We start from the raw sequence: 68147 nt of genomic DNA on the forward strand, positions 1-68147 counted from the left end.
GTGGGGGTGGTGGGAGACATGGGTGGGGGCCTGGTGGAGGCTGCACATGGTGGCTGGGGGTGGGGGTGGTGGGAGACATGAGTGGGGGCCTGGTGGAGGATGCCCCTGGTGGCTGGGGGGTGGGGGTGGTGGGAGACATGAGTGGGGGCCTGGTGGAGGCTGCCCCTGAACTGCTGGGGGTTGGGGGTGATAGGGACTTGAGTGGGGGCCTGGTGGAGGATGCCCCTGGTGGCTGGGGGGTGGGGGTGGTGGGGGACATGAAAGGGGGCCTGGTGGGGGCTGCCCCTACACTGCTGGGGGGTGGGGGTGGTGGGAGACATGAGTGGGGGCCTGGTGGAGGATGCCCCTGCACTGCTGGGGGGTGGGGGTGGTGGGAGACATGAGTGGGGGCCTGGTGGAGGTTGCCCCTGCACTGCGGGGGGGTTGGGGTGATAGGGGACTTGAGTGGGGGCCTGGTGGAGGATGCCCCTGGTGGCTGGGGGGGTGGGGGTGGTAGGAGACATGAGTGGGGGCCTGGTGGAGGCTGCCCCTGCACTGCTGGGGGGTGGGTGATAGGGGACTTGAGTGGGGGCCTGGTGGAGGCTGCCCCTGGTGGCTGGGGGGTGGGGGTAGTGGGAGACATGAGTGGGGGCCTAGTGGAGGCTGCCCCTGCACTGCTGGGGGGTGGGGTGGTGGGAGACATGAGTGGGGGCCTGGTGGAGGATGCCCCTGGTGGCTGGGGGGTGGGGGTGTTGGGAGACATGAGTGGGGGCCTGGTGGATGCTGCTCCTACACTGCTGGGGGTGGGGGTGGTGGGAGACATGAGTGGGGGCCTGGTGGAGGCTGCCGCTGGATGCTGGGGGGTGGGGGTGGTGGGAGACATGAGTGGGGGCCTGGTGGAGGCTGCCCCTGCACTGCTGGGGGGTGGGGGTGATAGGGGACATGAGTGGGGGCCTGGTGGAGGCTGCCCCTACACTGCTGGGGGGTGGGGGTGGTAGGAGACATGGGTGGGGGCCTGGTGGAGGCTGCCTCTACAGTGCTTGGGGGTGGGGGAGGTGGGAGACATGAGTGGGGGCCTGGTGGAGGCTGCCCCTACACTGCTGGGTGGTGGGGGTGGTGGGAGACATGAGTGGGGGCCTGGTGGAGGCTGCCCCTACACTGCTGGGGGGTGGGTTGATAGGGGACTTGAGTGGGGGCCTGGGGAGGCTGCCCCTGGTGGCTGGTGGGTGGGGGAGGTGGGAGACATGAGTGGGGGGCTGGTGGAGCCTGCCCCTGCACTGCTGGGGGTGGGGGTGGTGGGAGACATGAGTGGGGGCATGGTGGAGGCTGCCCCTGGATGCTGGTGGGTGGGGGTGGTGGGAGACATGAGTGGGGGCAAGGTGGAGGCTGCCTCTACACTGCTGGGGGTGGGGGTGGTGGGAGACATGAGTGGGGGCCTGGTGGAGGCTGCCGCTGGATGCTGGGGGGTGGGGGTGGTGGGAGACATGAGTGGGGGCCTGGTGGAGGCTGCCCCTGCACTGCTGGGGGGTGGGGGTGATAGGGGACTTGAGTGGGGCCTGGTGGAGGCTGCCCCTACACTGCTGGGGGGTGGGGGTGATAGGGGACTTGAGTGGGGCCTGGGGAGGCTGCCCCTGGTGGCTGGGGGGTGGTGGTGGTGGGAGCAATGAGTGGGGGCCTGGTGGAGGCTGCCCCTACACTGCTGATGGGTGGGGGTGGTGGGAGACATGTGTGGGGGCCGGTGGAGGCTGCCCCTACACTGCTGGGGGGTGGGGGTGGTGGGAGACATGGGTGGGGGCCTGGTGGAGGCTGCCCCTGCACTGCTCGGGGGTGGTGGTGGTGGGAGACATGAGTGGGGGCCTGGTGGAGGATGCTCCTGGTGGCTGGGGGTGGGGGTGGTGGCAAACATGAGTGGGGGCCTGGTGGAGGCTGCCCCTTCACTGCTGGGGGGTGGGGGTGATAGGGGACTTGAGTGGGGGCATGGTGGAGGCTGCCCCTGGTAGCTGGGGGGTGGGGGTGGTGGGAGGCATGAGTGGGGGCCTGGTGGAGGCTGCCCCTGCACTGATGGGGGGTGGGGGTGATAGGAAACTTGAGTGGGGGCCTGGTGGAGGCTGCCCCTGCACTGCTGGGGGTGGGGGTGGTGGGAGACATGAGTGGGGGCCTGGTGGAGGCTGCCCCTGCACTGCTGGGGGGTGGGGGTGGTGGAGACATGAGTGGGGGCCTGGTGGAGGCTGCCCGTGCACTGCTGGGGGGTGGGGGTGATAGGGGACTTGAGTGGGGGCCTGGTGGAGGATGCCCCTGGTGGCTGGTGGGTGGGGGTGGTGGGAGACATGAGTGGGGGCCTGGTGGAGGCTGCCCCTACACTGCTGGGGGGTGGGGTGGTGGGAGACATGAGTGGGGGCCTGGCGGAGGCTGCCCCTACACTGCTGGGGGGTGGGGGTGGTGGGAGACATGAGTGGGGGCCTGGTGGAGGATGCCCCTGGTGGCTGGGGGGTGGGGGTGGTGGGAGACATGAGTGGGGGCCTGGTGGAGGCTGCCCCTACACTGCTGGGGGTGGGGGTCGTGGGAGACATGAGTGGGGGACTGGTGGAGGCTGCCCCTGCACTGCTGGGGGGTGAGGTGGTGGGAGACATGAGTGGGGGCCTGGTGGAGGCTGCCCCTGCACTGCTGGGGGATGGGGGTGGTGGGAGACATGAGTGGGGGCCTGGTGGAGGCTGCCCCTGCACTGCTGGGGGGTGGGGGTGGTGGGAGACGTGAGTGGGGGCCTGGTGGAGGCTGCCCCTGGATGCTGGGGGGTGGGGGTGGTGGGAGACATGAGTGGGGGCCTGGTGGAGGCTGCCCCTGCACTGCTGGGGGGTGAGGGTGGTGGGAGAAATGAGTGGGGGCCAGGTGGAGGCTGCCCCTGCACTGCTGGGGGGTCGGGGTGATAGGGGACTTGAGTGGGGGCCTGGTGGAGGATGCCACTGGTGGCTGGGGGGGTGGGGGTGGTGGGAGACATGAGTGGGGGCCTGGTGGAGGCTGCCCCTGCACTGCTGGGGGGTGGGTGTGATAGGGTACTTGAGTGGGGGCCTGGTGGAGGCTGCCCCTGGTGGCTGGGGGGTGGGGGTGGTGGGAGACATGAGTGGGGGCCTGGTGGAGGATGCCCCTGCACTGCTGGGGGGTGGGGGTGGTGGGAGACATGGGTGGGGGCCTGGTGGAGGCTGCACATGGTGGCTGGGGGTGGGGGTGGTGGGAGACATGAGTGGGGGCCTGGTGGAGGATGCCCCTGGTGGCTGGGGGGTGGGGGTGGTGGGAGACATGAGTGGGGGCCTGGTGGAGGCTGCCCCTGAACTGCTGGGGGGTGGGGGTGATAGGGACTTGAGTGGGGGCCTGGTGGAGGATGCCCCTGGTGGCTGGGGGGTGGGGGTGGTGGTGGACATGAAAGGGGGCCTGGTGGGGGCTGCCCCTACACTGCTGGGGGGTGGGGGTGGTGGGAGACATGAGTGGGGGCCTGGTGGAGGATGCCCCTGCACTGCTGGGGGGTGGGGGTGGTGGGAGACATGAGTGGGGGCCTGGTGGAGGTTGCCCCTGCACTGCGGGGGGGTTGGGGTGATAGGGGACTTGAGTGGGGGCCTGGTGGAGGATGCCCCTGGTGGCTGGGGGGGTGGGGGTGGTGGGAGACATGAGTGGGGGCCTGGTGGAGGCTGCCCCTGCACTGCTGGGGGGTGGGTGATAGGGGACTTGAGTGGGGGCCTGGTGGAGGCTGCCCCTGGTGGCTGGGGGGTGGGGGTGGTGGGAGACATGAGTGGGGGCCTAGTGGAGGCTGCCCCTGCACTGCTGGGGGGTGGGGGTGGTGGGAGACATGAGTGGGGGCCTGGTGGAGGATGCCCCTGGTGGCTGGGGGGTGGGGGTGGTGGGAGACATGAATGGGGGCCTGGTGGATGCTGCTCCTACACTGCTGGGGGTGGGGGTGGTGGGAGACATGAGTGGGGGCCTGGTGGAGGCTGCCGCTGGATGCTGTGGGGTGGGGGTGGTGGGAGACATGAGTGGGGGCCTGGTGGAGGCTGCCCCTGCACTGCTGGGGGGTGGGGGTGATAGGGGACATGAGTGGGGGCCTGGTGGAGGCTGCCCCTACACTGCTGGGGGGTGGGGGTGGTAGGAGACATGGGTGGGGGCCTGGTGGAGGCTGCCTCTACAGTGCTTGGGGGTGGGGGAGGTGGGAGACATGAGTGGGGGCCTGGTGGAGGCTGCCCCTACACTGCTGGGTGGTGGGGGTGGTGGGAGACATGAGTGGGGGCCTGGTGGAGGCTGCCCCTACACTGCTGGGGGGTGGGTTGATAGGGGACTTGAGTGGGGGCCTGGGGAGGCTGCCCCTGGTGGCTGGTGGGTGGGGGTGGTGGGAGACATGAGTGGGGGGCTGGTGGAGCCTGCCCCTGCACTGCTGGGGGTGGGGGTGGTGGGAGACATGAGTGGGGGCATGGTGGAGGCTGCCCCTGGATGCTGGTGGGTGGGGGTGGTGGGAGACATGAGTGGGGGCAAGGTGGAGGCTGCCCCTACACTGCTGGGGGTGGGGGTGGTGGGAGACATGAGTGGGGGCCTGGTGGAGGCTGCCGCTGGATGCTGGGGGGTGGGGGTGTTGGGAGACATGAGTGGGGGCCTGGTGGAGGCTGCCCCTGCACTGCTGGGGGGTGGGGGTGATAGGGGACTTGAGTGGGGCCTGGTGGAGGCTGCCCCTACACTGCTGGGGGGTGGGGGTGATAGGGGACTTGAGTGGGGGCCTGGGGAGGCTGCCCCTGGTGGCTGGGGGGTGGTGGTGGTGGGAGCAATGAGTGGGGGCCTGGTGGAGGCTGCCCCTACACTGCTGGGGGGTGGGGGTGATAGGGGACTTGAGTGGGGGCCTGGTGGAGGCTGCCCCTGCACTGCTGGGGGGTGGGGGTGACAGGGGACTTGAGTGGGGGCCTGGTGGAGGCTGTCCCTCCACTGCTGCGGGGTGGTGGGAGACATGAGTGGGGGCCTGGTGGAGGCTGCCCCTGCACTGCTGGGGGGTGGGGGTGGTGGGAGACATGAGTGGGGGCCTGGTGGAGGCTGCCCCTGCACTGCTGGGGGGTGGGGGTGGTGGGAGACGTGAGTGGGGGCCTGGTGGAGGCTGCCCCTGGATGCTGGGGGGTGGGGGTGGTGGGAGACATGAGTGGGGGCCTGGTGGAGGCTGCCCCTGCACTGCTGGGGGTGAGGGTGGTGGGAGAAATGAGTGGGGGCCAGGTGGAGGCTGCCCCTGCACTGCTGGGGGGTCGGGGTGATAGGGGACTTGAGTGGGGGCCTGGTGGAGGATGCCACTGGTGGCTGGGGGGATGGGGGTGGTGGGAGACATGAGTGGGGGCCTGGTGGAGGCTGCCCCTGCACTGCTGGGGGGTGGGTGTGATAGGGTACTTGAGTGGGGGCCTGGTGGAGGCTGCCCCTGGTGGCTGGGGGGTGGGGGTGGTGGGAGACATGAGTGGGGGCCTGGTGGAGGATGCCCCTGCACTGCTGGGGGGTGGGGGTGGTGGGAGACATGGGTGGGGGCCTGGTGGAGGCTGCCCCTGGTGGCTGGGGGGTGGGGGTGGTGGGAGACATGAGTGGGGGCCTGGTGGAGGCTGCCCCTGAACTGCTGGGGGGTGGGGGTGATAGGGACTTGAGTGGGGGCCTGGTGGAGGATGCCCCTGGTGGCTGGGGGGTGGGGGTGGTGGGGGACATGAAAGGGGGCCTGGTGGGGGCTGCCCCTACACTGCTGGGGGGTGGGGGTGGTGGGAGACATGAGTGGGGGCCTGGTGGAGGATGCCCCTGCACTGCTGGGGGGTGGGGGCGGTGGGAGACATGAGTGGGGGCCTGGTGGAGGTTGCCCCTGCACTGCGGGGGGGTTGGGGTGATAGGGGACTTGAGTGGGGGCCTGGTGGAGGATGCCCCTGGTGGCTGGGGGGGTGGGGGTGGTAGGAGACATGAGTGGGGGCCTGGTGGAGGCTGCCCCTGCACTGCTGGGGGGTGGGTGATAGGGGACTTGAGTGGGGGCCTGGTGGAGGCTGCCCCTGGTGGCTGGGGGGTGGGGGTAGTGGGAGACATGAGTGAGGCCTAGTGGAGGCTGCCCCTGCACTGCTGGGGGGTGGGGGTGGTGGGAGACATGAGTGGGGGCCTGGTGGAGGATGCCCCTGGTGGCTTGGGGGTGGGGGTGGTGGGAGACATGAGTGGGGGCCTGGTGGATGCTGCTCCTACACTGCTGGGGGTGGGGGTGGTGGGAGACATGAGTGGGGGCCTGGTGGAGGCTGCCGCTGGATGCTGGGGGGTGGGGGTGGTGGGAGACATGAGTGGGGGCCTGGTGGAGGCTGCCCCTGCACTGCTGGGGGGTGGGGGTGATAGGGGACATGAGTGGGGGCCTGGTGGAGGCTGCCCCTACACTGCTGGGGGGTGGGGGTGGTAGGAGACATGGGTGGGGGCCTGGTGGAGGCTGCCTCTACAGTGCTTGGGGGTGGGGGAGGTGGGAGACATGAGTGGGGGCCTGGTGGAGGCTGCCCCTACACTGCTGGGTGGTGGGGGTGGTGGGAGACATGAGTGGGGGCCTGGTGGAGGCTGCCCCTACACTGCTGGGGGGTGGGTTGATAGGGGACTTGAGTGGGGGCCTGGGGAGGCTGCCCCTGGTGGCTGGTGGGTGGGGGAGGTGGGAGACATGAGTGGGGGGCTGGTGGAGCCTGCCCCTGCACTGCTGGGGGTGGGGGTGGTGGGAGACATGAGTGGGGGCATGGTGGAGGCTGCCCCTGGATGCTGGTGGGTGGGGGTGGTGGGAGACATGAGTGGGGGCAAGGTGGAGGCTGCCTCTACACTGCTGGGGGTGGGGGTGGTGGGAGACATGAGTGGGGGCCTGGTGGAGGCTGCCGCTGGATGCTGGGGGATGGGGGTGGTGGGAGACATGAGTGGGGGCCTGGTGGAGGCTGCCCCTGCACTGCTGGGGGGTGGGGGTGATAGGGGACTTGAGTGGGGCCTGGTGGAGGCTGCCCCTACACTGCTGGGGGGTGGGGGTGATAGGGGACTTGAGTGGGGGCCTGGGGAGGCTGCCCCTGGTGGCTGGGGGGTGGTGGTGGTGGGAGCAATGAGTGGGGGCCTGGTGGAGGCTGCCCCTACACTGCTGATGGGTGGGGGTGGTGGGAGACATGTGTGGGGGCCGGTGGAGGCTGCCCCTACACTGCTGGGGGGTGGGGGTGGTGGGAGACATGGGTGGGGGCCTGGTGGAGGCTGCCCCTGCACTGCTCGGGGGTGGTGGTGGTGGGAGACATGAGTGGGGGCCTGGTGGAGGATGCTCCTGGTGGCTGGGGGTGGGGGTGGTGGCAAACATGAGTGGGGGCCTGGTGGAGGCTGCCCCTTCACTGCTGGGGGGTGGGGGTGATAGGGGACTTGAGTGGGGGCCTGGTGGAGGCTGCCCCTGGTAGCTGGGGGGTGGGGGTGGTGGGAGGCATGAGTGGGGGCCTGGTGGAGGCTGCCCCTGCACTGCTGGTGGGTGGGGGTGATAGGAAACTTGAGTGGGGGCCTGGTGGAGGCTGCCCCTGCACTGCTGGGGGTGGGGGTGGTGGGAGACATGAGTGGGGGCCTGGTGGAGGCTGCCCCTGCACTGCTGGGGGGTGGGGGTGGTGGAGACATGAGTGGGGGCCTGGTGGAGGCTGCCCGTGCACTGCTGGGGGGTGGGGGTGATAGGGGACTTGAGTGGGGGCCTGGTGGAGGATGCCCCTGGTGGCTGGTGGGTGGGGGTGGTGGGAGACATGAGTGGGGGCCTGGTGGAGGCTGCCCCTACACTGCTGGGGGGTGGGGTGGTGGGAGACATGAGTGGGGGCCTGGCGGAGGCTGCCCCTACACTGCTGGGGGGTGGGGGTGGTGGGAGACATGAGTGGGGGCCTGGTGGAGGATGCCCCTGGTGGCTGGGGGGTGGGGGTGGTGGGAGACATGAGTGGGGGCCTGGTGGAGGCTGCCCCTACACTGCTGGGGGTGGGGGTCGTGGGAGACATGAGTGGGGGACTGGTGGAGGCTGCCCCTACACTGCTGGGGGGTGGAGGTGGGGGGAGACATGAGTGGGGGCCTGTTGGATGCTGAGCCTGGATGCTGGGGGGTGGGGGTGGTGGGAGACATGGATGGGGGCCTGGTGGAAGCTGCCCCTGCACTGCTGGGGGGTGGGGGTGATAGGGGACTTGAGTGGGGGCCTGGTCGAGGCTGCCCCTGCACTGCTGGGGGGTGGGGGTGACAGGGGACTTGAGTGGGGGCCTGGTGGAGGCTGTCCCTGCACTGCTGCGGGGTGGTGGGAGACATGAGTGGGGGCCTGGTGGAGGCGGCCCCTGCACTGCTGGGGGGTGGGGGTGGGGGGAGACATGAGTGGGGGCCTGGTGGAGGCTGCCCCTGCACTGCTGGGGGGTGGGGGTGGTGGGAGACATGAGTGGGGGTCTGGTGGAGGCTGCCCCTGCACTGCTGGGGGGTGGGGGTGGTGGGAGACATGAGTGGGGGCCTGGTGGAGGCTGCCCCTGGATGCTGGGGGGTGGGGGTGGTGGGAGACATGAGTGGGGGCCTGGTGGAGGCTGCCCCTGCACTGCTGGGGGGTGAGGGTGGTGGGAGAAATGAGTGGGGGCCAGGTGGAGGCTGCCCCTGCACTGCTGGGGGGTCGGGGTGATAGGGGACTTGAGTGGGGGCCTGGTGGAGGATGCCACTGGTGGCTGGGGGGGTGGGGGTGGTCGGAGACATGAGTGGGGGCCTGGTGGAGGCTGCCCCTGCACTGCTGCAGGGTGGGTGTGATAGGGTACTTGAGTGGGGGCCTGGTGGAGGCTGCCCCTGGTGGCTGGGGGGTGGGGGTGGTGGGAGACATCAGTGGGGGCCTGGTGGAGGATGCCCCTGCACTGCTGGGAGGTGGGGGTGGTGGGAGACATGGGTGGGGGCCTGGTGGAGGCTGCACATGGTGGCTGGGGGTGGGGGTGGTGGGAAACATGAGTGGGGGCCTGGTGGAGGATGCCCCTGGTGGCTGGGGGGTGGGGGTGGTGGGAGACATGAGTGGGGGCCTGGTGGAGGCTGCCCCTACACTGCTGGGGTGTGGGGGTGATAGGGGACTTCAGTGGGGGCCTGGTGGAGGCTGCCCCTGGTGGCTGGGGAGTGGGGGTGGTGGGAGACATGAGTGGGGGCCTGGTGGAGGCTGCCCCTACACTGCTGGGGGGTGGGGGTGGTAGGAGACATGATTGGGGGCCTGGTGGAGGCTGCCCCTACACTGCTGGGGGTGGGGGTGGTGGGAGACATGAGTGGGGGCCTGGTGGAGGCTGCCCCTGCACTGCTGGGGGTGGGGGTGGTGGGAGACATGAGTGGGGGCCTGGTGGAGGATGCCCCTGGTGGCTGGGGGGTGGGGGTGATAGGGGACTTGAGTGGGGGCCTGGTGGAGGCTGCCCCTGCGCTGCTGGGGTTGGTGGGAGACATGAGTGGGGGCCTGGTGGAGGCTGCCCCTGCACTGCTGGGGGTGGGGGTGATAGGGGACTAGAGTGGGGGCCTGGTGGAGGATGCCCCTGGTGGCTGGGGGGTGGGGGTGGTGGGAGACATGAGTGGGGCCTGGTGGAGGCTGCCCCTACACTGCTGGGGGTGGGGGTGGTGGGAGACATGAGTGGGGGCCTGGTGGAGGCTGCCCCTACACTGTTGGGGGTGGGGGTGGTGGGAGACATGAGTGGGGGCCTGGTGGAGGCTGCCCCTGGATGCTGGGGGGTGGGGGTGGTGGGAGACATGAGTGGGGGCCTGGTGGAGGCTGCCCCTGCACTGCTGGGGGTGGGGGTGATAGGGGACTTGAGTGGGGGCCTGGTGGAGGCTGCCCCTGCACTGCTGGGGGTGGGGGTGATAGGGGACTTGAGCGGGGGCCTGGTGGAGGCTGCCCCTGCACTGCTGGGGGGTGGGGGTGGTGGGAGACATGAGTGGCGGCCTGCTGGGGCTGCCCCTACACTGCTGGGGGGTGGGGGTGGCGGGAGACATGAGTGGGGGCCTGGTGGAGGCAGCCCTTGGATGCTGGGGGGTGGGCGTGGTGGGAGACATGAGTGGGGGCCTGGTGGAGGCTGCCCCTGGTGGCTGGGGGTGGTGGGAGACATGAGTGGGGCCAGGTGGAGGCTGCCCCTGGACTGCTGGGGGGTGGGGGTGGTGGAAGACATGAGTGGGGGCCTGGTGGAGGCTACCCCTGCACTGTTGGGGGGTGGGGGTGATAGGGGACTTGAGTGGGGGCCTGGTGGAGGATGCCATTGGTGGCTGGGGGTTGGGGGTGGTGGGAGACATGAGTGGGGGTCTGGTGGAGGCTGCCCCTGCACTGCTGGGGGATGGGGGTGATAGGGGACTTGAGTGGGGGCCTGGTGGAGGCTGCCCCTGGTGGCTGGGGGGTGGGGGTGGTGGGAGACATGAGAGGGGGCCTGGTGGAGGCTGCCACCTGCACTGCTGGGGGGTGGGGGTGATAGGGGACTTGAGTGAGGGCCTTTTGGAGGCTGCCCCTGCACTGCTGGGGGGTGGGGGTGGTGGGAGATATGAGTGGGGGCCTGGTGGAGGCTGCCCCCGCACTGCTGGGGTGTGGGGGTGGTGGGAGACATGAGTGGGGGCCTGGTGGAGGCTGCCCCTACACTGCTGGGGGGTGGGGTTGGCGGGGGGTGACATGAGTGGGGGCCTGGTGGAGGCTGCCCCTGGATGCTGGGGGGTGGGGGTGGTGGGAGACATGAGTTGGGGCCTGGTGGAGGCTGCCCTTGCACTGCTGGGGGGTGGAGGTGGTGGGAGACATGAGTGGGGGCCTGGTGGAGGCTGCCCCTTCACTGCTGGGGGTTGGGGTGGTGGGAGACATGAGTGGGGGCCTGGTGGAGCCTGCCCCTGCACTGCTGGGGGGTGGGGGTGGTGGGAGATATGAGTGGGGGCATGGTGGAGGCTGCCCCTGGTTGCTGGGGGGTGGGGGTGGTGGGAGACATTAGTGGGGACCTGGTGGAGGCTGCCCCTACACTGCTGGGGGGTGGGGGTGGTAGGAGACATGGGTGGGGGCCTGGTGGAGGCTGCCTCTACAGTGCTTGGGGGTGGGGGAGGTGGGAGACATGAGTGGGGGCCTGGTGGAGGCTGCCCCTACACTGCTGGGTGGTGGGGGTGGTGGGAGACATGAGTGGGGGCCTGGTGGAGGCTGCCCCTACACTGCTGGGGGGTGGGGTGATAGGGGACTTGAGTGGGGGCCTGGGGAGGCTGCCCCTGGTTGCTGGTGGGTGGGGGTGGTGGGAGACATGAGTGGGGGCCTGGTGGAGCCTGCCCCTGCACTGCTGGGGGTGGGGGTGGTGGGAGACATGAGTGGGGGCATGGTGGAGGCTGCCCCTGGATGCTGGTGGGTGGGGGTGGTGGGCGACATGAGTGGGGGCCTGGTGGAGGCTGCCCCTACACTGCTGGGGGGTGGGGGTGGTAGGAGACATGGGTGGTGGCCTGGTGGAGGCTGCCCCTACAGTGCTGGAGGGTGGGGGAGGTGGGAGACATGAGTGGGGGCCTGGTGGAGGCTGCCCCTACAATGCTGGGTGGTGGGGGTGGTGGGAGACATGAGTGGGGCCTGGTGGAGGCTGCCCCTACACTGCTGGGGGGTGGGGGTGATAGGGGACTTGAGTGGGGGCCTGGGGAGGCTGCCCCTGGTGGCTGGGGGGTGGGGGTGGTGGGAGCAATGAGTGGGGGCCTGGTGGAGGCTGCCCCTACACTGCTGATGGGTGGGGGTGGTGGGAGACATGTGTGGGGGCCGGTGGAGGCTGCCCCTACACTGCTGGGGGGTGGGGGTGGTGGGAGACATGGGTGGGGGCCTGGTGGAGGCTGCCCCTGCACTGCTCGGGGGTGGTGGTGGTGGGAGACATGAGTGGGGGCCTGGTGGAGGATGCTCCTGGTGGCTGGGGGTGGGGGTGGTGGGAGACATGAGTGGGGGCCTGGTGGAGGCTGCCCCTTCACTGCTGGGGGGTGGGGGTGATAGGGGACTTGAGTGGGGGCCTGGTGGAGGCTGCCCCTGGTAGCTGGGGGGTGGGGGTGGTGGGAGACATGAGTGGGGGCCTGGTGGAGGCTGCCCCTGCACTGCTGGGGTGTGGGGGTGATAGGGGACTTGAGTGGGGCCTGGTGGAGGCTGCCCCTACACTGCTGGGGGGTGGGGGTGATAGGGGACTTGAGTGGGGGGCCTGGGGAGGCTGCCCCTGGTGGCTGGGGGGTGGTGGTGGTGGGAGCAATGAGTGGGGGCCTGGTGGAGGCGGCCCCTACACTGCTGATGGGTGGGGGTGGTGGGAGACATGTGTGGGGGCCGGTGGAGGCTGCCCCTACACTGCTGGGGGGTGGGGGTGGTGGGAGACATGGGTGGGGGCCTGGTGGAGGCTGCCCCTGCACTGCTCGGGGGTGGTGGTGGTGGGAGACATGAGTGGGGGCCTGGTGGAGGATGCTCCTGGTGGCTGGGGGTGGGGGTGGTGGCAAACATGAGTGGGGGCCTGGTGGAGGCTGCCCCTTCACTGCTGGGGGGTGGGGGTGATAGGGGACTTGAGTGGGGGCCTGGTGGAGGCTGCCCCTGGTAGCTGGGGGGTGGGGTGGTGGGAGGCATGAGTGGGGGCCTGGTGGAGGCTGCCCCTGCACTGCTGGGGGGTGGGGGTGATAGGAAACTTGAGTGGGGGCCTGGTGGAGGCTGCCCCTGCACTGCTGGGGGTGGGGGTGGTGGGAGACATGAGTGGGGGCCTGGTGGAGGCTGCCCCTGCACTGCTGGGGGGTGGGGGTGGTGGAGACATGAGTGGGGGCCTGGTGGAGGCTGCCCGTGCACTGCTGGGGGGTGGGGGTGATAGGGGACTTGAGTGGGGGCCTGGTGGAGGATGCCCCTGGTGGCTGGTGGGTGGGGGTGGTGGGAGACATGAGAGGGGGCCTGGTGGAGGCTGCCCCTACACTGCTGGGGGTGGGGTGGTGGGAGACATGAGTGGGGGCCTGGCGGAGGCTGCCCCTACACTGCTGGGGGGTGGGGGTGGTGGGAGACATGAGTGGGGGCCTGGTGGAGGATGCCCCTGGTGGCTGGGGGGTGGGGGTGGTGGGAGACATGAGTGGGGGCCTGGTGGAGGCTGCCCCTACACTGCTGGGGGTGGGGGTCGTGGGAGACATGAGTGGGGGGCTGGTGGAGGCTGCCCCTACACTGCTGGGGGGTGGAGGTGGAGGGAGACATGAGTGGGGGCCTGTTGGATGCTGAGCCTGGATGCTGGGGGGTGGGGGTGGTGGGAGACATGGATGGGGGCCTGGTGGAAGCTGCCCCTGCTCTGCTGGGGGGTGGGGGTGATAGGGGACTTGAGTGGGGGCCTGGTCGAGGCTGCCCCTGCACTGCTGGGGGGTGGGGGTGACAGGGGACTTGAGTGGGGGCCTGGTGGAGGCTGTCCCTGCACTGCTGCGGGGTGGTGGGAGACATGAGTGGGGGCCTGGTGGAGGCTGCCCCTGCACTGCTGGGGGGTGGGGGTGGGGGGAGACATGAGTGGGGGCCTGGTGGAGGCTGCCCCTGCACTGCTGGGGGGTGGGGGTGGTGGGAGACATGAATGGGGGTCTGGTGGAGGCTGCCCCTGGTGGCTGGGGGGTGGGGGTGGTGGGAGACATGAGTGGGGGCCTGGTGGAGGCTGCCCTGGATGCTGGGGGGTGGGGGTGGTGGGAGACATGAGTGGGGGCCTGGTGGAGGCTGCCCCTGCACTGCTGGGGGGTGAGGGTGGTGGGAGAAATGAGTGGGGCCAGGTGGAGGCTGCCCCTGCAATGCTGGGGGGTCGGGGTGATAGGGGACTTGAGTGGGGGCCTGGTGGAGGATGCCACTGGTGGCTGGGGGGGTGGGGGTGGTCGGAGACATGAGTGGGGGCCTGGTGGAGGCTGCCCCTGCACTGCTGCGGGGTGGGTGTGATAGGGTACTTGAGTGGGGGCCTGGTGGAGGCTGCCCCTGCACTGCTGGGAGGTGGGGGTGGTGGGAGACATGGGTGGGGGCCTGGTGGAGGATGCCCCTGCACTGCTGGGAGGTGGGGGTGGTGGGAGACATGGGTGGGGGCCTGGTGGAGGCTGCACATGGTGGCTGGGGGTGGGGGTGGTGGGAAACATGAGTGGGGGCCTGGTGGAGGATGCCCCTGGTGGCTGGGGGTGGTGGGAGACATGAGTGGGGCCAGGTGGAGGCTGCCCCTGGACTGCTGGGGGGTGGGGGTGGTGGAAGACATGAGTGGGGGCCTGGTGGAGGCTACCCCTGCACTGTTGGGGGGTGGGGGTGATAGGGGACTTGAGTGGGGGCCTGGTGGAGGATGCCATTGGTGGCTGGGGGTTGGGGGTGGTGGGAGACATGAGTGGGGGTCTGGTGGAGGCTGCCCCTGCACTGCTGGGGGATGGGGGTGATAGGGGACTTGAGTGGGGGCCTGGTGGAGGCTGCCCCTGGTGGCTGGGGGGTGGGGGTGGTGGGAGACATGAGAGGGGGCCTGGTGGAGGCTGCCACCTGCACTGCTGGGGGGTGGGGGTGATAGGGGACTTGAGTGAGGGCATTTTGGAGGCTGCCCCTGCACTGCTGGGGGGTGGGGGTGGTGGGAGATATGAGTGGGGGCCTGGTGGAGGCTGCCCCCGCACTGCTGGGGTGTGGGGGTGGTGGGAGACATGAGTGGGGGCCTGGTGGAGGCTGCCCCTACACTGCTGGGGGGTGGGGTTGGCGGGGGGTGACATGAGTGGGGGCCTGGTGGAGGCTGCCCCTGGATGCTGGGGGGTGGGGGTGGTGGGAGACATGAGTTGGGGCCTGGTGGAGGCTGCCCTTGCACTGCTGGGGGGTGGGGGTGGTGGGAGACATGAGTGGGGGCCTGGTGGAGGCTGCCCCTTCACTGCTGGGGGTTGGGGTGGTGGGAGACATGAGTGGGGGCCTGGTGGAGCCTGCCCCTGCACTGCTGGGGGGTGGGGGTGGTGGGAGATATGAGTGGGGGCATGGTGGAGGCTGCCCCTGGTTGCTGGGGGGTGGGGGTGGTGGGAGACATTAGTGGGGGCCTGGTGGAGGCTGCCCCTACACTGCTGGGGGGTGGGGGTGGTAGGAGACATGGGTGGGGGCCTGGTGGAGGCTGCCTCTACAGTGCTTGGGGGTGGGGGAGGTGGGAGACATGAGTGGGGGCCTGGTGGAGGCTGCCCCTACACTGCTGGGTGGTGGGGGTGGTGGGAGACATGAGTGGGGGCCTGGTGGAGGCTGCCCCTACACTGCTGGGGGGTGGGGTGATAGGGGACTTGAGTGGGGGCCTGGGGAGGCTGCCCCTGGTTGCTGGTGGGTGGGGGTGGTGGGAGACATGAGTGGGGGCCTGGTGGAGCCTGCCCCTGCACTGCTGGGGGTGGGGGTGGTGGGAGACATGAGTGGGGGCATGGTGGAGGCTGCCCCTGGATGCTGGTGGGTGGGGGTGGTGGGCGACATGAGTGGGGGCCTGGTGGAGGCTGCCCCTACACTGCTGGGGGGTGGGGGTGGTAGGAGACATGGGTGGTGGCCTGGTGGAGGCTGCCCCTACAGTGCTGGAGGGTGGGGGAGGTGGGAGACATGAGTGGGGGCCTGGTGGAGGCTGACCCTACAATGCTGGGTGGTGGGGGTGGTGGGAGACATGAGTGGGGCCTGGTGGAGGCTGCCCCTACACTGCTGGGGGGTGGGGGTGATAGGGGACTTGAGTGGGGGCCTGGGGAGGCTGCCCCTGGTGGCTGGGGGGTGGGGGTGGTGGGAGCAATGAGTGGGGGCCTGGTGGAGGCTGCCCCTACACTGCTGATGGGTGGGGGTGGTGGGAGACATGTGTGGGGGCCGGTGGAGGCTGCCCCTACACTGCTGGGGGGTGGGGGTGGTGGGAGACATGGGTGGGGGCCTGGTGGAGGCTGCCCCTGCACTGCTCGGGGGTGGTGGTGGTGGGAGACATGAGTGGGGGCCTGGTGGAGGATGCTCCTGGTGGCTGGGGGTGGGGGTGGTGGGAGACATGAGTGGGGGCCTGGTGGAGGCTGCCCCTTCACTGCTGGGGGGTGGGGGTGATAGGGGACTTGAGTGGGGGCCTGGTGGAGGCTGCCCCTGGTAGCTGGGGGGTGGGGGTGGTGGGAGACATGAGTGGGGGCCTGGTGGAGGCTGCCCCTGCACTGCTGGGGTGTGGGGGTGATAGGGGACTTGAGTGGGGCCTGGTGGAGGCTGCCCCTACACTGCTGGGGGGTGGGGGTGATAGGGGACTTGAGTGGGGGGCCTGGGGAGGCTGCCCCTGGTGGCTGGGGGGTGGTGGTGGTGGGAGCAATGAGTGGGGGCCTGGTGGAGGCGGCCCCTACACTGCTGATGGGTGGGGGTGGTGGGAGACATGTGTGGGGGCCGGTGGAGGCTGCCCCTACACTGCTGGGGGGTGGGGGTGGTGGGAGACATGGGTGGGGGCCTGGTGGAGGCTGCCCCTGCACTGCTCGGGGGTGGTGGTGGTGGGAGACATGAGTGGGGGCCTGGTGGAGGATGCTCCTGGTGGCTGGGGGTGGGGGTGGTGGCAAACATGAGTGGGGGCCTGGTGGAGGCTGCCCCTTCACTGCTGGGGGGTGGGGGTGATAGGGGACTTGAGTGGGGGCCTGGTGGAGGCTGCCCCTGGTAGCTGGGGGGTGGGGGTGGTGGGAGGCATGAGTGGGGGCCTGGTGGAGGCTGCCCCTGCACTGCTGGGGGGTGGGGGTGATAGGAAACTTGAGTGGGGGCCTGGTGGAGGCTGCCCCTGCACTGCTGGGGGTGGGGGTGGTGGGAGACATGAGTGGGGGCCTGGTGGAGGCTGCCCCTGCACTGCTGGGGGGTGGGGGTGGTGGAGACATGAGTGGGGGCCTGGTGGAGGCTGCCCGTGCACTGCTGGGGGGTGGGGGTGATAGGGGACTTGAGTGGGGGCCTGGTGGAGGATGCCCCTGGTGGCTGGTGGGTGGGGGTGGTGGGAGACATGAGTGGGGGCCTGGTGGAGGCTGCCCCTACACTGCTGGGGGGTGGGGTGGTGGGAGACATGAGTGGGGGCCTGGCGGAGGCTGCCCCTACACTGCTGGGGGGTGGGGGTGGTGGGAGACATGAGTGGGGGCCTGGTGGAGGATGCCCCTGGTGGCTGGGGGGTGGGGGTGGTGGGAGACATGAGTGGGGGCCTGGTGGAGGCTGCCCCTACACTGCTGGGGGTGGGGGTCGTGGGAGACATGAGTGGGGGGCTGGTGGAGGCTGCCCCTACACTGCTGGGGGGTGGAGGTGGAGGGAGACATGAGTGGGGGCCTGTTGGATGCTGAGCCTGGATGCTGGGGGGTGGGGGTGGTGGGAGACATGGATGGGGGCCTGGTGGAAGCTGCCCCTGCTCTGCTGGGGGGTGGGGGTGATAGGGGACTTGAGTGGGGGCCTGGTCGAGGCTGCCCCTGCACTGCTGGGGGGTGGGGGTGACAGGGGACTTGAGTGGGGGCCTGGTGGAGGCTGTCCCTGCACTGCTGCGGGGTGGTGGGAGACATGAGTGGGGGCCTGGTGGAGGCTGCCCCTGCACTGCTGGGGGGTGGGGGTGGGGGGAGACATGAGTGGGGGCCTGGTGGAGGCTGCCCCTGCACTGCTGGGGGGTGGGGGTGGTGGGAGACATGAATGGGGGTCTGGTGGAGGCTGCCCCTGGTGGCTGGGGGGTGGGGGTGGTGGGAGACATGAGTGGGGGCCTGGTGGAGGCTGCCCTGGATGCTGGGGGGTGGGGGTGGTGGGAGACATGAGTGGGGGCCTGGTGGAGGCTGCCCCTGCACTGCTGGGGGGTGAGGGTGGTGGGAGAAATGAGTGGGGCCAGGTGGAGGCTGCCCCTGCAATGCTGGGGGGTCGGGGTGATAGGGGACTTGAGTGGGGGCCTGGTGGAGGATGCCACTGGTGGCTGGGGGGGTGGGGGTGGTCGGAGACATGAGTGGGGGCCTGGTGGAGGCTGCCCCTGCACTGCTGCGGGGTGGGTGTGATAGGGTACTTGAGTGGGGGCCTGGTGGAGGCTGCCCCTGCACTGCTGGGAGGTGGGGGTGGTGGGAGACATGGGTGGGGGCCTGGTGGAGGATGCCCCTGCACTGCTGGGAGGTGGGGGTGGTGGGAGACATGGGTGGGGGCCTGGTGGAGGCTGCACATGGTGGCTGGGGGTGGGGGTGGTGGGAAACATGAGTGGGGGCCTGGTGGAGGATGCCCCTGGTGGCTGGGGGGTGGGGGTGGTGGGAGACATGAGTGGGGGCCTGGTGGAGGCTGCCCCTACACTGCTGGGGTGTGGGGGTGATAGGGGACTTCAGTGGGGGCCTGGTGGAGGCTGCCCCTGGTGGCTGGGGAGTGGGGGTGGTGGGAGACATGAGTGGGGGCCTGGTGGAGGCTGCCCCTACACTGCTGGGGGGTGGGGGTGGTAGGAGACATGATTGGGGGCCTGGTGGAGGCTGCCCCTACACTGCTGGGGGTGGGGGTGGTGGGAGACATGAGTGGGGGCCTGGTGGAGGCTGCCCCTGCACTGCTGGGGGTGGGGGTGGTGGGAGACATGAGTGGGGGCCTGGTGGAGGATGCCCCTGGTGGCTGGGGGGTGGGGGTGATAGGGGACTTGAGTGGGGGCCTGGTGGAGGCTGCCCCTGCGCTGCTGGGGGTGGTGGGAGACATGAGTGGGGGCCTGGTGGAGGCTGCCCCTACACTGCTGGGTGGTGGGGGTGGTGGGAGACATGAGTGGGGGCCTGGTGGAGGCTGCCCCTACACTGCTGGGGGGTGGGGTGATAGGGGACTTGAGTGGGGGCCTGGGGAGGCTGCCCCTGGTGGCTGGTGGGTGGGGGTGGTGGGAGACATGAGTGGGGGCCTGGTGGAGCCTGCCCCTGCACTGCTGGGAGTGGGGGTGGTGGGAGACATGAGTGGGGGCATGGTGGAGGCTGCCCCTGGATGCTGGTGGGTGGGGGTGGTGGGAGACATGAGTGGGGGCCTGGTGGAGGCTGCCCCTACACTGCTGGGGGTGGGGGTGGTGGGAGACATGAGTGGGGGCCTGGTGGAGGCTGCCGCTGGATGCTGGGGGGTGGGGGTGGTGGGAGACATGAGTGGGGGCCTGGTGGAGGCTGCCCCTGCACTGCTGGGGGGTGGGGGTGATAGGGGACTTGAGTGGGGCCTGGTGGAGGCTGCCCCTACACTGCTGGGGGGTGGGGGTGATAGGGGACTTGAGTGGGGGCCTGGGGAGGCTGCCCCTGGTGGCTGGGGGGTGGGGGTGGTGGGAGCAATGAGTGGGGGCCTGGTGGAGGCTGCCCCTACACTGCTGATGGGTGGGGGTGGTGGGAGACATGTGTGGGGGCCGGTGGAGGCTGCCCCTACACTGCTGGGGGGTGGGGGTGGTGGGAGACATGGGTGGGGGCCTGGTGGAGGCTGCCCCTGCACTGCTCGGGGGTGGTGGTGGTGGGAGACATGAGTGGGGGCCTGGTGGAGGATGCTCCTGGTGGCTGGGGGTGGGGGTGGTGGCAGACATGAGTGGGGGCCTGGTGGAGGCTGCCCCTTCACTGCTGGGGGGTGGGGGTGATAGGGGACTTGAGTGGGGGCCTGGTGGAGGCTGCCCCTGGTAGCTGGGGGGTGGGGGTGGTGGGAGGCATGAGTGGGGGCCTGGTGGAGGCTGCCCCTGCACTGCTGGGGGGTGGGGGTGATAGGAAACTTGAGTGGGGGCCTGGTGGAGGCTGCCCCTGCACTGCTGGGGGGTGGGGGTGGTGGGAGACATGAGTGGGGGCCTGGTGGAGGCTGCCCCTGCACTGCTGGGGGGTGGGGGTGGTGGAGACATGAGTGGGGGCCTGGTGGAGGCTGCCCGTGCACTGCTGGGGGGTGGGGGTGATAGGGGACTTGAGTGGGGGCCTGGTGGAGGATGCCCCTGGTGGCTGGTGGGTGGGGGTGGTGGGAGACATGAGTGGGGGCCTGGTGGAAGCTGCCCCTACACTGCTGGGGGTGGGGTGGTGGGAGACCTGAGTGGGGGCCTGGCGGAGGCTGCCCCTACACTGCTGGGGGGTGGGGGTGGTGGGAGACATGAGTGGGGGCCTGGTGGAGGATGCCCCTGGTGGCTGGGGGGTGGGGGTGGTGGGAGACATGAGTGGGGGCCTGGTGGAGGCTGCCCCTACACTGCTGGGGGTGGGGGTCGTGGGAGACATGAGTGGGGGGCTGGTGGAGGCTGCCCCTACACTGCTGGGGGGTGGGGGTGGTGGGAGACATGAGTGGGGGCCTGTTGGATGCTGAGCCTGGATGCTGGGGGGTGGGGGTGGTGGGGAGACATGGATGGGGGCCTGGTGGAAGCTGCCCCTGCACTGCTGGGGGCTGGGGGTGATAGGGGACTTGAGTGGGGGCCTGGTGGAGGCTGCCCCTGCACTGCTGGGGGGTGGGGGGTGACAGGGGACTTGAGTGGGGGCCTGGTGGAGGCTGTCCCTGCACTGCTGCGGGGTGGTGGGAGACATGAGTGGGGGCCTGGTGGAGGCTGCCCCTGCACTGCTGGGGGGTGGGGGTGGGGGGAGACATGAGTGGGGGCCTGGTGGAGGCTGCCCCTGCACTGCTGGGGGGTGGGGGTGGTGGGAGACATGAGTGGGGGCCTGGTGGAGGCTGCCCCTGCACTGCTGGGGGGTGGGGTGGGGTGGTGGGAGACATGAGTGGGGTCCTGGTGGAGGCTGCCCCTGGATGCTGGGGGTGGGGGTGGTGGGAGACATGAGTGGGGGCCTGGTGGGAGGCTGCCCCTGCACTGCTGGGGGGTGAGGGTGGTGGGAGAAATGAGTGGGGGCCAGGTGGAGGCTGCCCCTGCACTGCTGGGGGGTCGGGGTGATAGGGGACTTGAGTGGGGGCCTGGTGGAGGATGCCACTGGTGGCTGGGGGGGGTGGGGGTGGTGGGAGACATGAGTGGGGGCCTGGTGGAGGCTGCCCCTGCACTGCTGGGGGGTGGGTGTGATAGGGTACTTGAGTGGGGGCCTGGTGGAGGCTGCCCCTGGTGGCTGGGGGGTGGGGGGGTGGTGGGAGACATGAGTGGGGGCCTGGTGGAGGATGCCCCTGCACTGCTGGGGGGTGGGGGTGGTGGGAGACATGGGTGGGGGCCTGGTGGAGGCTGCACATGGTGGCTGGGGGTGGGGGTGGTGGGAGACATGAGTGGGGCCTGGTGGAGGATGCCCCTGGTGGCTGGGGGGTGGGGGTGGTGGGAGACATGAGTGGGGGCCTGGTGGAGGCTGCCCCTGCACTGCTGGGGGGTGGGGGTGGTGGGAGACATGGGTGGGGGCCTGGTTGAGGCTGCCCCAACACTGCTAGGGGGGGGGGTGGTGGGAGACATGAGTGGGGGCCTGGTGGAGGCTGCACCTGCATGCTGGGGGGTGGGGGTGATAGGGGACTTGAGTGGGGGCCTGGTGGAGGCTGCCGCTGGATGCTGGGGGGTGGGGGTGGTGGGAGACATGAGTGGGGGCCTGGTGGAGGCTGCCCCTGCACTGCTGGGGGGTGGGGGTGATAGGGGACTTGAGTGGGGCCTGGTGGAGGCTGCCCCTACACTGCTGGGGGGTGGGGGGTGATAGGGGACTTGAGTGGGGGCCTGGGGAGGCTGCCCCTGGTGGCTGGGGGGTGGGGGTGGTGGGAGCAATGAGTGGGGGCCTGGTGGAGGCTGCCCCTACACTGCTGATGGGTGGGGGTGGTGGGAGACATGTGTGGGGGCCGGTGGAGGCTGCCCCTACACTGCTGGGGGGTGGGGGTGGTGGGAGACATGGGTGGGGGCCTGGTGGAGGCTGCCCCTGCACTGTTCGGAGGGTGGTGGTGGTGGGAGACATGAGTGGGGGCCTGGTGGAGGATGCTCCTGGTGGCTGGGGGTGGGGGTGGTGGCAGACATGAGTGGGGGCCTGGTGGAGGCTGCCCCTTCACTGCTGGGGGGTGGGGGTGATAGGGGACTTGAGTGGGGGCCTGGTGGAGGCTGCCCCTGGTAGCTGGGGTGGGGGTGGTGGGAGGCATGAGTGGGGGCCTGGTGGAGGCTGCCCCTGCACTGCTGGGGGGTGGGGGTGATAGGAAACTTGAGTGGGGGCCTGGTGGGAGGCTGCCCCTGCACTGCTGGGGGGTGGGGGTGGTGGGAGACATGAGTGGGGGCCTGGTGGAGGCTGCCCCTGCACTGCTGGGGGGTGGGGGTGGTGGAGACATGAGTGGGGGCCTGGTGGAGGCTGCCCGTGCACTGCTGGGGGGTGGGGGTGATAGGGGACTTGAGTGGGGGCCTGGTGGAGGATGCCCCTGGTGGCTGGTGGGTGGGGGTGGTGGGAGACATGAGTGGGGGCCTGGTGGAGGCTGCCCCTACACTGCTGGGGGGTGGGGTGGTGGGAGACCTGAGTGGGGGCCTGGCGGAGGCTGCCCCTACACTGCTGGGGGGTGGGGTGGTGGGAGACATGAGTGGGGGCCTGGTGGAGGATGCCCCTGGTGGCTGGGGGGTGGGGGTGGTGGGAGACATGAGTGGGGGCCTGGTGGAGGCTGCCCCTACACTGCTGGGGGTGGGGGTCGTGGGAGACATGAGTGGGGGGCTGGTGGAGGCTGCCCCTACACTGCTGGGGGGTGGGGGTGGTGGGAGACATGAGTGGGGGCCTGTTGGATGCTGAGCCTGGATGCTGGGGGGGTGGGGGTGGTGGGAGACATGGATGGGGGCCTGGTGGAAGCTGCCCCTGCACTGCTGGGGGCTGGGGGTGATAGGGGACTTGAGTGGGGGCCTGGTGGAGGCTGCCCCTGCACTGCTGGGGGGTGGGGGTGACAGGGGACTTGAGTGGGGCCTGGTGGAGGCTGTCCCTGCACTGCTGCGGGGTGGTGGGAGACATGAGTGGGGGCCTGGTGGAGGCTGCCCCTGCACTGCTGGGGGTGGGGGTGGGGGGAGACATGAGTGGGGCCTGGTGGAGGCTGCCCCTGCACTGCTGGGGGGTGGGGGTGGTGGGAGACATGAGTGGGGGCCTGGTGGAGGCTGCCCCTGCACTGCTGGGGGGTGGGGGGGTGGTGGGAGACATGAGTGGGGGCCTGGTGGAGGCTGCCCCTGGATGCTGGGGGGTGGGGGTGGGGGGAGACATGAGTGGGGCCTGGTGGAGGCTGCCCCTGCACTGCTGGGGGGTGAGGGTGGTGGGAGAAATGAGTGGGGGCCAGGTGGAGGCTGCCCCTGCACTGCTGGGGGGTCGGGGTGATAGGGGACTTGAGTGGGGGCCTGGTGGAGGATGCCCCTGGTGGCTGGGGGGTGGGGGTGGTGGTGGACATGAAAGGGGGCCTGGTGGGGGCTGCCCCTACACTGCTGGGGGGTGGGGGTGGTGGGAGACATGAGTGGGGGCCTGGTGGAGGATGCCCCTGCACTGCTGGGGGGTGGGGGTGGTGGGAGACATGAGTGGGGGGCCTGGTGGAGGTTGCCCCTGCACTGCGGGGGGGTTGGGGTGATAGGGGACTTGAGTGGGGGCCTGGTGGAGGATGCCCTGGTGGCTGGGGGGTGGGGGGTGGTGGGAGACATGAGTGGGGGCCTGGTGGAGGCTGCCCCTGCACTGCTGGGGGGTGGGTGATAGGGGACTTGAGTGGGGGCCTGGTGGAGGCTGCCCCTGGTGGCTGGGGGGTGGGGGTGGTGGGAGACATGAGTGGGGGCCTAGTGGAGGCTGCCCCTGCACTGCTGGGGGGTGGGGGTGGTGGGAGACATGAGTGGGGGCCTGGTGGAGGATGCCCCTGGTGGCTGGGGGGTGGGGGTGGTGGGAGACATGAATGGGGGGCCTGGTGGATGCTGCTCCTACACTGCTGGGGGTGGGGGGTGGTGGGAGACATGAGTGGGGGCCTGGTGGAGGCTGCCGCTGGATGCTGTGGGGTGGGGGTGGTGGGAGACATGAGTGGGGGCCTGGTGGAGGCTGCCCCTGCACTGCTGGGGGGTGGGGGTGATAGGGGACTGAGTGGGGCCTGGTGGAGGCTGCCCCTGGATGCTGGGGGGTGGGGGGGGGGGAGATATGAGTGGGGGGCCTGGTGGAGGCTGCCCCCTGCACTGCTGGGGGTGAGGGTGGTGGGAGAAATGAGTGGGGGCCAGGTGGAGGCTGCCCCTGCACTGCTGGGGGGTCGGGGTGATAGGGGACTTGAGTGGGGGCCTGGTGGAGGATGCCACTGGTGGCTGGGGGGGTGGGGGTGGTGGAGACATGAGTGGGGGCCTGGTGGAGGCTGCCCCTGCACTGCTGGGGGGTGGGTGTGATAGGGTACTTGAGTGGGGGCCTGGTGGAGGCTGCCCCTGGTGGCTGGGGGTGGGGTGGTGGGAGACATGAGTGGGGCCTGGTGGAGGATGCCCCTGGTGGCTGGGGGGTGGGGGTGGTGGGAGACATGGGTGGGGGCCTGGAGGAGGCTGCACATGGTGGCTGGGGGTGGGGGTGGTGGGAGACATGAGTGGGGGCCTGGTGGAGGATGCCCCTGGTGGCTGGGGGTGGGGGTGGTGGGAGACATGAGTGGGGGCCTGGTGGAGGCTGCCCCTGCACTGCTGGGGGTGGGGGTGGTGGGAGACATAGGTGGGGGGCTGGTGGAGGCTGCCCCTACACTGCTGGGGGGTGGGGTGGTGGGAGACATGGGTTTGGGGCCTGGTTGAGGCTGCCCCTACACTGCTAGGGGGTGGGGGTGGTGGGAGACATGAGTGGGGGCCTGGTGGAGGCTGCCCCTGCACTGCTGGGGGGTGGGGGTGATCGGGGACTTGAGTGGGGGCCTGGTGGAGGATGCCCCTGGTGGCTGGGGGGTGGGGGTGGTGGGAAACATGAGTGGGGGCCTGGTGGAGGCTGCCCCTACACTGCGGGGGGGGTGGGGGTGTGGGAGATATGAGTGGGGGCCTGGTGGAGGCTGCCCCTACACTGCTGGGGGGTGGGGGTGATAGGGGACTTGAGTGGGGGCCTGGTGGAGGCTGCCCCTGCACTGCTGGGGGTGGGGGTGATAGGGGACTTGAGTGGGGGCCTGGTGGAGGCTGCCCCTGCACTGCTGGGGGTGGGGGTGTGGACGACATGAGTGGGGGCCTGGTGGAGGCTGCCCCTGCACTGCTGGGGGGTGGGGGTGGTGGGAGACATGAGTGGGGGCCTGGTGGACGATGCCCCTGGTGGCTGGGGGGTGGGGGTGGTGGGAGACATGAGTGGGGGCCTGGTGTTTGCTGCTCCTACACTGCTGGGGGTGGGGGTGGTGGGAGACATGAGTGGGGGCCTGGTGGAGGCTGCCCCTGCACTGCTGGGGGTGGGGGTGGTGGGAGACATGAGTGGGGGCCTGGTGGAGGCTGCCCCTGCACTGCTGGGGGGTGGGGGTGATAGGGGACTTGAGTGGGGGCCTGGTGGAGGCTGCCTCTGCACTGCTAGGGGGTGGGGATGGTGGGAGACATGAGTGGGGGCCTGGTGGAGGCTGCCCCTGCACTGCTGGGGGGTGGGGGTGGTGGGAGACATGAGTGGGGGCCTGGTGGAGGCTGCCCCTGCACTGCTGGGGGGTGGGGTGGTGGGAGACATGAGTGGGGGCCTGGTGGAGGCTGCCCCTACACTGCTGGGGGTGGGGTCGTGGGAGACTTGAGTGGGGGGCTGGTGGAGGCTGCCCCTACACTGCTGGGGGGTGGGGTGGTGGGAGACATGGATGGGGGCCTGGTGGAAGCTGCCCCTGCACTGCTGGGGGCTGGGGGTGATAGGGGACTTGAGTGGGGCCTGGTGGAGGCTGCCCCTGCACTGCTGGGGGGTGGGGGTGACAGGGGACTTGAGTGGGGGCCTGGTGGAGGCTGTCCCTGCACTGCTGCGGGGTGGTGGGAGACATGAGTGGGGGCCTGGTGGAGGCTGCCCCTGCACTGCTGGGGGGTGGGGGTGGGGGGAGACATGAGTGGGGGCCTGGTGGAGGCTGCCCCTGCACTGCTGGGGGGTGGGGGTGGTGGGAGACATGAGTGGGGGCCTGGTGGAGGCTGCACCTGCACTGCTGGGGGGTGGGGGTGGTGGGAGACATGAGTGGGGGCCTGGTGGAGGCTACCCCTGGATGCTGGGGGGTGGGGGTGGTGGGAGACATGAGTGGGGGCCTGGTGGAGGCTGCCCCTGCACTGCTGGGGGGTGAGGGTGGTGGGAGAAATGAGTGGGGGCCAGGTGGAGGCTGCCCCTGCACTGCTGGGGGGTCGGGGTGATAGGGGACTTTTAGTGGGGGCCTGGTGGAGGATGCCACTGGTGGCTGGGGGGTGGGGGTGGTGGGAGACATGAGTGGGGGCCTGGTGGAGGCTGCCCCTGCACTGCTGGGGGGTGGGTGTGATAGGGTACTTGAGTGGGGGCCTGGTGGAGGCTGCCCCTGGTGGCTGGGGGGTGGGGGTGGTGGGAGACATGAGTGGGGGCCTGGTGGAGGATGCCCCTGCACTGCTGGGGGGTGGGGGTGGTGGGAGACATGGGTGGGGGCCTGGTGGAGGCTGCACATGGTGGCTGGGGGTGGGGGTGGTGGGAGACATGAGTGGGGGCCTGGTGGAGGATGCCCCTGGTGGCTGGGGGGTGGGGGTGGTGGGAGACATGAGTGGGGGCCTGGTGGAGGCTGCCCCTGAACTGCTGGGGGGTGGGGGTGATAGGGACTTGAGTGGGGGCCTGGTGGAGGATGCCCCTGGTGGCTGGGGGGTGGGGGTGGTGGGGGACATGAGTGGGGGCCTGGTGGGGGCTGCCCCTACACTGCTGGGGGGTGGGGGTGGTGGGAGACATGAGTGGGGGCCTAGTGGAGGATGCCCCTGCACTGCTGGGGGGTGGGGGTGGTGGGAGACATGAGTGGGGGCCTGGTGGAGGTTGCCCCTGCACTGCGGGGGGGTTGGGGTGATAGGGGACTTGAGTGGGGGCCTGGTGGAGGATGCCCCTGGTGGCTGGGGGGGTGGGGGTGGTGGGAGACATGAGTGGGGGCCTGGTGGAGGCTGCCACTGCACTGCTGGGGGGTGGGTGATAGGGGACTTGAGTGGGGGCCTGGTGGAGGCTGCCCCTGGTGGCTGGGGGGTGGGGGTGGTGGGAGACATGAGTGGGGGCCTGGTGGAGGCTGCCCCTGCACTGCTGGGGGTGGGGGTGGTGGGAGACATAGGTGGGGGGCTGGTGGAGGCTGCCCCTACACTGCTGGGGGGTGGGGGTGGTGGGAGACATGTGTGGGGGCCTGTTTGAGGCTGCCCCTACACTGCTAGGGGGTGGGGGTGGTGGGAGACATGAGTGGGGGCCTGGTGGAGGCTGCCCCTGCACTGCTGGGGGGTGGGGGTGATCGGGGACTTGAGTGGGGGCCTGGTGGAGGATGCCCCTGGTGGCTGGGGGGTGGGGGTGGTGGGAAACATGAGTGGGGGCCTGGTGGAGGCTGCCCCTACACTGCGGGGGGGTGGGGGTGGTGGGAGATATGAGTGGGGGCCTGGTGGAGGCTGCCCCTACACTGCTGGGGGGTGGGGGTGATAGGGGACTTGAGTGGGGGCCTGGTGGAGGCTGCCCCTGCACTGCTGGGGGGTCGGGGTGATAGGGGACTTGAGTGGGGGCCTGGTGGAGGCTGCCCCTGCACTGCTGGGGGTGGGGGTGGTGGGAGACATGAGTGGGGGCCTGGTGGAGGCTGCCCCTGCACTGCTGGGGGGTGGGGGTGGTGGGAGACATGAGTGGGGGCCTGGTGGAGGATGCCCCTGCTGGCTGGGGGGTGGGGGTGGTGGGAGACATGAGTGGGGGCCTGGTGGATGCTGCTCCTACACTGCTGGGGGTGGGGGTGGTGGGAGACATGAGTGGGGGCCTGGTGGAGGCTGCCGCTGGATGCTGGGGGGTGGGGGTGGTGGGAGACATGAGTGGGGGCCTGGTGGAGGCTGCCCCTGCACTGCTGGGGGGTGGGGGTGATAGGGGACTTGAGTGGGGGCCTGGTGGAGGCTGCCTCTGCACTGCTAGGGGGTGGGGATGGTCGGAGACATGAGTGGGGGCCTGGTGGAGGCTGCCCCTGCACTGCTGGGGGGTGGGGGTGGTGGGAGACATGAGTGGGGGCCTGGTGGAGGCTGCCCCTGCACTGCTGGGGGGTGGGGTGGTGGGAGACATGAGTGGGGGCCTGGTGGAGGCTGTCAATGCACTGCTGGGGGGTGGGGGGTGATAGGGGACTTGAGTGGGGGCCTGGTGGAGGCTGCCCATGGTGGCTGGGGGGTGGGGGTGGTGGGAGACATGAGTGGGGGCCTGGTGGAGGCTGCCCCTGCACTGCTGGGGGGTGGGGGTGGTGGGAGACATGAGTGGGGGCCTGGTGGAGGATGCCCCTGGTGGCTGGGGGGTGGGTGTGGTGGGAGACATGAGTGGGGGCCTGGTGGAGGCTGCCCCTGCACTGCTGGGGGGTGGGGGTGATAGGGGACTTGAGTGGGGGCCTGCTGGAGGCAGCCCCTGGTGGCTGGGGGGTTGGGGGTGGTGGGAGACATGAGTGGGGGCCTGGTGGAGGCTGCCCCTACACTGCTGGGGGGTGGGGGTGGTGGGAGACATGAGTGGGTGCCTGGTGGAGGCTGCCCCTACACTGCTGGGGCGTGGGGGTGATAGGGGACTTGAGTGGGGGCCTGGTGGAGGCTGCCCCTGGTGGCTGGGGAGTGGGGGTGGTGGGAGACATGAGTGGGGCCCTGGTGGAGGCTGCCCCTACACTGCTGGGGGGTGGGGGTGGTAGGAGACATGAGTGGGGGCCTCATGTCTCCTACTCACTGGTGGGGGTGGTGGGAGACATGAGTGGGGGCCTGGTGGAGGCTGCCCCTGCACTGCTGGGGGTGGGGGTGGTGGGAGACATGAGTGGGGGCCTGGTGGAGGTTGCCCCTGGTGGCTGGGGGGTGGGGGTGGTGGGAGACATGAGTGGGGGCCTGGTGGAGGCTGCCCCTGCACTGCTGGGGGGTGGGGGTGATAGGGGACCTGAGTGGGGGCCTGGTGGAGGCTGCCCCTGGTGGCTGGGGGGTGGGGGTGGTGGGAGCCATGAGTGGGGGCCTGGTGGAGGCTGCCCCTGCACTGCTGGTGGGTGGGGGTGATAGGGGACTTGAGTGGGGGCCTGGTGGAGGCTGCCCCTGGTGGCTGGGGGGTGGGGGTGGTGGGAGACATGAGTGGGGGCCTGGTGCAGGCTGCCCCTGCACTGCTGGGGGGTGGGGGTGGTGGGAGTCATGAGTGGGGACCTGGTGGAGGCTGCCCCTGCACTGCTGGGGGGTGGGGGTGATAGGGGACTAGAGTGGGGGCCTGGTGGAGGATGCCCCTGGTGGCTGGGGGGTGGGGGTGGTGGGATACATGAGTGGGGGCCTGGTGGAGACAGCCCCTACACTGCTGGGGGTGGGGGTGGTGGGAGACATGAGTGGGGGCCTGGTGGAGGCTGCCCCTACACTGCTGGGGGGTGGGGGTGGTGGGAGACATGAGTGGGGGCCTGGTGGAGGCTGCCCCTACACTGCTGGGGCGTGGGGGTGATAGGGGACTTGAGTGGTGACATGAGTGGGGGCCTGGTGGAGGCTGCCCCTACACTGCTGGGGCGTGGGGGTGATAGGGGACTTGAGTGGGGGCCTGGTGGAGGCTGCCTCTGGATGCTGGGGGGTGGGGGTGGTGGGAGACATGAGTGGGGGCCTGGTGGAGGCTTCCCCTGCACTGCTGGGGGTGGGGGTGATAGGGGACTTGAGTGGGGGCCTGGTGGAGGCTGCCCCTGGTGGCTGGGGGTGGGGGTGTTGGGAGACATGAGTGGGGGCCTGGTGGAGGCTGCCCCTGCACTGCTGGGGGGTCGGGGTGATAGGGGACTTGAGTGGGGGCCTGGTGGAGGCTGCCCCTGCACTGCTGGGGGTGGGGGTGGTGGGAGACATGAGTGGGGGCCTGGTGGAGGCTGCCCCTGCACTGCTGGGGGGTGGGGGTGGTGGGAGACATGAGTGGGGGACTGGTGGAGGCTGCCCCTGCACTGCTGGTGGGTGGGGGTGATAGGGGACTTGAGTGGGGGCCTGGTGGAGGATGCCCCTGGTGGCTGGGGGGTGGGGGTGGTGGGAGACATGAGTGGGGGCCTGGTGGATGCTGCCCCTACACTGCTGGGGGTGGGGGTGGTGGGAGACATGAGTGGGGGCCAGGTGGAGGCAGCCCCTGGATGCTGGGGGGTGGGGGTGGTGGGAGACATGAGTGGGGGCCTAGTGGAGGCTGCCCCTGCACTGCTGGGGGGTGGGGGTGATAGGGGACTTGAGTGGGGGCCTGGTGGAGGCTGCCTCTGCACTGCTAGGCGGTGGGGATGGTGGGAGACATGAGTGGGGGCCAGGTGGAGGCTGCCCCTGCACTGCTGGGGGGTGGGGATGGTGGGAGACATGAGTGGGGGCCTGGTGGAGGCTGCCCCTGCACTGCTGGGGTGTGGGGGTGGTGGGAGACATGAGTGGGGGCCTGGTGGAGGCTGCCCCTGCACTGCTGGGGGGAGGGGGTGGTGGAAGACATGTGTGGGGGCCTGGTGGAGGCTGCCAATGCACTGTTGGGGGTTGGGGGGTGATAGGGGACTTGAGTGGGGGCCTAGTGGAGGCTGCCCCTGGTGGCTGGGGGGTGGGGGTGGTGGGAGACATGAGTGGGGGCCTGGTGGAGGCTGCCCCTGCACTGCTGGGGGGTGGGGTGGTGGGAGACATGAGTGGGGGCCTGGTGGAGGATGCCCCTGGTGGCTGGGGGGTGGGTGTGGTGGGAGACATGAGTGGGGGCCTGGTGGAGACTGCCCCTGCACTGCTGGGGGGTGGGGGTGATAGGGGACTTGAGTGGGGGCCTGCTGGAGGCAGCCCCTGGTGGCTGGGGGGTGGGGGTGGTGGGAGACATGAGTGGGGGCCTGGTGGAGGCTGCCCCTACACTGCTGGGGGGTGGGGGTGGTGGGAGACATGAGTGGGGGCCTGGTGGAGGCTGCCCCTACACTGCTGGGGCGTGGGGGTGATAGGGGACTTGAGTGGGGGCCTGGTGGAGGCTGCCCCTGGTGGCTGGGGAGTGGGGGTGGTGGGAGACATGAGTGGGGGCCTGGTGGAGGCTGCCCCTGCACTGCTGGGGGTGGGGGTGATAGGGGACTTGAGTGGGGGCCTGGTGGAGGCTGCCCCTGGTGGCTGGGGGTGGGGGTGTTGGGAGACATGAGTGGGGGCCTGGTGGAGGCTTCCCCTGCACTGCTGGGGGGTCGGGGTGATAGGGGACTTGAGTGGGGGCCTGGTGGAGGCTGCCCCTGCACTGCTGGGGGTGGGGGTGGTGGGAGACATGAGTGGGGGCCTGGTGGAGGCTGCCCCTGCACTGCTGGGGGGTGGGGGTGGTGGGAGACATGAGTGGGGACTGGTGGAGGCTGCCCCTGCACTGCTGGTGGGTGGGGGTGATAGGGGACTTGAGTGGGGGCCTGGTGGAGGATGCCCCTGGTGGCTGGGGGGTGGGGGTGGTGGGAGACATGAGTGGGGGCCTGGTGGATGCTGCCCCTACACTGCTGGGGGTGGGGGTGGTGGGAGACATGAGTGGGGGCCTGGTGGAGGCTGCCCCTGCACTGCTGGGGGGTGGGGGTGGTGGGAGACATGAGTGGGGGCCTGGTGGAGGCTGCCCCTGCACTGCTGGGGGGAGGGGGTGGTGGGAGACATGAGTGGGGGCCTGGTGGAGGCTGCCAATGCACTGCTGGGGGGTCGGGGGTGATAGGGGACTTGAGTGGGGGCCTGGTGGAGGCTGCCCCTGGTGGCTGGGGGGTGGGGGTGGTGGGAGACATGAGTGGGGGCCTGGTGGAGGCTGCCCCTGCACTGCTGGGGGGTGGGGGTGATAGGGGACCTGAGTGGGGGCCTGGTGGAGGCTGCCTCTGCACTGCTAGGGGGTGGGGATGGTGGGAGACATGAGTGGGGGCCTGGTGGAGGCTGCCTCTGCACTGCTGGGGGGTGGGGGTGGTGGGAGACGTGAGTGGGGGCCTGGTGGAGGCTGCCCCTGCACTGCTGGGGGGTGGGGTGGTGGGAGACATGAGTGTGGGCCTGGTGGAGGCTGCCAATGCACTGCTGGGGGGTGGGGGGTGATAGGGGACTTGAGTGGGGGCCTGGTGGAGGCTGCCCCTGGTGGCTGGGGGGTGGGGGTGGTGGGAGACATGAGTGGGGGCCTGGTGGAGGCTGCCCCTGCACTGCTGGGGGGTGGGGGTGGTGGGAGACATGAGTGGGGGCCTGGTGGAGGCTGCCAATGCACTGCTGGGGGGTCGGGGGTGATAGGGGACTTGAGTGGGGGCCTGGTGGAGGGCTGCCCCTGGTGGCTGGGGGGTGGGGGTGGTGGGAGACATGAGTGGGGGCCTGGTGGAGGCTGCCCCTGCACTGCTGGGGGGTGGGGGTGATAGGGGACCTGAGTGGGGGCCTGGTGGAGGCTGCCTCTGCACTGCTAGGGGGTGGGGATGGTGGGAGACATGAGTGGGGGCCTGGTGGAGGCTGCCCCTGCACTGCTGGGGGTGGGGGTGGTGGGAGACATGAGTGGGGGCCTGGTGGAGGCTGCCCCTGCACTGCTGGGGGGTGGGGGTGGTGGGAGACATGAGTGTGGGCCTGGTGGAGGCTGCCAATGCACTGCTGGGGGGTGGGGGTGATAGGGGACTTGAGTGGGGGCCTGGTGGAGGCTGCCCCTGGTGGCTGGGGGGTGGGGGTGGTGGGAGACATGAGTGGGGGCCTGGTGGAGGCTGCCCCTGCACTGCTGGGGGGTGGGGGTGGTGGGAGACATGAGTGGGGGCCTGGTGGAGGATGCCCCTGGTGGCTGGGGGGTGGGTGTGGTGGGAGACATGAGTGGGGGCCTGGTGGAGGCTGCCCCTGCACTGCTGGGGGGTGGGGGTGATAGGGGACTTAAGTGGGGGCCTGCTGGAGGCAGCCCCTGGTGGCTGGGGGGTGGGGGTGGTGGGAGACATGAGTGGGGGCCTGGTGGAGGCTGCCCCTACACTGCTGGGGGGTGGGGGTGGTGGGAGACATGAGTGGGGGCCTGGTGGAGGCTGCCCCTACACTGCTGGGGCGTGGGGGTGATAGGGGACTTGAGTGGGGGCCTGGTGGAGGCTGCCCCTGGTGGCTGGGGAGTGGGGGTGGTGGGAGACATGAGTGGGGGCCTGGTGGAGACTGCCCCTACACTGCTGGGGGGTGGGGGTGGTAGGAGACATGAGTGGGGGCCTGGTGGAGGCTGCCCCTACACTGGTGGGGGTGGTGGGAGACATGAGTGGGGGCCTGGTGGAGGCTGCCCCTGCACTGCTGGGGGTGGGGGTGGTAGGAGACATGAGTGGGGGCCTGGTGGAGGTTGCCCCTGGTGGCTGGGGGGTGGGGGTGGTGGGAGACATGAGTGGGGGGCCTGGTGGAGGCTGCCCCTGCACTGCTGGGGGGTGAGGGTGATAGGGGACCTGAGTGGGGGCCTGGTGGAGGCTGCCCCTGGTGGCTGGTGGGGTGGGGGTGGTGGGAGCCATGAGTGGGGGCCTGGTGGAGGCTGCCCCTGCACTGCTGGTGGGTGGGGGTGATAGGGGACTTGAGTGGGGGCCTGGTGGAGGCTGCCCCTGCAATGCTGTATGGTGGGGGTGGTGGGATACATGAGTGGGGGCCTGGTGCAGGCTGCCCCTGCACTGCTGGGGGGTGGGGGTGGTGGGAGTCATGAGTGGGGACCTGGTGGAGGCTGCCCCTGCACTGCTGGGGGGTGGGGGTGATAGGGGACTAGAGTGGGGGCCTGGTGGAGGATGCCCCTGGTGGCTGGGGGGTGGGGGTGGTGGGATACATGAGTGGGGGCCTGGTGGAGGCAGCCCCTACACTGCTGGGGGTGGGGGTGGTGGGAGACATGAGTGGGGGCCTGGTGGAGGCTGTCCCTACACTGCTGGGGGGTGGGGGTGGTGGGAGACATGAGTGGGGGCCTGGTGGAGGCTGCCCCTACACTGCTGGGGGGTGGGGGTGGTGGGAGACATGAGTGGGGGCCTGGTGGAGGCTGCCCCTACACTGTTGGGGGTGGGGGTGGTGGGAGACATGAGTGGGGGCCTGGTGGAGGCTGCCTCTGGATGCTGGGGGGTGGGGGTGGTGGGAGACATGAGTGGGGGCCTGGTGGAGGCTGCCCCTGCACTGCTGGGGGTGGGGTGATAGGGGACTTGAGTGGGGGCCTGGTGGAGGCTGCCCCTGGTGGCTGGGGGTGGGGGTGTTGGGAGACATGAGTGGGGGCCTGGTGGAGGCTGCCCCTGCACTGCTGGGGGGTCGGGGTGATAGGGGACTTGAGTGGGGGCCTGGTGGAGGCTGCCCCTGCACTGCTGGGGGTGGGGGTGGTGGGAGACATGAGTGGGGCCTGGTGGAGGCTGCCCCTGCACTGCTGGGGGGTGGGGGTGGTGGGAGACATGAGTGGGGGACTGGTGGAGGCTGCCCCTGCACTGCTGGTGGGTGGGGGTGATAGGGGACTTGAGTGGGGGCCTGGTGGAGGATGCCCCTGGTGGCTGGGGAGTGGGGGTGGTGGGAGACATGAGTGGGGGCCTGGTGGATGCTGCCCCTACACTGCTGGGGGTGGGGGTGGTGGGAGACATGAGTGGGGGCCTGGTGGAGGCTGCCCCTGGATGCTGGGGGGTGGGGGTGGTGGGAGACATGAGTGGGGGCCTGGTGGAGGCTGCCCCTGCACTGCTGGGAGGTGGGGGTGATAGGGGACTTGAGTGGGGGCCTGGTGGAGGCTGCCTCTGCACTGCTAGGCGGTGGGGATGGTGGGAGACATGAGTGGGGGCCTGGTGGAGGCTGCCTCTGCACTGCTAGGCGGTGGGGATGGTGGGAGACATGAGTGGGGGCCTGGTGGAGGCTGCCCCTGCACTCCTGGGGGGGTGGGGGTGGTGGGAGACATGAGTGGGGGCATGGTGGAGGCTGCCCCTGGATGCTGGGGGGTGGGGGTGGTGGGAGACATGAGTGCGGGCCTGGTGGAGGCTGCCCCTGCATTGCTGGGGGGAGGGGGTGATAGGGGACTTGAGTGGGGGCCTGGTGGAGGCTGCCCCTGCACTGCTAGGGGGTGGGGGTGATAGGGGACTTGAGTGGGGGCCTGGTGGAGGCTGCCCCTGCACTGCTAGGGGGTGGGGAGTGATAGGGGACTTGAGTGGGGGCCTGGTTGAGGCTGCCCCTGCACTGCTAGGGGGTGGGGGTGATAGGGGACTTGAGTGGGGGCCTGGTGGAGGCTGCCCCTGCACTGCTGGGGGGTGGGGGTGGTGGGAGACATGAGTGGGGGCCTGGTGAAGGCTGCCCCTGCACTGCTGGGGTGTGGGGGTGGTGGGAGACATGAGTGGGGGCCTGGTGGAGGCTGCCCCTCCACTGCTGGGGGGTGGGGGTGGTGGGAGACATGAGTGGGGGCCTGGTGGAGGCTGCCCCTACACTGCGGGGGGGTGGGGGGTTATAGGGGACTTGAGTGGGGGCCTGGTGGAGGCTGTCCCTGGTGGCTGGGGGGTGGGGGTGGTGGGAGACATGAGTGGGGGCCTGGTGGAGGCTGCCCCTGCACTGCTGGGGTGTGGGGGTGGTGGGAGACATGGGTGGGGGCCTGGTGGAGGCTGCCCCTGGTGGCTGGGGGGTGGGGTGGTGGGAGACATGAGTGGGGGCCTGGTGGAGGATGGCCCTGGTGGCTGGGGGGTGGGTGTGGTGGGAGACATGAGTGGGGGCCTGGTGGAGGCTGCCCCTGCACTGCTGGGGGGTGGGGGTGATAGGGGACTTGAGTGGGGGCCTGCTGGAGGCTGCCCCTGGTGGCTGGGGGGTAGGGTTGGTGGGAGACATGAGTGGGGTCCTGGTGGAGGCTGCCCCTATACTGCTAGGGGGTGGGGGTGGTGGGAGACATGAGTGGGGGCCTGGTGGAGGCTGCCCCTACACTGCTGGGGGGTGGGGGTGGTGGAAGACATGAGTGGGGGCCTGGTGGAGGCTGCCCCTACACTGCTGGGGTGTGGGGGTGATAGGGGACTTCAGTGGGGGCCTGGTGGAGGCTGCCCCTGGTGGCTGGGGAGTGGGGGTGGTGGGAGACATGAGTGGGGGCCTGGTGGAGGCTGCCCCTACACTGCTGGGGGGTGGGGGTGGTAGGAGACATGATTGGGGGCCTGGTGGAGGCTGCCCCTACACTGCTGGGGGGTGGGGGTGGTGGGAGACATGAGTGGGGGCCTGGTGGAGGCTGCCCCTGCACTGCTGGGGGTGGGGGTGGTGGGAGACATGAGTGGGGGCCTGGTGGAGGATGCCCCTGGTGGCTGGGGGGTGGGGGTGATAGGGGACTTGAGTGGGGGCCTGGTGGAGGCTGCCCCTGTGCTGCTGGGGGTGGTGGGAGACATGAGTGGGGGCCTGGTGGAAGCTGCCCCTGCACTGCTGGGGGTGGGGGTGATAGGGGACTAGAGTGGGGGCCTGGTGGAGGATGCCCCTGGTGGCTGGGGGGTGGGGGTGGTGGGAGACATGAGTGGGGCCTGGTGGAGGCTGCCCCTACACTAGTGGGGGTGGGGGTGGTGGGAGACATGAGTGGGGGCCTGGTGGAGGCTGCCCCTACACTGTTGGGGGTGGGGGTGGTGGGAGACATGAGTGGGGGCCTGGTGGAGGCTGCCCCTGGATGCTGGGGGGTGGGGGTGGTGGGAGACATGAGTGGGGGCCTGGTGGAGGCTGCCCCTGCACTGCTGGGGGTGGGGGTGATAGGGGACTTGAGTGGGGGCCTGGTGGAGGCTGCCCCTGCACTGCTGGGGGGTGGGGGTGATAGGGGACTTGAGCGGGGGCCTGGTGGAGGCTGCCCCTGCACTGCTGGGGGGTGGGGGTGGTGGGAGACATGAGTGGGGGCCTGGTGGGGCTGCCCCTACACTGCTGGGGGGTGGGGGTGGTGGGAGACATGAGTGGGGGCCTGGTGGAGGCAGCCCTTGGATGCTGGGGGGTGGGCGTGGTGGGAGACATGAGTGGGGGCCTGGTGGAGGCTGCCCCTGGTGGCTGGGGGTGGTGGGAGACATGAGTGGGGCCTGGTGGAGGCTGCCCCTGGACTGCTGGGGGTGGGGGTGGTGGGAGACATGAGTGGGGGCCTGGTGGAGGCTACCCCTGCACTCCTGGGGGGTGGGGGTGATAGGGGACTTGAGTGGGGGCCTGGTGGAGGATGCCATTGGTGGCTGGGGGTGGTGGGAGACATGAGTGGGGGCCTGGTGGAGGCTGCCCCTACACTGCTGGGGGGTGGGGTGGTGGGAGACATGAGTGGGGGCCTGGCGGAGGCTGCCCCTACACTGCTGGGGGGTGGGGGTGGTGGGAGACATGAGTGGGGGCCTGGTGGAGGCTGCCCCTACACTGCTGGGGGTGGGGGTGGTGGGAGACATGAGTGGGGGCCTGGTGGAGGCTGCCCCTACACTGCTGGGGGTGGGGGTCGTGGGAGACATGAGTGGGGGGCTGGTGGAGGCTGCCCCTACACTGCTGGGGGGTGGGGGTGGTGGGAGACATGTGTGGGGGCCTGTTGGATGCTGAGCCTGGATGCTGGGGGGTGGGGGTGGTGGGAGACATGGATGGGGGCCTGGTGGAAGCTGCCCCTGCACTGCTGGGGGGTGGGGGTGATAGGGGACTTGAGTGGGGGCCTGGTGGAGGCTGCCCCTACACTGCTGGGGGGTGGGGGTGGTGGGAGACATGAGTGGGGGCCTGGTGGAGGCTGCCCCTACACTGCTGGGGGTGGGGGTCGTAGGAGACATGAGTGGGGGGCTGGTGGAGGCTGCCCCTACACTGCTGGGGGGTGGGGGTGGTGGGAGACATGAGTGGGGGCCTGTTGGATGCTGAGCCTGGATGCTGGGGGTGGGGGTGGTGGGAGACATGGATGGGGGCCTGGTGGAAGCTGCCCCTGCACTGCTGGGGGGTGGGGGTGGTGGAAGACATGAGTGGGGGCCTGGTGGAGGCTGCCCCTACACTGCTGGGGTGTGGGGGTGATAGGGGACTTCAGTGGGGGCCTGGTGGAGGCTGCCCCTGGTGGCTGGGGAGTGGGGGTGGTGGGAGACATGAGTGGGGGCCTGGTGGAGGCTGCCCCTACACTGCTGGGGGGTGGGGGTGGTAGGAGACATGATTGGGGGCCTGGTGGAGGCTGCCCCTACACTGCTGGGGGGTGGGGGTGGTGGGAGACATGAGTGGGGGCCTGGTGGAGGCTGCCCCTGCACTGCTGGGGGTGGGGGTGGTGGGAGACATGAGTTGGGGCCTGGTGGAGGATGCCCCTGGTGGCTGGGGGGTGGGGGTGATAGGGGACTTGAGTGGGGGCCTGGTGGAGGCTGCCCCTGTGCTGCTGGGGGTGGTGGGAGACATGAGTGGGGGCCTGGTGGAGGCTGCCCCTGCACTGCTGGGGGTGGGGGTGATAGGGGACTAGAGTGGGGGCCTGGTGGAGGATGCCCCTGGTGGCTGGGGGGTGGGGGTGGTGGGAGACATGAGTGGGGCCTGGTGGAGGCTGCCCCTACACTGCTGGGGGTGGGGGTGGTGGGAGACATGAGTGGGGGCCTGGTGGAGGCTGCCTCTACACTGTTGGGGGTGGGGGTGATAGGGGACTAGAGTGGGGGCCTGGTGGAGGATGCCCCTGGTGGCTGGGGGGTGGGGGTGGTGGGAGACATGAGTGGGGGCCTGGTGGAGGCTGCCCCTGGATGCTGGGGGGTGGGGGTGGTGGGAGACATGAGTGGGGGCCTGGTGGAGGCTGCCCCTGCACTGCTGGGGGTGGGGTGATAGGAGACTTGAGTGGGGGCCTGGTGGAGGCTGCCCCTGCACTGCTGGGGGGTGGGGGTGATAGGGGACTTGAGCGGGGGCCTGGTGGAGGCTGCCCCTGCACTGCTGGGGGGTGGGGGTGGTGGGAGACATGAGTGGGGGCCTGGTGGGGCTGCCCCTACACTGCTGGGGGGTGGGGGTGGTGGGAGACATGAGTGGGGGCCTGGTGGAGGCAGCCCTTGGATGCTGGGGGGTGGGCGTGGTGGGAGACATGAGTGGGGGCCTGGTGGAGGCTGCCCCTGGTGGCTGGGGGTGGTGGGAGACATGAGTGGGGCCTGGTGGAGGCTGCCCCTGGACTGCTGGGGTTCGGGGTGGTGGGAGACATGAGTGGGGGCCTGGTGGAGGCTACCCCTGCACTCCTGGGGGGTGGGGGTGATAGGGGACTTGAGTGGGGGCCTGGTGGAGGATGCCATTGGTGGCTGGGGGTGGTGGGCGACATGAGTGGGGGCCTGGTGGAGGCTGCCCCTACACTGCTGGGGGGTGGGGTGGTGGGAGACATGAGTGGGGGCCTGGCGGAGGCTGCCCCTACACTGCTGGGGGGTGGGGGTGGTGGGAGACATGAGTGGGGGCCTGGTGGAGGCTGCCCCTACACTGCTGGGGGTGGGGGTGGTGGGAGACATGAGTGGGGGCCTGGTGGAGGCTGCCCCTACACTGATGGGGGTGGGGGTCGTGGGAGACATGAGTGGGGGGCTGGTGGAGGCTGCCCCTACACTGCTGGGGGGTGGGGGTGGTGGGAGACATGTGTGGGGGCCTGTTGGATGCTGAGCCTGGATGCTGGGGGGTGGGGGTGGTGGGAGACATGGATGGGGGCCTGGTGGAAGCTGCCCCTGCACTGCTGGGGGGTGGGGGTGATAGGGGACTTGAGTGGGGGCCTGGTGGAGGCTGCCCCTACACTGCTGGGGGGTGGGGGTGGTGGGAGACATGAGTGGGGGCCTGGTGGAGGCTGCCCCTACACTGCTGGGGGTGGGGGTCGTAGGAGACATGAGTGGGGGGCTGGTGGAGGCTGCCCCTACACTGCTGGGGGGTGGGGGTGGTGGGAGACATGAGTGGGGGCCTGTTGGATGCTGAGCCTGGATGCTGGGGGGTGGGGGTGGTGGGAGACATGGATGGGGGCCTGGTGGAAGCTGCCCCTGCACTGCTGGGGGGTGGGGGTGATAGGGGACTTGAGTGGGGGCCTGGTGGAGGCTGCCCCTGCACTGCTGGGGGGTGGGGGTGACAGGGGACTTGAGTGGGGGCCTGGTGGAGGCTGTCCCTGCACTGCTGCGGGGTGGTGGGAGACATGAGTGGGGGCCTGGTGGAGGCATCCCCTGCACTGCTGGGGGTTGGGGGTGGGGGGAGACATGAGTGGGGGCCTGGTGGAGGCTGCCCCTGCACTTCTGGGGGGTGGGGGTGGTGGGAGACATGAGTGGGGGCCTGCTGGAGGCTGCCCCTGCACTGCTGGGGGGTGGGGGTGGTGGGAGACATGAGTGGGGGCCTGGTGGAGGCTGCCCCTGGATGCTGGGGGGTGGGGGTGGTGGGAGACATGAGTGGGGGCCTGGTGGAGGCTGCCCCTGCACTGCTGGGGGGTGAGGGTGGTGGGAGAAATGAGTGGGGGCCAGGTGGAGGCTGCCCCTGCACTGCTGGGGGGTGGGGGTGGTGGGAGACATGAGTGGGGGCCTGGTGGAGGCTGCCCCTGCACTGCTGGGGGTGGGGGTGGTGGGAGACATGAGTGGGGGCCTGGTGGAGGATGCCCCTGGTGGCTGGGGGGTGGGGGTGATAGGGGACTTGAGTGGGGGCCTGGTGGAGGCTGCCCCTGTGCTGCTGGGGGTGGTGGGAGACATGAGTGGGGGCCTGGTGGAGGCTGCCCCTGCACTGCTGGGGGTGGGGGTGATAGGGGACTAGAGTGGGGGCCTGGTGGAGGATGCCCCTGGTGGCTGGGGGGTGGGGGTGGTGGGAGACATGAGTGGGGCCTGGTGGAGGCTGCCCCTACACTGCTGGGGGTGGGGGTGGTGGGAGACATGAGTGGGGGCCTGGTGGAGGCTGCCTCTACACTGTTGGGGGTGGGGGTGGTGGGAGACATGAGTGGGGGCCTGGTGGAGGCTGCCCCTGGATGCTGGGGGGTGGGGGTGGTGGGAGACATGAGTGGGGGCCTGGTGGAGGCTGCCCCTGCACTGCTGGGGGTGGGGGTGATAGGAGACTTGAGTGGGGGCCTGGTGGAGGCTGCCCCTGCACTGCTGGGGGGTGGGGGTGATAGGGGACTTGAGCGGGGGCCTGGTGGAGGCTGCCCCTGCACTGCTGGGGGGTGGGGGTGGTGGGAGACATGAGTGGGGGCCTGGTGGGGCTGCCCCTACACTGCTGGGGGGTGGGGGTGGTGGGAGACATGAGTGGGGGCCTGGTGGAGGCAGCCCTTGGATGCTGGGGGGTGGGCGTGGTGGGAGACATGAGTGGGGGCCTGGTGGAGGCTGCCCCTGGTGGCTGGGGGTGGTGGGAGACATGAGTGGGGCCTGGTGGAGGCTGCCCCTGGACTGCTGGGGTTCGGGGTGGTGGGAGACATGAGTGGGGGCCTGGTGGAGGCTACCCCTGCACTCCTGGGGGGTGGGGGTGATAGGGGACTTGAGTGGGGGCCTGGTGGAGGATGCCATTGGTGGCTGGGGGTGGTGGGCGACATGAGTGGGGGCCTGGTGGAGGCTGCCCCTACACTGCTGGGGGGTGGGGTGGTGGGAGACATGTGTGGGGGCCTGGCGGAGGCTGCCCCTACACTGCTGGGGGGTGGGGGTGGTGGGAGACATGAGTGGGGGCCTGGTGGAGGCTGCCCCTACACTGCTGGGGGTGGGGGTGGTGGGAGACATGAGTGGGGGCCTGGTGGAGGCTGCCCCTACACTGCTGGGGGTGGGGGTCGTGGGAGACATGAGTGGGGGGCTGGTGGAGGCTGCCCCTACACTGCTGGGGGGTGGGGGTGGTGGGAGACATGTGTGGGGGCCTGTTGGATGCTGAGCCTGGATGCTGGGGGGTGGGGGTGGTGGGAGACATGGATGGGGGCCTGGTGGAAGCTGCCCCTGCACTGCTGGGGGGTGGGGGTGATAGGGGACTTGAGTGGGGGCCTGGTGGAGGCTGCCCCTACACTGCTGGGGGGTGGGGGTGGTGGGAGACATGAGTGGGGGCCTGGTGGGGCTGCCCCTACACTGCTGGGGGGTGGGGGTGGTGGGAGACATGAGTGGGGGCCTGGTGGAGGCAGCCCTTGGATGCTGGGGGGTGGGCGTGGTGGGAGACATGAGTGGGGGCCTGGTGGAGGCTGCCCCTGGTGGCTGGGGGTGGTGGGAGACATGAGTGGGGCCTGGTGGAGGCTGCCCCTGGACTGCTGGGGTTCGGGGTGGTGGGAGACATGAGTGGGGGCCTGGTGGAGGCTACCCCTGCACTCCTGGGGGGTGGGGGTGATAGGGGACTTGAGTGGGGGCCTGGTGGAGGATGCCATTGGTGGCTGGGGGTGGTGGGCGACATGAGTGGGGGCCTGGTGGAGGCTGCCCCTACACTGCTGGGGGGTGGGGTGGTGGGAGACATGAGTGGGGGCCTGGCGGAGGCTGCCCCTACACTGCTGGGGGGTGGGGGTGGTGGGAGACATGAGTGGGGGCCTGGTGGAGGCTGCCCCTACACTGCTGGGGGTGGGGGTGGTGGGAGACATGAGTGGGGGCCTGGTGGAGGCTGCCCCTACACTGCTGGGGGTGGGGGTCGTGGGAGACATGAGTGGGGGGCTGGTGGAGGCTGCCCCTACACTGCTGGGGGGTGGGGGTGGTGGGAGACATGTGTGGGGGCCTGTTGGATGCTGAGCCTGGATGCTGGGGGGTGGGGGTGGTGGGAGACATGGATGGGGGCCTGGTGGAAGCTGCCCCTGCACTGCTGGGGGGTGGGGGTGATAGGGGACTTGAGTGGGGGCCTGGTGGAGGCTGCCCCTACACTGCTGGGGGGTGGGGGTGGTGGGAGACATGAGTGGGGGCCTGGTGGAGGCTGCCCCTACACTGCTGGGGGTGGGGGTCGTAGGAGACATGAGTGGGGGGCTGGTGGAGGCTGCCCCTACACTGCTGGGGGGTGGGGGTGGTGGGAGACATGAGTGGGGGCCTGTTGGATGCTGAGCCTGGATGCTGGGGGGTGGGGGTGGTGGGAGACATGGATGGGGGCCTGGTGGAAGCTGCCCCTGCACTGCTGGGGGGTGGGGGTGATAGGTGACTTGAGTGGGGGCCTGGTGGAGGCTGCCCCTGCACTGCTGGGGGGTGGGGGTGACAGGGGACTTGAGTGGGGGCCTGGGGGAGGCTGTCCCTGCACTGCTGCGGGGTGGTGGGAGACATGAGTGGGGGCCTGGTGGAGGCATCCCCTGCACTGCTGGGGGTTGGGGGTGGGGGGAGACATGAGTGGGGGCCTGGTGGAGGCTACCCCTGCACTCCTGGGGGGTGGGGGTCATAGGGGACTTGAGTGGGGGCCTGGTGGAGGATGCCATTGGTGGCTGGGGGTGGTGGGCGACATGAGTGGGGGCCTGGTGGAGGCTGCCCCTACACTGCTGGGGGGTGGGGTGGTGGGAGACATGAGTGGGGGCCTGGCGGAGGCTGCCCCTACACTGCTGGGGGGTGGGGGTGGTGGGAGACATGAGTGGGGGCCTGGTGGAGGCTGCCCCTACACTGCTGGGGGTGGGGGTGGTGGGAGACATGAGTGGGGGCCTGGTGGAGGCTGCCCCTACACTGCTGGGGGTGGGGGTCGTGGGAGACATGAGTGGGGGGCTGGTGGAGGCTGCCCCTACACTGCTGGGGGGTGGGGGTGGTGGGAGACATGTGTGGGGGCCTGTTGGATGCTGAGCCTGGATGCTGGGGGGTGGGGGTGGTGGGAGACATGGATGGGGGCCTGGTGGAAGCTGCCCCTGCACTGCTGGGGGGTGGGGGTGATAGGGGACTTGAGTGGGGGCCTGGTGGAGGCTGCCCCTACACTGCTGGGGGGTGGGGGTGGTGGGAGACATGAGTGGGGGCCTGGTGGAGGCTGCCCCTACACTGCTGGGGGTGGGGGTCGTAGGAGACATGAGTGGGGGGCTGGTGGAGGCTGCCCCTACACTGCTGGGGGTGGGGGTGGTGGGAGACATGAGTGGGGGCCTGTTGGATGCTGAGCCTGGATGCTGGGGGGTGGGGGTGGTGGGAGACATGGATGGGGGCCTGGTGGAAGCTGCCCCTGCACTGCTGGGGGGTGGGGGTGATAGGGGACTTGAGTGGGGGCCTGGTAGAGGCTGCCCCTGCACTGCTGGGGGGTGGGGGTGACAGGGGACTTGAGTGGGGGCCTGGTGGAGGCTGTCCCTGCACTGCTGCGGGGTGGTGGGAGACATGAGTGGGGGCCTGGTGGAGGCATCCCCTGCACTGCTGGGGGTTGGGGGTGGGGGGAGACATGAGTGGGGGCCTGGTGGAGGCTGCCCCTGCACTTCTGGGGGGTGGGGGTGGTGGGAGACATGAGTGGGGGCCTTCTGGAGGCTGCCCCTGCACTGCTGGGGGGTGGGGGTGGTGGGAGACATGAGTGGGGGCCTGGTGGAGGCTGCCCCTGGATGCTGGGGGGTGGGGGTGGTGTGAGACATGAGTGGGGGCCTGGTGGAGGCTGCCCCTGCACTGCAGGGGGGTGAGGGTGGTGGGAGAAATGAGTGGGGGCCAGGTGGAGGCTGCCCCTGCACTGCTGGGGGGTCGGGGTGATAGGGGACTTGAGTGAGGGCCTGGTGGAGGATGCCACTGGTGGCTGGGGGGGTGGGGGTGGTGGGAGACATGAGTGGGGGCCTGGTGGAGGCTGCCCCTGCACTGCTGGGGGGTGGGTGTGATAGGGTACTTGAGTGGGGGCCTGGTGGAGGCTGCCCCTGGTGGCTGGGGGGTGGGGGTGGTGGGAGACATGAGTGGGGGCCTGGTGGAGGATGCCCCTGCACTGCTGGGGGGTGGGGGTGGTGGGAGACATGGGTGGGGGCCTGGTGGAGGCTGCACATGGTGGCTGGGGGTGGGGGTGGTGGGAGACATGAGTGGGGGCCTGGTGGAGGCTGCCCCAGAACTGCTGGGGGGTGGGGGTGATAGGGACTTGAGTGGGGGCCTGGTGGAGGATGCCCCTGGTGGCTGGGGGGTGGGGGTGGTGGGGGACATGAGTGGGGGCCTGGTGGGGGCTGCCCCTACACTGCTGGGGGGTGGGGGTGGTGGGAGACATGAGTGGGGGCCTGGTGGAGGATGCCCCTGCACTGCTGGGGGGTGGGGGTGGTGGGAGACATGATTGGGGGCCTGGTGGAGGTTGCCCCTGCACTGCGGGGGGGGTGGGGTGATAGGGGACTTGAGTGGGGGCCTGGTGGAGGATGCCCCTGGTGGCTGGGGGGGGTGGGGGTGGTGGGAGACATGAGTGGGGGCCTGGTGGAGGCTGCCCCTGCACTGCTGGGGGGTGGGTGATAGGGGACTTGAGTGGGGGCCTGGTGGAGGCTGCCCCTGGTGGCTGGGGGGTGGGGGTGGTGGGAGACATGAGTGGGGGCCTGGTGGAGGCTGCCCCTGCACTGCTGGGGGTGGGGGTGGTGGGAGACATAGGTGGGGGCCTGGTGGAGGCTGCCCCTACACTGCTGGGGGGTGGGGGTTGTGGGAGACATGGGTGGGGGCCTGGTTGAGGCTGCCCCTACACTGCTAGGGGGTGGGGGTGGTGGGAGACATGAGTGGGGGCCTGGTGGAGGCTGCCCCTGCACTGCTGGGGGGTGGGGGTGATAGGGGACTTGAGTGGGGGCCTGGTGGAGGCTGCCCCTGGTGGCTGGGGGGTGGGGTGGTGGGAGACATGAGTGGGGGCCTGGTGGAGGCTGCCCCTGCACTGCTGGGGGGTGGGGGTGGTGGGAGACATGAGTGGGGCCTGGTGGAGGCTGCCCCTGCACTGCTGGGGGGTGGGGTGGTGGGAGACATGAGTGCGGCCTGGTGGAGGCTGCCCCTGCACTGCTGGGGGGTGGGGGTGGTGGGAGACATGAGTGGGGGCCTGGTGGAGGCTGCCCCTGCACTGCTGGGGGGTGGGGGTGATAGGGGACTTGAGTGGGAGCCTGGTGGAGGATGCCCCTGGTGGCTGGGGGGTGGGGGTGGTGGGAAACATGAGTGGGGGCCTGGTGGAGGCTGCCCCTACACTGCGGGGGGGTGGGGGTGGTGGGAGATATGAGTGGGGGCCTGGTGGAGGCTGCCCCTACACTGCTGGGGGGTGGGGGTGATAGGGGACTTGAGTGGGGGCCTGGTGGAGGATGCCATTGGTGGCTGGGGGTGGTGGGAGACATGAGTGGGGGCCTGGTGGAGGCTGCCCCTACACTGCTGGGGGGTGGGGTGGTGGGAGACATGAGTGGGGGCCTGGCGGAGGCTGCCCCTACACTGATGGGGGGTGGGGGTGGTGGGAGACATGAGTGGGGGCCTGGTGGAGGCTGCCCCTACACTGCTGGGGGTGGGGGTGGTGGGAGACATGAATGGGGGCCTGGTGGAGGCTGCCCCTACACTGCTGGGGGTGGGGGTCGTGGGAGACATGAGTGGGGGGCTGGTGGAGGCTGCCCCTACACTGCTGGGGGGTGGGGGTGGTGGGAGACATGTGTGGTGGCCTGTTGGATGCTGAGCCTGGATGCTGGGGGGTGGGGGTGGTGGGAGACATGGATGGGGGCCTGGTGGAAGCTGCCCCTGCACTGCTGGGGGGTGGGGGTGATAGGGGACTTGAGTGGGGGCCTGGTGGAGGCTGCCCCTACACTGCTGGGGGTGGGGGTGGTGGGAGACATGAGTGGGGGCCTGGTGGAGGCTGCCCCTACACTGCTGGGGGTGGGGGTCGTAGGAGACATGAGTGGGGGGCTGGTGGAGGCTGCCCCTACACTGCTGGGGGGTGGGGGTGGTGGGAGACATGAGTGGGGGCCTGTTGGATGCTGAGCCTGGATGCTGGGGGGTGGGGGTGGTGGGAGACATGGATGGGGGCCTGGTGGAAGCTGCCCCTGCACTGCTGGGGGGTGGGGGTGATAGGGGACTTGAGTGGGGGCCTGGTGGAGGCTGCCCCTGCACTGCTGGGGGGTGGGGGTGACAGGGGACTTGAGTGGGGGCCTGGTGGAGGCTGTCCCTGCACTGCTGCGGGGTGGTGGGAGACATGAGTGGGGGCCTGGTGGAGGCATCCCCTGCACTGCTGGGGGGTGGGGGTGGGGGGAGACATGAGTGGGGGCCTGGTGGAGGCTGCCCCTGCACTTCTGGGGGGTGGGGGTGGTGGGAGACATGAGTGGGGGCCTGCTGGAGGCTGCCCCTGCACTGCTGGGGGGTGGGGGTGGTGGGAGACATGAGTGGGGGCCTGGTGGAGGCTGCCCCTGGATGCTGGGGGGTGGGGGTGGTGGGAGACATGAGTGGGGGCCTGGTGGAGGCTGCCCCTGCACTGCTGGGGGGTGAGGGTGGTGGGAGAAATGAGTGGGGGCCAGGTGGAGGCTGCCCCTGCACTGCTGGGGGGTCGGGGTGATAGGGGACTTGAGTGGGGGCCTGGTGGAGGATGCCACTGGTGGCTGGGGGGGTGGGGGTGGTGGGAGACATGAGTGGGGGCCTGGTGGAGGCTGCCCCTGCACTGCTGGGGGGTGGGTGTGATAGGGTACTTGAGTGGGGGCCTGGTGGAGGCTGCCCCTGGTGGCTGGGGGGTGGGGGTGGTGAGAGACATGAGTGGGGGCCTGGTGGAGGATGCCCCTGCACTGCTGGGGGGTGGGGGTGGTGGGAGACATGGGTGGGGGCCTGGTGGAGGCTGCACATGGTGGCTGGGGGTGGGGGTGGTGGGAGACATGAGTGGGGGCCTGGTGGAGGCTGCCCCTGAACTGCTGGGGGGTGGGGGTGATAGGGACTTGAGTGGGGGCCTGGTGGAGGATGCCCCTGGTGGCTGGGGGGTGGGGCTGGTGGGGGACATGAGTGGGGGCCTGGTGGGGGCTGCCCCTACACTGCTGGGGGGTGGGGGTGGTGGGAGACATGAGTGGGGGCCTAGTGGAGGATGCCCCTGCACTGCTGGGGGGTGGGGGTGGTGGGAGACATGAGTGGGGGCCTGGTGGAGGTTGCCCCTGCACTGCGGGGGGGTTGGGGTGATAGGGGACTTGAGTGGGGGCCTGGTGGAGGATGCCCCTGGTGGCTGGGGGGGGTGGGGGTGGTGGGAGACATGAGTGGGGGCCTGGTGGAGGCTGCCCCTGCACTGCTGGGGGGTGGGTGATAGGGGACTTGAGTGGGGGCCTGGTGGAGGCTGCCCCTGGTGGCTGGGGGGTGGGGGTGGTGGGAGACATGAGTGGGGGCCTGGTGGAGGCTGCCCCTGCACTGCTGGGGGTGGGGGTGGTGGGAGACATAGGTGGGGGCCTGGTGGAGGCTGCCCCTACACTGCGGGGGGGTGGGGGTGGTGGGAGATATGAGTGGGGGCCTGGTGGAGGCTGCCCCTACACTGCTGGGGTGTGGGGGTGATAGGGGACTTGAGTGGGGGCCTGGTGGAGGCTGCCCCTGCACTGCTGGGGGTGGGGGTGGTGGGAGACATGAGTGGGGGCCTGGTGGAGGCTGCCCCTGCACTGCTGGGGGGTGGGGGTGGTGGGAGACATGAGTGGGGGACTGGTGGAGGCTGCCCCTGCACTGCTGGTGGGTGGGGGTGATAGGGGACTTGAGTGGGGGCCTGGTGGAGGATGCCCCTGGTGGCTGGGGGGTGGGGGTGGTGGGAGACATGAGTGGGGGCCTGGTGGATGCTGCTCCTACACTGCTGGGGGTGGGGGTGGTGGGAGACATGAGTGGGGGCCTGGTGGAGGCTGCTGCTGGATGCTGGGGGGTGGGGGTGGTGGGAGACATGAGTGGGGGCCTGGTGGAGGCTGCCCCTGCACTGCTGCGGGGTGGGGGTGATAGGGGACTTGAGTGGGGGCCTGGTGGAGGCTGCCAATGCACTGCTGGGGGGTGGGGGGTGATAGGGGACTTGAGTGGGGGCCTGGTGGAGGCTGCCCCTGGTGGCTGGGGGGTGGGGGTGGTGCTAGACATGAGTGGGGGCCTGGTGGAGGCTGCCCCTGCACTGCTGCGGGGTGGGGGTGATAGGGGACTTGAGTGGGGGCCTGGTGGAGGCTGCCAATGCACTGCTAGGGGGTGGGGATGGTGGGAGACATGAGTGGGGGCCTGGTGGAGGCTGCCCCTGCACTGCTGGGGGGTGGGGGTGGTGGGAGACATGAGTGGGGGCCTGGTGGAGGCTGCCCCTGCACTGCTGGGGGGTGGGGGTGGTGGGAGACATGAGTGGGGGCCTGGTGGAGGCTGCCCCTGCACTGCTGGGGGGTGGGGGTGGTGGGAGACATGAGTGGGGGCCTGGTGGAGGCTGCCAATGCACTGCTGGGGGGTGGGGGTGATAGGGGACTTGAGTGGGGGCCTGGTGGAGGCTGCCCCTGGTGGCTGGGGGGTGGGGGTGGTGCTAGACATGAGTGGGGGCCTGGTGGAGGCTGCCCCTGCACTGCTGGGGGGTGGTGGGAGACATGAGTGGGGGCCTGGTGGAGGATGCCCCTGGTGGCTGGGGGTTGGGGGTGGTGGGAGACATGAGTGGGGGCCTGGTGGATGCTGCTCCTACACTTCTGGGGGTGGGGGTGGTGGGAGACATGAGTGGGGGCCTGGTGAAGGCTGCCGCTGGATGCTGGGGGGTGGGGGTGGTGGGAGACATGAGTGGGGGCCTGGTGGAGGCTGCCCCTGCACTGCTGGGGGGTGGGGGTGATAGGGGACTTGAGTGGGGGCCTGGTGGAGGCTGCCTCTGCACTGCTAGGGGGTGGGGATGGTGGGAGACATGAGTGGGGGCCTGGTGGAGGCTGCCCCTGCACTGCTGGGGGGTGGGGGTGGTGGGAGACATGAGTGGGGGCCTGGTGGAGGCTGCCCCTGCACTGCTGGGGGTGGGGGGTGATAGGGGACTTGAGTGGGGGCCTGGTGGAGGCTGCCCCTGGTGGCTGGGGGGTGGGGGTGGTGGGAGACATGAGTGGGGGCCTGGTGGAGGCTGCCAATGTACTGCTGGGGGGTGGGGGGTGATAGGGGACTTCAGTGGGGGCCTGGTGGAGGATGCCCCTGGCGGCTGGGGGGTGGGGGTGGTGGGAGACATGAGTGGGGGCCTGGTGGAGGCTGCCCCTACACTGCTGGGGGGTGGGGGTGGTGGGAGACATGAGTGGGGGCCTGGTGGAGGCTGCCCCTACACTGCTGGGGCGTGGGGGTGATAGGGGACTTGAGTGGGGGCCTAGTGGAGGCTGCCCCTGGTGGCTGGGGAGTGGGGGTGGTGGGAGACATGAGTGGGGGCCTGGTGGAGGCTGCCCCTACACTGTTGGGGGGTGGGGGTGGTAGGAGACATGAGTGGGGGCCTGGTGGAGGCTGCCCCTACACTGGTGGGGGTGGTGGGAGACATGAGTGGGGGCCTGGTGGAGGCTGCCCCTGCACTGCTGGGGGTGGGGGTGGTGGGAGACATGAGTGGGGGCCTGGTGGAGGTTGCCCCTGGTGGCTGGGGGGTGGGGGTGGTGGGAGACATGAGTGGGGGCCTGGTGGAGGCTGCCCCTGCACTGCTGGGGGGTGGGGGTGATAGGGGACCTGAGAGGGGGCCTGGTGGAGGCTGCCCCTGGTGGCTGGGGGGTGGGGGTGGTGGGAGCCATGAGTGGGGGCCTGGTGGAGGCTGCCCCTGCACTGCTGGTGGGTGGGGGTGATAGGGGACTTGAGTGGGGGCCTGGTGGAGGCTGCCCCTGCACTGCTGGGGGGTGGGGGTGGTGGGAGACATGAGTGGGGGCCTGGTGCAGGCTGCCCCTGCACTGCTGGGGGGTGGGGGTGGTGGGAGTCATGAGTGGGGACCTGGTGGAGGCTGCCCCTGCACTGCTGGGGGGTGGGGGTGATAGGGGACTAGAGTGGGGGCCTGGTGGAGGATGCCCCTGGTGGCTGGGGGGTGGGGGTGGTGGGATACATGAGTGGGGGCCTGGTGGAGACAGCCCCTACACTGCTGGGGGTGGGGGTGGTGGGAGACATGAGTGGGGGCCTGGTGGAGGCTGCCCCTACACTGCTGGGGGGTGGGGGTGGTGGGAGACATGAGTGGGGGCCTGGTGGAGGCTGCCCCTACACTGCTGGGGGGTGGGGGTGGTGGGAGATATGAGTGGGGGCCTGGTGGAGGCTGCCCCTACACTGTTGGGGGTGGGGGTGGTGGGAGACATGAGTGGGGGCCTGGTGGAGGCTGCCTCTGGATGCTGGGGGGTGGGGGTGGTGGGAGACATGAGGGGGGCCTGGTGGAGGCTGCCCCTGCACTGCTGGGGGTGGGGGTGATAGGGGACTTGAGTGGGGGCCTGGTGGAGGCTGCCCCTGGTGGCTGGGGGTGGGGGTGTTGGGAGACATGAGTGGGGGCCTGGTGGAGGCTGCCCCTGCACTGCTGGGGGGTCGGGGTGATAGGGGACTTGAGTGGGGGCCTGGTGGAGGCTGCCCCTGCACTGCTGGGGGTGGGAGTGGTGGGAGACATGAGTGGGGGACTGGTGGAGGCTGCCCCTGCACTGCTGGGGGGTGGGGGGTGATAGGGGACTTGAGTGGGGGCCTGGTGGAGGCTGCCCCTGGTGGCTGGGGGGTGGGGGTGGTGCTAGACATGAGTGGGGGCCTGGTGGAGGCTGCCCCTGCACTGCTGGGGGGTGGGGGTGGTGGGAGACATGAGTGGGGGCCTGGTGGAGGATGCCCCTGGTGGCTGGGGGTTGGGGGTGGTGGGAGACATGAGTGGGGGCCTGGTGGATGCTGCTCCTACACTTCTGGGGGTGGGGGTGGTGGGAGACATGAGTGGGGGCCTGGTGGAGGCTGCCGCTGGATGCTGGGGGGTGGGGGTGGTGGGAGACATGAGTGGGGGCCTGGTGGAGGCTGCCCCTGCACTGCTGGGGGGTGGGGGTGATAGGGGACTTGAGTGGGGGCCTGGTGGAGGCTGCCTCTGCACAGCTAGGGGGTGGGGATGGTGGGAGACATGAGTGGGGGCCTGGTGGAGGCTGCCCCTGCACTGCTGGGGGGTGGGGGTGGTGGGAGACATGAGTGGGGGCCTGGTGGAGGCTGCCCCTGGTGGCTGGGGGGTGGGGGTGGTGGGAGACATGAGTGGGGGCCTGGTGGAGGCTGCCAATGCACTGCTGGGGGGTGGGGGGTGATAGGGGACTTGAGTGGGGGCCTGGTGGAGGATGCCCCTGGTGGCTGGGGGGTGGGTGTGGTGGGAGACATGAGTGGGGGCCTGGTGGAGGCTTCCCCTGCACTGCTGGGGGGTGGGGGTGATAGGGGACTTGAGTGGGGGCCTGCTGGAGGCAGCCCCTGGTGGCTGGGGGGTGGGGGTGGTGGGAGACATGAGTGGGGGCCTGGTGGAGGCTGCCCCTACACTGCTGGGGGGTGGGGGTGGTGGGAGACATGAGTGGAGGCCTGGTGGAGGCTGCCCCTACACTGCTGGGGCGTGGGGGTGATAGGGGACTTGAGTGGGGGCCTAGTGGAGGCTGCCCCTGGTGGCTGGGGAGTGGGGGTGGTGGGAGACATGAGTGGGGGCCTGGTGGAGGCTGCCCCTACACTGTTGGGGGGTGGGGGTGGTAGGAGACATGAGTGGGGGCCTGGTGGAGGCTGCCCCTACACTGGTGGGGGTGGTGGGAGACATGAGTGGGGGCCTGGTGGAGGCTGCCCCTGCACTGCTGGGGGTGGTGGGAGACATGAGTGGGGGCCTGGTGGAGGTTGCCCCTGGTGGCTGGGGGGTGGGGGTGGTGGGAGACATGAGTGGGGGCCTGGTGGAGGCTGCCCCTGCACTGCTGGGGGGTGGGGGTGATAGGGGACCTGAGAGGGGGCCTGGTGGAGGCTGCCCCTGGTGGCTGGGGGGTGGGGGTGGTGGGAGCCATGAGTGGGGGCCTGGTGGAGGCTGCCCCTGCACTGCTGGTGGGTGGGGGTGATAGGGGACTTGAGTGGGGGCCTGGTGGAGGCTGCCCCTGCACTGCAGGGGGGTGGGGGTGGTGGGAGACATGAGTGGGGGCCTGGTGCAGGCTGCCCCTGCACTGCTGGGGGGTGGGGGGGGTGGGAGTCATGAGTGGGGACCTGGTGGAGGCTGCCCCTGCACTGCTGGGGGGTGGGGGTGATAGGGGACTAGAGTGGGGGCCTGGTGGAGGATGCCCCTGGTGGCTGGGGGGTGGGGGTGGTGGGATACATGAGTGGGGGCCTGGTGGAGATAGCCCCTACACTGCTGGGGGTGGGGGTGGTGGGAGACATGAGTGGGGGCCTGGTGGAGGCTGTCCCTACACTGCTGGGGGGTGGGGTGGTGGGAGACATGAGTGGGGGCCTGGTGGAGGCTGCCCCTACACTGCTGGGGGGTGGGGGTGGTGGGAGACATGAGTGGGGGCCTGGTGGAGGCTGCCCCTACACTGTTGGGGGTGGGGGTGGTGGGAGACATGAGTGGGGGCCTGGTGGAGGCTGCCTCTGGATGCTGGGGGGTGGGGGTGGTGGGAGACATGAGTGGGGGCCTGGTGGAGGCTGCCCCTGCACTGCTGGGGGTGGGGGTGATAGGGGACTTGAGTGGGGGCCTGGTGGAGGCTGCCCCTGGTGGCTGGGGGTGGGGGTGTTGGGAGACATGAGTGGGGGCCTGGTGGAGGCTGCCCCTGCACTGCTGGGGGGTCGGGGTGATAGGGGACTTGAGTGGGGGCCTGGTGGAGGCTGCCCCTGCACTGCTGGGGGTGGGAGTGGTGGGAGACATGAGTGGGAGACTGGTGGAGGCTGCCCCTGCACTGCTGGTGGGTGGGGGTGATAGGGGACTTGAGTGGGGGCCTGGTGGAGGATGCCCCTGGTGGCTGGGGGGTGGGGGTGGTGGGAGACATGAGTGGGGGCCTGGTGGATGCTGCCCCTACACTGCTGGGGGTGGGGGTGGTGGGAGACATGAGTGGGGGCCTGGTGGAGGCAGCCCCTGCACTGCTGGGGGGTGGGGGTGATAGGGGACTTGAGTGGGGGCCTGGTGGAGGCTGCCCCTGCACTGCTGGTGGGTGGGGGTGATAGGGGACTTGAGTGGGGTCCTGGTGGAGGATGCCCCTGGTGGCTGGGGGGTGGGGGTGGTGGGAGACATGAGTGGGGGCCTGGTGGATGCTGCCCCTACACTGCTGGGGGTGGGGGTGGTGGGAGACATGAGTGGGGGCCTGGTGGAGGCTGCCCCTGCACTGCTGGGGGGTGGGGGTGATAGGGGACTTGAGTGGGGGCCTGGTGGAGGCTGCCTCTGCACTGCTAGGCGGTGGGGATGGTGGGAGACATGAGTGGGGGCCTGGTGCAGGCTGCCCCTGCACTGCTGGGGGGTGGGGGTGGTGGGAGTCAAGAGTGGGGACCTGGTGGAGGCTGCCCCTGCACTGCTGGGGGGTGGGGGTGATAGGGGACTAGAGTGGGGGCCTGGTGGAGGATGCCCCTGGTGGCTGGGGGGTGGGGGTGGTGGGATACATGAGTGGGGGCCTGGTGGAGACAGCCCCTACACTGCTGGGGGTGGGGGTGGTGGGAGACATGAGTGGGGGCCTGGTGGAGGCTGCCCCTACACTGCTGGGGGGTGGGGGTGGTGGGAGACATGAGTGGGGGCCTGGTGGAGGCTGCCCCTACACTGCTGGGGGGTGGGGGTGGTGGGAGACATGAGTGGGGGCCTGGTGGAGGCTGCCCCTACACTGTTGGGGGTGGGGGTGGTGGGAGACATGAGTGGGGGCCTGGTGGAAGCTGCCTCTGGATGCTGGGGGGTGGGGATGGTGGGAGACATGAGTGGGGGCCTGGTGGAGGCTGCCCCTGCACTGCTGGGGGTGGGGGTGATAGGGGACTTGAGTGGGGGCCTGGTGGAGGCTGCCCCTGGTGGCTGGGGGTGGGGGTGTTGGGAGACATGAGTGGGGGCCTGGTGGAGGCTGCCCCTGCACTGCTGGGGGGTCGGGGTGATAGGGGACTTGTTTGGGGGCCTGGTGGAGGCTGCCCCTGCACTGCTGGGGGTGGGGGTGGTGGGAGGCATGAGTGGGGGACTGGTGGAGGCTGCCCCTGCACTGCTGGTGGGTGGGGGTGATAGGGGACTTGAGTGGGGGCCTGGTGGAGGATGCCCCTGGTGGCTGGGGGGTGGGGGTGGTGGGAGACATGAGTGGGGGCCTGGTGGAGGCAGCCCCTGGATGCTGGGGGGTGGGGGTGGTGGGAGACATGAGTGGGGGGCTGGTGGAGGCTGTCCGTGCACTGCTGGGGGGTGGGGGTGATAGGGGACTTGAGTGGGGGCCTGGTGGAGGCTGCCTCTGCACTGCTAGGCGGTGGGGATGGTGGGAGACATGAGTGGGGGCCTGGTGGAGGCTGCCCCTGCACTGCTGGGGGGTGGGGGTGGTGGGAGACATGAGTGGGGGCCTGGTGGAGGCTGCCCCTGCACTGCTGGGGTGTGGGGGTGGTGGGAGACATGAGTGGGGGCCTGGTGGAGGCTGCCCCTGCACTGCTGGGGGGTGGGGGTGGTGGGAGACATGTGTGGGGGCCTGGTGGAGGCTGCCAATGCACTGTTGGGGGGTGGGGGGTGATAGGGGACTTGAGTGGGGGCCTGGTGGAGGCTGCCCCTGGTGGCTGGGGGGTGGGGGTGGTGGGAGACATGAGTGGGGGCCTGGTGGAGGCTGCCCCTGCACTGCTGGGGGGTGGGGTGGTGGGAGACATGAGTGGGGGCATGGTGGAGGATGCCCCTGGTGGCTGGGGGGTGGGTGTGGTGGGAGACATGAGTGGGGGCCTGGTGGAGGCTGCCCCTGCACTGCTGGGGGGTGGGGGTGATAGGGGACTTGAGTGGGGGCCTGCTGGAGGCAGCCCCTGGTGGCTGGGGGGTGGGGGTGGTGGGAGACATGAGTGGGGGCCTGGTGGAGGCTGCCCCTACACTGCTGGGGGGTGGGGGTGGTGGGAGACATGAGTGGGGGCCTGGTGGAGGCTGCCCCTACACTGCTGGGGCGTGGGGGTGATAGGGGACTTGAGTGGGGGCCTGGTGGAGGCTGCCCCTGGTGGCTGGGGAGTGGGGGTGGTGGGAGACATGAGTGGGGGCCTGGTGGAGGCTGCCCCTACACTGCTGGGGGGTGGGGGTGGTAGGAGACATGAGTGGGGGCCTGGTGGAGGCTGCCCCTACACTGGTGGGGGTGGTGGGAGACATGAGTGGGGGCCTGGTGGAGGCTGCCCCTGCACTGCTGGGGGAGGGGGTGGTAGGAGACATGAGTGGGGGCCTGGTGAAGGTTGCCCCTGGTGGCTGGGGGGTGGGGGTGGTGGGAGACATGAGTGGGGGCCTGGTGGAGGCTGCCCCTGCACTGCTGGGGGGTGGGGGTGATAGGGGACCTGAGTGGGGGCCTGGTGGAGGCTGCCCCTGGTGGCTGGGGGGTGGGGGTGGTGGGAGCCATGAGTGGGGGCCTGGTGGAGGCTGCCCCTGCACTGCTGGTGGGTGGGGGTGATAGGGGACTTGAGTGGGGGCCTGGTGGAGGCTGCCCCTGCACTGCTGGGGGGTGGGGGTGGTGGGAGACATGAGTGGGGGCCTGGTGCAGGCTGCCCCTGCACTGCTGAGGGGTGGGGGTGGTGGGAGTCATGAGTGGGGGCCTGGTGGAGGCTGCCCCTGCACTGCTGGGGGGTGGGGGTGATAGGGGACTAGAGTGGGGGCCTGGTGGACGATGCTCCTGGTGGCTGGGGGTGGTGGGATACATGAGTGGGGGCCTGGTGGAGGCAGCCCCTACACTGCTGGGGGTGGGGGTGGTGGGAGACATGAGTGGGGGCCTGGTGGAGGCTGCCCCTACACTGCTGGGGGGTGGGGGTGGTGGGAGACATGAGTTGGGGCCTGGTGGAGGCTGCCCCTGCACTGCCGGGGGGTGGGGGTGATAGGGGACTTGAGTGGGGGCCTGGTGGAGGCTGCCCCTGCACAGTTGGGGGGTGGGGGTGATAGGGGACTTGAGTGGGGGCCTGGTGGAGGCTGCCCCTGCACTGCTGGGGGCTGGAGGTGGTGGGAGACATGAGTGGGGGCCTGGTGGAGGCTGCCCTTGCACTGCTGGGGGGTGGGGACGGTGGGAGACATGAGTGGGGGCCTGGTGGAGGCTGCCCCTGCACTGCTGGGGGGTGCAGGTGGTGGGAGACATGAGTGGGGGCATGGTGGAGGCTGCCCCTGGATGCTGGGGGGTGGGGGTGGTGGGAGACATGAGTGGGGGCCTGGTGGAGGCTGCCCCTACACTGCTGGGGGTGGGGGTGGTAGGAGACATGGGTGGGGGCCTGGTGGAGGCTGCCCCTACAGTGCTGGGGGGGTGGGAGAGGTGAGAGACATGAGTGGGGGCCTGGTGGAGGCTGCCACTGGTAGCTGGGGGGTGGGGGTGGTGGGAGACATGAGTGGGGGCCTGGTGAAGGCTGCCCCTGCACTACTGGCGGGTGGGGGTGATAGGAAACTTGAGTGGGGGCCTGTTGGAGGCTGCCCCTGTACTGCTGGGGGGTGGGGGTGGTGGGAGACATGAGTGGGGGCCTGGTGGAGGCTGCCCCTACACTGCTCGGGGGTGGGGTGGTGGGAGACATGAGTGGGGGCCTGGTGGAGGCTGCCCCTACACTGCTGGGGGGTCGGGGTGGTGGGGGACATGAGTGGGGGCCTGGTGGAGGATGCCCTTGGTGGCTGGGGGGTGGGGGTGGTGGGAGACATGAGTGGGGGCCTGGTGGAGGCTGCCCCTACACTGCTGGGGGTGGGGGTGGTGGGAGACATGAGTGGGGGGCTGGTGGAGGCTGCCCCTACACTGCTGGGGGGTGCAGGTGGTGGGAGACATGAGTGGGGGCATGGTGGAGGCTGCCCCTGGATGCTGGGGGGTGGGGGTGGTGGGAGACATGAGTGGGGGCCTGGTGGAGGCTGCCCCTACACTGCTGGGGGTGGGGGTGGTAGGAGACATGGGTGGGGGCCTGGTGGAGGCTGCCCCTACAGTGCTGGGGGGGTGGGGGAGGTGGGAGACATGAGTGGGGGCCTGGTGGAGGCTGCCACTGGTAGCTGGGGGGTGGGGGTGGTGGGAGACATGAGTGGGGGCCTGGTGGAGGCTGCCCCTGCACTACTGGCGGGTGGGGGTGATAGGAAACTTGAGTGGGGGCCTGGTGGAGGCTGCCCCTGCACTGCTGGGGGGTGGGGGTGGTGGGAGACATGAGTGGGGGCCTGGTGGAGGCTGCCCCTACACTGCTCGGGGGTGGGGTGGTGGGAGACATGAGTGGGGGCCTGGTGGAGGCTGCCCCTACACTGCTGCGGGGTGCGGGTGATAGGGGACTTGAGTGGGGGCCTGGTGGAGGCTTCCCCTGCACTGCTGGGGGGTGCGGGTGGTGGGAGACATGAGTGGGGGCCTGGTGGAGGCTGCCCCCGCATTGCTGGGGGGTGGGGGTGGTGGGAGACATGAGTGGGGGCCTGGTGGAGGCTGCCCCTGCACTGCTGGGGGGTGGGGGTGATAGGGGACTTGAGTGGGGGCCTGGTGAAGGATGCCCCTGGTGGCTGGGGGGTGGGGGTGGTGGGAAACATGAGTTGGGGCCTGGTGGAGGCTGCCCCTACACTGCTGTGGGGTGGGGGTGGTGGGAGACATGAGTGGGGGCCTGGTGGAGGCTGCCCCTACACTGCTGGGGGGTGGGGGTGGTGGGAGACATGAGTGGGGGCCTGGTGGAGGCTGCCCCTGCACTGCTGGGGGGTGGGGGTGATAGGGGACTTGAGTGGGGGCCTGGTGGAGGATGCCATTGGTGGCTGGGGGGTGGGGGTGGTGGGAGCCATGAGTGGGGTCCTGGTGGAGGCTGCCCCTGCACTACTGGGGGATGAGGGTGATAGGGGACTTGAGTGGGGGCCTGGTGGAGGCTGCCCCTGGTGGCTGGGGGGTGGGGGTGGTGGGAGACATGAGTGGGGGCCTGGTGGAGGCTGCCCCTGCACTGCTGGGGGGTCGGGGTGATAGGGGGACTTGAGTGGGGGCCTGGTGGAGGCTGCCCGTGGTGGCTGGGGGGTGGGGTGGTGGGAGACATGAGTGGGGGCCTGGTGGAGGCTGCCCCTGCACTGCTGGGGGGTGGGGGTGATAGGGGACTTGAGTGGGGGCCTGGTGGAGGCTGCCCCTGCACTGCTGGGGGGTGGGGGTGGTGGGAGACATGAGTGGGGGCCTGGTGGAGGCTGCCCCTGCACTGCTGGGGGGTGGGGGTGATAGGGGACTTGAGTGGGGGCCTGGTGAAGGATGCCCCTGGTGGCTGAGGGGTGGGGGTGGTGGGAAACATGAGTTGGGGCCTGGTGGAGGCTGCCCCTACACTGCTGTGGGGTGGGGGTGGTGGGAGACATGAGTGGGGGCCTGGTGGAGGCTGCCCCTACACTGCTGGGGGTGGGGGTGGTGGGAGACATGAGTGGGGGCATGGTGGAGGATGCCCCTGGTCGCTGGGGGGTGGGGTGGTGGGAGACATGAGTGGGGGCCTGGTGGAGGCTGCCCCTACACTGCTGGGGGGTGGGGGTGGCGGGAGGCATGAGTGGGGGCTGGTGTAGGCTGCCCCTGGATGCTGGGGGGTGGGGGTGGTGGGAGACATGAGTGGGGGCATGGTGGAGGCTGCCCCTGGATGCTGGGGGTGATATGGGACTTGAGTGGGGGCCTGGTGGAGGCTGCCCATGCACTGCTGGGGGGTGGGGGTGATAGGGGACTTGAGTGGGGTCCTGGTGTAGGCTGCCCCTGCACTGCTGGGGGGTGGAGGTGGTGGGAGACATGAGTGGGGGCCTGGTGGAGGCTGCCCTTGCACTGCTGGGGGGTGGGGGTGGTGGGAGACATAAGTGGGGGCCTGGTGGAGGCTGCCCCTTCACTGCTGGGGGGTGGGGGTGGTGGGAGACATGAGTGGGGGCCTGGTGAAGGCTGCCCCTGCACTGCTGGGGGGTGGTGGTGGTGGGAGACATGAGTGGGGGCCTGGTGGAGGCTGCCCCTACACTGCTGGGGGGTGGGGGTGATAGGGGACATGAGTGGGGGCCTGGGGAGGCTGCCCCTGCACTGCTGGGGGTTGAGGGTGGTGGGAGAAATGAGTGGGGGCCTGGTGGAGGCTGCCCCTACACTGCTGGGGGGTGGGGGTGATAGGGGACATGAGTGGGGGCCTGGGGAGGCTGCCCCTGGTGACTGGGGGGTGGGGTGGTGGGAGACATGAGTGGGGGCCTGGTGGAGGCTGCCCCTACACTGCTGGGGGGTGGGGGTGGTGGGAGACATGAGTGGGGGCCTGGTGGAGGCTGCCCCTACACTGCTGGCGGGTGGGGGTGGTGGGAGACATGAGTGGGGCCTGGTGGAGGCTGCCCCTGCACTGCTGGTGGTGGGGGTGGTGGGAGACATGGGTGGGGGCCTGGTGGAGGCTGCCCCTGCACTGCTGGGGGGTGGGGGTGGTGGGAGACATGAGTGGGGGCCTGGTGGAGGCTGCCCCTACACTGCTGGGGGGTGGGGGTGGCGGGAGACATGAGTGGGGGCATGGTGGAGGCTGCCCCTGGATGCTGAGGGTGATAGGGGACTTCAGTGGGGGCCTGGTGGAGGCTGCACCTGCACTGCTGGGGGGTGGGGGTGATAGGGGACTTGAGTGGGGTCCTGGTGTAGGCTGCCCCTGCACTGCTGGGGGGTGGAGGTGGTGGGAGACATGAGTGGGGGCCTGGTGGAGGCTGCCCTTGCACTGCTGGGGGGTGGGGGTGGTGGGAGACATGAGTGGGGGCCTGGTGGAGGCTGCCCCTTCACTGCTGGGGGATGGGGGTGGTGGGAGACATGAGTGGGGGCCTGGTGAAGGCTGCCCGTGCACTGCTTGGGGGTGGGGGTGGTGGGAGACATGAGTGGGGGCCTGGTGGAGGCTGCCCCTACACTGCTGGGGGATGGGGGTGATAGGGGACATGAGTGGGGGCCTGGGGAGGCTGCCCCTGCACTGCTGGGGGTTGGGGGGTGGTGGGAGAAATGAGTGGGGGCCTGGTGGAGGCTGCCCCTACACTGCTGGGGGGTGGGGGTGGTGGGAGACATGAGTGGGGGCCTGGTGGAGGCTGCCCCTACACTGCTGGGGGGTGGGGGTGGTGGGAGACATGAGTGGGGCCTGGTGGAGGATGCCCCTGCACTGCTGGGGGGTGGGGGTGGTGGGAGACATGGGTGGGGGCCTGGTGGAGGCTGCCCCTGCACTGCTGGGGGGTGGGGGTGGTGGGAGACATGAGTGGGGGCCTGGTGGAGGCTGCCCCTTCACTGCTGGGGGGTGGGGGTGGTGGGAGACATGAGTGGGGCCTGGTGGAGGCTGCCCCTGCACTGCTGGGGGGTGGGGGTGGTGGGAGACATGGGTGGGGGCCTGGTGGAGGCTGCCCCTGCACTGCTGGGGGGTGGGGGTGGTGGGAGACATGAGTGGGGGCCTGGTGGAGGATGCTCCTGGTGGCTGGGGGTGGGGGTGGTTGGAGACATGAGTGGGGGCCTGGTGGAGGCTGCCCCTGCACTGCTGGGGGGTGGGGGTGATAAGGGACTTGAGTGGGGGCCTGTTGGAGGCTGCCCCTGGTAGCTGGGGGGTGGGGGTCGTGGGAGACATGAGTGGGGGCCTGGTGGAGGCTGCCCCTGCACTGCTGGGGGGTGGGGGTGATAGGAAACTTGAGTGGGGGCCTGGTGGAGGCTGCCCCTGCACTGCTGGGGGGTGGGGGTGGTGGGAGACATGAGTGGGGGCCTGGTGGAGGCTGCCCCTGCACTGCTGGGGGGTGGGGGTGGTGGGAGACATCAGTGGGGGCCTGGTGGAGGCTGCCCCTGCACTGCTGGGGGGTGGGGGTGATAGGGGACTTGAGTGGAGGCCTGGTGGAGGATGCCCCTGGTGGCTGGGGGGTGGGGTGGTGGGAGACATGAGTGGGGGCCTGGTGGAGGCTGCCCCTACACTGCTGGGGGGTGGGGTGTTGGGAGACATGAGTGGGGGCCTGGTGAAGGCTGCCCCTACACTGCTGGGGGGTGGGGGTGGTGGGAGACATGAGTGGGGGCCTGGTGGAGGATGCCCCTGGTGGCTGGGGGGTGGGGGTGGTGGGAGACATGAGTGGGGGCCTGGTGGAGGATGCCCCTGGTGGCTGGGGGGTGGGGGTGGTGGGAGACATGAGTGGGGGCCTGGTGGAGGCTGCCCCTACACTGCTGGGGGTGGGGGTGGTGGGAGACATGAGTGGGGGGCTGGTGGAGGCTGCCCCTACACTGCTGGGGGGTGGCGGTGGTGGGAGACATGAGTGGGGGCCTGGTGGAGACTGCCCCTGGATGCTGGGGGGTGTGGGTGGTGGGAGACATGAGTGGGGGCCTGGTGGAGGCTGCCCCTGCACTGCTGGGGGGTGGGGGTGGTGGGAGACATGAGTGGGGGCCTGGTGGAGGCTGCCCCTGGATGCTGGGGGGTGGGGGTGGTGGGAGACATGAGTGGGGGCCTGGTGGAGGCTGCCACTGCACTGCTGGGGGGTCGGGGTGATAGGGGACTTGAGTGGGGGCCTGGTGGAGGCTGCCCCTGGTGGCTGGGGGTGGGGGTGGTGGGAGACATGAGTGGGGGCCTGGTGGAAGCTGCCCCTGAACTGCTGGGGGGTGGGGGTGATAGGGGACTTGAGTGGGGGCCTGGTGGAGGCTGCCCCTGGTGGCTGGGGGGTGGGGGTGGTGGGAGACATGAGTGGGGGCCTGGTGGAGGCTGCCCCTACACTGTTGGGGGGTGGGGGTGGTGGGAGACATGAGTGGGGGCCTGGTGGAGGCTGCCCCTGCACTGCTGGGGGGTGTGGGGGGTGGGAGACATGAGTGGGGGCCTGGTGGAGGCTGCCCCTGCACTGCTGGGGGGTGGGGGTGATGGGGGACTTGAGTGGGGGCCTGGTGGAGGCTGCCCCTGGTGGGTGGGGGTGGTGGGAGACATGAGTGGGGGCCTGGTGGAGGCTGCCCCTGCACTGCTGGGGGTGGGGGTGGTGGGAGACATGGGTGGGGACCTGGTGGAGGCTGCCCCTACACTGCTGGGGGGTGGGGGTGGTGGGAGACATGGGTGGTGGCCTGGTTGAGGCTGCCCCTACACTGCTAGGGGGTGGGGGTGGTGGGAGACATGAGTGGGAGCCTGGTGGAGGCTGCCCCTGCACTGCTGGGGGGTGGGTGTGGTGGGAGACATGGGTGGGGGCCTGGTGTAGGCTGCCCCTGCACTGCTGGGGGGTGGGGGTGGTGGGAGACATGAGTGGGGGCCTGGTGGAGGATGCTCCTGGTGGCTGGGGGGTGGGGGTGGTGGGAGACATGAGTGGGGGCCTGGTGGAGGCTGCCCCTACACTACTGGGGGGTGGGGTGGTGGGAGACGTGAGTGGGGGCCTGGTGGGGGCTGCCCCTACACTGCTGGGGGGTGGGGGTGGTGGGAGACATGAGTGGGGGCCTGGTGGAGTATACCCCTGGTGGCTGGGGGGTGGGGGTGGTGGGAGACATGAGTGGGGGCCTGGTGGAGGCTGCCCCTACACTGCTGGTGGTGGGGGTGGTGGGAGACATGAGCGGGGGCCTGGTGGAGGCTGCCCCTGGATGCTGGGGGGTGGGGGTGGTGGGAGACATGGATGGGGGCCTGGTGGAGGCTGCCCTTGCACTGCTGGAGGGTTTGGGTGATAGGGGACTTGAGTGGGGGCCTGGTGGAGGCTGCCCCTGCACTGCTGGGGGGTGGGAGTGACAGGGGACTTGAGTGGGGGCCTGGTGGAGGCTGCCCCTGCACTGCTGGGGGATGGGGGTGGTGGGAGACATGAGTAGAGGCCTGGTGGAGGCTGACCCTGCACTGCTGGGGGGTGGGGGTGGTGGGAGACATGAGTGGGGGCCTGGTGGAGGCTGCCCCTGGATGCTGGTGGCTGGGGGTGGTGGGAGACATGAGTGGGGGCCTGGTGGAGGCTGCCTCTGCACTGCTGGGGGGTGAGGGTGGTGGGAGACATGAGTGGGGGCCTGGTGGAGGCTGCCACTGCACTGCTGGGGGGTCGGGGTGATAGGGGACTTGCGTGGGGGCCTGGTGGAGGATGCCCCTGGTGGCTGGGGGGTGGGGGTGGTGGGAGACATGAGTGGGGGCCTGGTGGAGGCTGCACCTGCACTGCTGGGGGGTGGGGGTGATAGGGGACTTTAGTGGGGGCCTGGTGGAGGCTGCCCCTGGTGGCTGGGGGGTGGGGGTGGTGGGAGACATGAGTGGGGGCCTGGTGGAGGCTGCACCTGCATGCTGGGGGGTGGGGGTGATAGGGGACTTGAGTGGGGGCCTGGTGGAGGCTGCCCCTGGTGGCTGGGGGGTGGGGGTGGTGGGAGACATGAGTGGGGGCCTGGTGGAGGATGCCCCTGCACTGCTTCGGGGTGGGGGTGGTGGGAGACATGGGTGGGGGCTGCCCATGGTGGCTGGGGTGGGGGTAGTGGGAGACATGAGTGGGGGCCTGGTGGAGGATGCCCCTGGTGGCTGGGGGGTGGGGGTGGTGGGAGACATGAGTGGGGGCCTGGTGGAGGATGCCCCTGGTGGCTGTGGGGTGGGGGTGGTGGGAGACATGGGTGAGGGCCTGGTGGAGGCTGCCCCTGGTGGCTGGGGGGTGGGGGTGGTGGGAGACATGAGTGGGGGCCTGGTGCAGGATGCCCCTGGTGGCAGGGGGGTGGGGGTGGTAGGAGACATGAGTGGGGGCCTGGTGGAGGCTCCCCCTGCACTGCTGGGGGGTGGGGGTGATAGGGGACTTGAGTGGGGGCCTGGTGGAGGCTGCCCCTGGTGGCTGGGGGGGTGACAGACATGAGTGGGGGCCTGGTGGAGGCTGCCCCTACACTGCTGGGGGGTGGGGGTGGTGGGAGACATGAGTGGGGGCCTGGTGGAGGCTGCCCCTACACTGCTGGGGGGTGGGGGTGGTGGGAGACATGAGTGGGGGCCTGGTGGAGGCTGCCCCTGCACTGCTGGGGGGTGAGGGTGGTGGGAGACATGAGTGGGGGCCTGGTGGAGGCTGTCCCTGCACTGCTGGGGGGTCGGGGTGATAGGGGACTTGAGTGGGGGCCTGGTGGAGGCTGCCTCTGCACTGCTAGGCGGTGGGGATGGTGGGAGACATGAGTGGGGGCCTGGTGGAGGCTGCCCCTGCACTGCTGGGGGGTGGGGGTGGTGGGAGACATGAGTGGGGGCCTGGTGGAGGCTGCCCCTGCACTGCTGGGGTGTGGGGGTGGTGGGAGACATGAGTGGGGGCCTGGTGGAGGCTGCCCCTGCACTGCTGGGGGGTGGGGGTGGTGGGAGACATGTGTGGGGGCCTGGTGGAGGCTGCCAATGCACTGTTGGGGGGTGGGGGGTGATAGGGGACTTGAGTGGGGGCCTGGTGGAGGCTGCCCCTGGTGGCTGGGGGGTGGGGGTGGTGGGAGACATGAGTGGGGGCCTGGTGGAGGCTGCCCCTGCACTGCTGGGGGGTGGGGTGGTGGGAGACATGAGTGGGGGCATGGTGGAGGATGCCCCTGGTGGCTGGGGGGTGGGTGTGGTGGGAGACATGAGTGGGGGCCTGGTGGAGGCTGCCCCTGCACTGCTGGGGGGTGGGGGTGATAGGGGACTTGAGTGGGGGCCTGCTGGAGGCAGCCCCTGGTGGCTGGGGGGTGGGGGTGGTGGGAGACATGAGTGGGGGCCTGGTGGAGGCTGCCCCTACACTGCTGGGGGGTGGGGGTGGTGGGAGACATGAGTGGGGGCCTGGTGGAGGCTGCCCCTACACTGCTGGGGCGTGGGGGTGATAGGGGACTTGAGTGGGGGCCTGGTGGAGGCTGCCCCTGGTGGCTGGGGAGTGGGGGTGGTGGGAGACATGAGTGGGGGCCTGGTGGAGGCTGCCCCTACACTGCTGGGGGGTGGGGGTGGTAGGAGACATGAGTGGGGGCCTGGTGGAGGCTGCCCCTACACTGGTGGGGGTGGTGGGAGACATGAGTGGGGGCCTGGTGGAGGCTGCCCCTGCACTGCTGGGGGTGGGGGTGGTAGGAGACATGAGTGGGGGCCTGGTGGAGGTTGCCCCTGGTCGCTGGGGGTGGGGGTGGTGGGAGACATGAGTGGGGGCCTGGTGGAGGCTGCCCCTGCACTGCTGGGGGGTGGGGGTGATAGGGGACCTGAGTGGGGGCCTGGTGGAGGCTGCCCCTGGTGGCTGGGGGGTGGGGGTGGTGGGAGCCATGAGTGGGGGCCTGGTGGAGGCTGCCCCTGCACTGCTGGTGGGTGGGGGTGATAGGGGACTTGAGTGGGGGCCTGGTGGAGGCTGCCCCTGCACTGCTGGGGGGTGGGGGTGGTGGGAGACATGAGTGGGGGCCTGGTGCAGGCTGCCCCTGCACTGCTGGGGGGTGGGGGTGGTGGGAGTCATGAGTGGGGGCCTGGTGGAGGCTGCCCCTGCACTGCTGGGGGGTGGGGGTGATAGGGGACTAGAGTGGGGGCCTGGTGGAGGATGCTCCTGGTGGCTGGGGGGTGGGGGTGGTGGGATACATGAGTTGGGGCCTGGTGGAGGCTGCCCCTGCACTGCCGGGGGGTGGGGGTGGTGGGAGACATGAGTGGGGGCCTGGTGGAGGCTGCCCCTACACTGCTGGGGGGTGGGGGTGGTGGGAGACATGAGTTGGGGCCTGGTGGAGGCTGCCCCTGCACTGCGGGGGGGTGGGGGTGATAGGGGACTTGAGTGGGGGCCTGGTGGAGGCTGCCCCTGCACAGTTGGGGGGTGGGGGTGATAGGGGACTTGAGTGGGGGCCTGGTGGAGGCTGCCCCTGCACTGCTGGGGGCTGGAGGTGGTGGGAGACATGAGTGGGGGCCTGGTGGAGGCTGCCCTTGCACTGCTGGGGGGTGGGGACGGTGGGAGACATGATTGGGGGCCTGGTGGAGGCTGCCCCTGCACTGCTGGGGGGTGCAGGTGGTGGGAGACATGAGTGGGGGCATGGTGGAGGCTGCCCCTGGATGCTGGGGGGTGGGGGTGGTGGGAGACATGAGTGGGGGCCTGGTGGAGGCTGCCCCTACACTGCTGGGGGTGGGGGTGGTAGGAGACATGGGTGGGGGCCTGGTGGAGGCTGCCCCTACAGTGCTGGGGGGGTGGGGGAGGTGAGAGACATGAGTGGGGGCCTGGTGGAGGCTGCCACTGGTAGCTGGGGGGTGGGGGTGGTGGGAGACATGAGTGGGGGCCTGGTGAAGGCTGCCCCTGCACTACTGGCGGGTGGGGGTGATAGGAAACTTGAGTGGGGGCCTGTTGGAGGCTGCCCCTGCACTGCTGGGGGGTGGGGGTGGTGGGAGACATGAGTGGGGGCCTGGTTGAGGCTGCCCCTACATTGCTCGGGGGTGGGGTGGTGGGAGACATGAGTGGGGGCCTGGTGGAGGCTGCCCCTACACTGCTGGGGGGTCGGGGTGGTGGGAGACATGAGTGGGGGCCTGGTGGAGGATGCCCTTGGTGGCTGGGGGGTGGGGGTGGTGGGAGACATGAGTGGGGGCCTGGTGGAGGCTGCCCCTACACTGCTGGGGGTGGGGTGGTGGGAGACATGAGTGGGGGGCTGGTGGAGGCTGCCCCTACACTGCTGGGGGGTGCAGGTGGTGGGAGACATGAGTGGGGGCATGGTGGAGGCTGCCCCTGGATGCTGGGGGGTGGGGGTGGTGGGAGACATGAGTGGGGGCCTGGTGGAGGCTGCCCCTACACTGCTGGGGGTGGGGGTGGTAGGAGACATGGGTGGGGGCCTGGTGGAGGCTGCCCCTACAGTGCTGGGGGGGTGGGGGAGGTGGGAGACATGAGTGGGGGCCTGGTGGAGGCTGCCACTGGTAGCTGGGGGGTGGGGGTGGTGGGAGACATGAGTGGGGGCCTGGTGGAGGCTGCCCCTGCACTACTGGCGGGTGGGGGTGATAGGAAACTTGAGTGGGGGCCTGGTGGAGGCTGCCCCTGCACTGCTGGGGGGTGGGGGTGGTGGGAGACATGAGTGGGGGCCTGGTGGAGGCTGCCCCTACACTGCTCGGGGGTGGGGTGGTGGGAGACATCAGTGGGGGCCTGGTGGAGGCTGCCCCTACACTGCTGGGGGGTGGGGGTGGTGGGAGACATGAGTGGGGGCCTGGTGGAGGATGCCCCTACACTGCTGGGGGGTGGGGGTGGTGGGAGACATGAGTGGGGGCCTGGTGGAGGCTGCCCCTACACTGCTGGGGGTGGGGGTGGTGGGAGACATGAGTGGGGGGCTGGTGGAGGCTGCCCCTACACTGCTGGGGGGGGGCGGTGGTGGGAGACATGAGTGGGGGCCTGGTGGAGGCTGCCCCTGGATGCTGGGGGGTGGGGGTGGTGGGAGACATGGATGGGGGCCTGGTGGAGGCTGCCCCTGCACTGCTGGGGGTGGGGGTGATAGGGGACTTGCGTGGGGGCCTGGTGGAGGCTGCCCCTGCACTGCTGGGGGGTGGGGGTGACAGAGGACTTGAGTGGGGGCCTGGTGGAGGCTGCCCCTGCACTGCTGCGGGGTGCGGGTGATAGGGGACTTGAGTGGGGGCCTGGTGGAGGCTTCCCCTGCACTGCTGGGGGGTGCGGGTGGTGGGAGACATGAGTGGGGGCCTGGTGGAGGCTGCCCCCGCATTGCTGGGGCGTGGGGGTGGTGGGAGACATGAGTGGGGGCCTGGTGGAGGCTGCCCCTGCACTGCTGGGGGGTGGGGGTGATAGGGGACTTGAGTGGGGGCCTGGTGAAGGATGCCCCTGGTGGCTGGGGGGTGGGGGTGGTGGGAAACATGAGTTGGGGCCTGGTGGAGGCTGCCCCTACACTGCTGTGGGGTGGGGGTGGTGGGAGAC

Source organism: Ambystoma mexicanum, chromosome 6q (genome assembly GCF_040938575.1).
Source record: "Ambystoma mexicanum isolate Mex_15411 chromosome 6q, UKY_AmexF1_1, whole genome shotgun sequence".
Lineage (NCBI taxonomy): Eukaryota > Metazoa > Chordata > Amphibia > Caudata > Ambystomatidae > Ambystoma > Ambystoma mexicanum.